The sequence below is a fragment of the Silene latifolia genome, chromosome Y (assembly GCF_048544455.1).
Source record: "Silene latifolia isolate original U9 population chromosome Y, ASM4854445v1, whole genome shotgun sequence".
NCBI lineage: Eukaryota > Viridiplantae > Streptophyta > Magnoliopsida > Caryophyllales > Caryophyllaceae > Silene > Silene latifolia.
Genome location: NC_133538.1, coordinates 145,764,831 through 145,836,919, shown reverse-complemented (window position 1 = coordinate 145,836,919; position 72,089 = coordinate 145,764,831). Strand labels below are relative to the sequence as shown.

The 72,089-nt window shown below is 40.1% G+C and overlaps 1 protein-coding gene across 1 annotated transcript; it reads right to left on the bottom strand.

Moving 5' to 3' along the window:
- Window positions 1-52,658: 52,658 nt before the first annotated feature.
- On the bottom strand, window positions 52,659-53,342 carry LOC141629124 (uncharacterized). The gene has a single exon (XM_074442177.1). It carries the CDS (start codon window positions 53,340-53,342, stop codon window positions 52,659-52,661), a length of 684 nt encoding a protein of 227 aa, XP_074298278.1.
- Between the last annotated feature and the right edge of the window lie 18,747 nt (window positions 53,343-72,089).

Here is a 72,089-nt window from a genome sequence, read left to right as displayed (position 1 = left end):
GCATGGTTTACGAGGCATTCGGGCATGGATTTGAGCTGAATTGAGAATAGAAGACTCGATCGAGTGGTTTTGTTACTCGATCGAGTGGTTTCTACATCCTTGGTTGGTCAATCGAGTGCTTTTCTACTCGATCCAGAAGTGCTATAGAGAGGCGTTACTCGATCGAGTAACTATTCTACTCGATCGAGTAGATTATCCTGAGTTTTGCTCGATCGAGTGGTTTTATTCCACTTGATCGAGTGGTTTCTGCTGGCGTGGGCTTTAATTAGCCCGTGAATTTACTTTAGCTTATGGAATGAGTTGTTTTTCTATTTAAGCATTATGTTACTAGGTTATTAGCATCTAATTTTCCTACTATCAAAGTTTATCTATCATTCAAGACTACGGACTATTTTCTCCTTCACTGTAACTTTATTTTTGGATTTATTTCGCTCGGATTTGAATGTTCTTTACGCCGAATTCGCACGATTGTAATCTCTTTCTCCTTCTTAATAATAAACTTCATTTCATTTGCTTTAATTCTTTGTCTTGCTTTATTTACTTCTTGCCCAAATTTACTTTTTATGCAATTTAATTATAGTTTTAAAATGTTGAATGCTGGTTATTTATCTGCTATTAGTTTTGATAGTATTAATAACAATATGAGTAGCTAAATCTAATTCATGTTGGGATTAGGGGATCTACGGTAGAAATGTGACGATGTAGTAAATAGTATAGATGAATTAATTGTGAGATTCTGTCACCATAGCAATTTAATTGTATTTTACCGACTTAGTTGAGTGCACGCTTCTGAGTCACCCTTTTAATCTGGCTAAAATTAATCCTGGATCGAATGATTGGACTAAATAGACCTGCTATGAACAGTAGACTACCCTGACGAGGATGAAAGTTAAGTTAGTGGTAATTTGGGATAGAAAGTGGACCGAAAGGACCTTTTCATATCCGTCTCGCATTAATCTGTCTAAGTTTTTTACAGTTGAGTCACTAGACTACTGTAGTGAACCGAATTCCTGACATGACCTTTCTCTTTCTGATAGTTTAATTCTATTTCCTGCCTTTACTGCTCTTTTCTCTACTTCTCTTCCTTTAAACCTTTAGTTTAGAAAAACAATTCAAACAACCCCCCCCCCTCCCCCCCTCCCCCCCCTATTTGTGACCAAATAGACGGACTTCTACAGATATATTGCCTCCCTGAGGAGATCGACCTGACTTCTCTAGCTATATAGTTAGTTTAGTTAGTTTATTTTTGATAGGTACACGACAGACGTATCTAATTTTGGCGCCGTTGCCGGGGAGGCAATTGCCCTATCTGTCTTTGTTCCGTTTATTTTATCCATCTCAGGGAATTTTTATTCCTTGAGGCAGTTCTTACATATTTTCTTTCAGTGTTGTTTATGCCCAGGTCAGACAGGTTTGAGTTAGTTTCAGCTGATTTAGAGCCAAGAGAGACTATTCAGGCATAGACTCCGTCTGCAGAGAAATCACGAAAGGAAGACTTGAGTACTTTCGAGCCAGAGCTACATCATTCTCTTTTCGCAGAAGACATTCCTATTTTGCCGATCAACAAGTAAAGATGCCGAAACTTTCCAGTCACTCGGTGCCTAAAGCATCTTCAATTCCAAAAGATTTCAATCTCCAGACTGAGGATGGGAATACATTCGACATCCGTCCTTCCTACATCAATCTGGTGGAAAGAAATCTCTATAGAGGTGTGGCAGGTGAAGACCCAAGGAAGCACATGGAGGTCTTTATAGACTACTGTTCTACTATCCCCGCCACAAAGGGGGTAACTCAGGACAAGATCAAGGAGGTTTTGTTTCCTTTCTCTTTGACCGACTCAGCCAGGGAGTGGCTGATTGATTTGGACCGCACAGCTGCAGGAGTTACAGATTGGGAGTCTCTTGCTCTTGCTTTTTACAAGAGATATTTCCCTCCACAGCGCACTAATCAGCTGAGGGCCAAGATTACCAGTTTCAAGCAGGCTCCCGATGAGACTTTATATGAGGCATGGTCCCGATTCAAGAAATTGGTGAGGTCTATTCCTTACCATGTTTTTGACCCATGGTTTATATCTAACCAGTTCTACAATGGGCTGTATGATGACCACAGAGCCATACTTGATGCGTCATCTAATGGGAGATTCCAGGAAAATACCGACGATGATAAGGGATGGGCCCTTATTGAAGAGATGGCGAATCATAATGCTGAGTATGGAAACCCGAGGGATGGTATTAGAATAGTTCATGCAGTCGATAAGCAGGTTGTGGCTCAGCTGGAAGCCATGAATGCTAGATTTGACAAGTTGGAGTTACATTCTGTTGGAGAGCCTCAGACGGTCCATGTACTTACTAGAGGGGAGACCGTCACATGTGAGAGGTGTGGGAGCAATGATGGTCACACTGCTGTTGGCTGTCTTATGGAGAAGGAACAAGTCCTTGCTTTTCAACAATATAGGCAAGGAGGGGGTTCCTATTACAACAACCAAGGGGCAGTTCATCCCAATTTGAGGTGGACTAGTCAAAATGTGCTCAATCCTACCCCTCCTTCGCACCAGCAGCAGCCGTATGTTCCTCCACATAAGAATAAACAAGGCTTTCAGAAGCCTCCTTCCTTCCCTCCTCCCAATCACGGAGCATCATCTTCTGGAGGGGTGAGTGAGATTGGTGAGCTAAAGACTATGCTGCAATCTTTCACGAAGCAGTGGCAGTTGAGTGATCAATAGAAAGATGCATCCATCAAGGCCCTTGAAACTCAAGTTGCCCAATTAGCCGCGAACCAATATGCAAGGAAACCTGGTCATTTACCGTCATAAACTGACAAAAATCCACATGAGACGGTAAATTTAATTAATTTGAGAAGCGGTCATTCATATGAGGGACCAAAAGTGTTGAAATCAGACCCGAGGAAGGAAATAATAGCTAATGAACAGTGTTCTGTGAAAGAAAATGAGCTGACGGCTAAGAAAGTACTCGATCGACTAGTTTCTGGAGGTCGATCGAGTAGATTTGCTAAAGAAAGTGCTCGATCGAGTGGAATTTCTACTCGATCGAGTGAAGAGGTAAAGCAAACTGCTCGATCGAGTGAATTTTCTACTCGATCGAGTGATGCTATTGAAGAAACTACTCGATCGAATGGAAATTTTGGTCGATCGAGTAGTATGGATAACGGACAGCTTGATCGAGAGCCTGCTAGTGCTTGATTAAGTGAGAAATCACTTGAAAGACTTCGTTCGAGAGGAAAGAAGCGTCCAAAGGATACAGAGCTTGATCTGGCTGACACGTTGGAAGAGAGAAACAAAGGACACGAGATACCCATCACGGTTCTCTTCTCAAGGCGTCTGCAGAATACTAAAGCTAATCAACAATTGGCAAATTTGCCGAGATCTTGAGAAGCTTGCAGGTCACTGTACCATTCGCCGAACTGCTGACACAGGTACCCTCTTACCTTAAATTTATGAAAGAAATTTTATCGCGTAAGAGGCATATTAGTGATAATGAGACGGTAGCCTTGATCGAGGTAGGGACGGCCCTAGTTCGAATAAGTTACCTCCCAAACAATCGGACCTGTAGTTTTTCGATTCCGTGTCATATTGGTACCCACTTGATTGATAACGCGTTATGCGATCTTGGCGCTAGCGTGAGTGTCTTACCGTTGTCTCTGGCTAAGAGACTTGGTTTGACAAAGTTTAATTGCACCAACATGACTGTTCAGATGGCCGACCGTAGCATATCACGGCCATTAGGTGTAATAGAAGACGTGCCTGTTAAGATCGGGAGGTTCTTTATTCCCGTTGACTTCATTGTACTTGACATCCCCGAAGATGCACATACCCCTATTATTTTTGGGAGACCATTCTTATCCACTGCCCGTGCAGTAATAGACGTCGGGGGCAAGACATTGACTTTTCAGGTTGGGGACGAGTAGCTGATATTCCATCAGTCTAAGTTCCGGAGGGCCCCCATGCAAGCTCAGCCTTGCAATGCCCTCTCTTCTATTGACCTTATTATTGACACTCCAAATGAAAATTTGGAGCATCGTGCTGCTATAGTTACCCCTCCGCCTCAGATTGAGAGCAAAAAGGAGGAAAGTTCGTCTATTTTCCTTGCTGCAGGTACAGATGAAGACAATAAAGGAGCTGTCAAAGGGCATTGTGCAATTAATGTCAATCAAGTTGGGAGTGACAGTGTTACAGCCGGTGAGAAAGGAGCAAGGGTGAGAATATTTCGTGCATATGTGGATGTGAACTATTCTCCTCCGAATGATTCATGTTCAAGCTCATGGAAGCAGAAGAGGACTGTCAATGTTGCTGAGGTGATGTCCTCCAGTCAGGAGCCCTCCAAGGGGCTACTGAATTGCTTTGGGAAGTGAGCGGGGAAATGCCCCTTGTACCATCTTGTATAAACAATTTTTGAATTTTCGATGAATTTCTTTTATTGCTTTTAATTACGACAATTAGAATTTAGACAATTTTTAGCATAGATAAAGACTATAGACTGTTACTTCGCGTATATGGTATTTTGGGATATTTGTGCAAGTGTTTTTATGCAGGTTTGGGGAATTTTTACGCAAATTTAAAGGAAGAATGACGAATTCAAGAGCTTACACGAGAAAAAGAGCTCGATCGAGTACTTTTTGTACTCGATCGAGTGGATTTTGTTCGGTCGAGTAATGCCATATCGGTCGATCAAGTAAAGCAGAAATGGGGAGTAATTGATCGAGTAAATTTCTACTCGATCGAGTGGATGAATTATCCACGACCTCGATCGAGTGGTTCTAAACCACTCGATCGAGTGAAATTGCAAGAGACGCAAGGAGTTTTTCTTTAACTTCCTTCTTTTTCATTCTTATTTCATTTTCCCCATTATTTTCAACACTCTCTCTCTATTTGCGACTCAAAGAACACCCAAATCCCTCATATTTCTTGCCCTTTTGCCAAATCCGCCACCTACATCTTGTTGCTTGCTAATTAATCGTCAAAAGCCCTCTACTTTCCCTCTGATTTTCGCCATTTTACTGGGTCTATTGGTGATTTTAGGGTTTGCGGTTTTTCGAAACAAAATCGCCAATTTCTGCATGTTGTTTGTCGGTTAATTGCAATTTGTAGGTCTATTCTTATCAAGTAAGTGATCCTTATACTTCTAAGCATTTAAATTTCATTTATTTTGCATTTCATGAAGTGTATTAGGAATTAAGGTTTCGAACTCCGTTTTGAGTCGAAATTTTCGATTATAATTTCGATTATAATTTCGATCCCATGCTTAATTTACCTTACTTGATGCTTAATTCCCGTCTCCTCACTGTTTGTTGCATGATTAATTCGAATTTTGCGCGAAATTTGCGTTTAGGGGTCTTTACAGTCGAAACTTTCGCTGAAACCCGATTTCCGTCTGTAAGCTTGGTTTTTTGATGCCGTCAAATGCTAAATTGCTTCAGTTTCTGCTTAACTATTGATGTTAATGCTTGCTACCCCATCCCCTATCGTTGTCTACATTTCTTTATTGGAATTTTTTAGGAAATATTGGGAATTTTTGTGCTAAAGTCGAATTTTTTCGACTATTTGGGATTTGTCATGCTGTTACCATACTGTTTTTCATGCTGTCTAGCTGTTTTTCTTATCAAATCCCCTGCCCTTTGTATACAGGATGGATTCTAGCTCTCTGCCCTCCACTAGCTCGACTTCTAGTCCATCCCTGAGTGAGACGGTGGTCCCTGCTGCTACCACCGCCTCCACTACTGTTAGTACCGCAGCCCCTGTGTTCTTAGTCTCTTCTGCCGGTACTGTCTTTACGCCAGCTAGCACTGCTGGTAGCTCTGTTTCGGCTGCCACTTCAGTTACGGCCACCACCACTGCTAGCACTACTGCTAGTCTTTCTTCATCAGTGGTGGCCACAGCAGCCACAGCCTCTACTCCAGCTGCCGTTTTCACACCTGTGGCGGATTCACCTGCAGTTGCAGCTGCCTTTAGAGCGACCCTAGTCCCTCGCACCGTCACTAGACGGGCTTCTACTTCGGGTTCTAGAGGCCGGGGCCGAGGTCGTGGACGTTCCCGTTCTACACCAGCTCCTGCTACCTCTACTTCAGCCGCTCCCTTCACTTCACCGCTTTCTTCTTCCTTCGCACGGTCACTGTTCGAGGGGATAACTCCCTCGACTCTCACCCAGACTACCCGCAGGTAATTTTTATTAACGCCATACATCGTAAGAGGTTTTATCACCTCCTAGGCTGTGAGTTTGTACCTTCCCGGTTTTTAGATAAACCGGCACTTGAGAGACTCGACATCTACGAGTCAGTTTGTGAGCTTCCACGGGGCACGGGGATGGCCGGACTCATTACTGTGAGTGGCCGTACCTTTCAAAAGCTGAGTCTTGAGTTCCTCAGCTCATTCACCTTCTCCTCCGGGGCACACGATGCTGCCCTTACCATTCTTGCCCGTTCCCTTTTCCCCGTCTGGCCTCGTGACCTGCACTACCTCAAGGGAGAGAGGTATCTGAGTCTGGACGCCATGCTTTCTCAGCATTGGCTGACCACAGTCTACCAGACATGGAAGATAGACGGTTCCTTATTTGTGGACCTACCTTGTGACACTCTCCCCCGTCTAGCCCCTTCGCCTACTGTCGCTAGGGGCGACCGACTGCCACCTCCACCGGACTACCACCTTCCACTCTGACCACCTCCCACTTTACCCGCCGCCAAGAAGCGGCGTAGACTTGAGACTGGAGAGGGGTCTACACCTTCTGGGAGTGCCCATCCTTCCATGGCTACTCCCATCGCGACTCCTGCTCCTACTCCTACTATTGCACCCACCGACCAGACACAGGAACAGCCGGTCCTACCGGCTACTTTCGTACCATCTCCACCCTTTGTGACCTCCGCGGTCATGGACCAAGGGCGCCGTGACAGTTTGTTGCTTGATATTGCAGAGCGACAGGCTCGTATGGAGAGGAACTTAGCTCTTACCTTACACCCTCTGTACGAGTACCACTTGAGGCAACACCATCCGATCCCAGAGGGTTGGCCACACCCTTCCTTTTACCGGTACCCAGCTGAGGGGTACCCGGAGTCTGCTGAGGAGGAGGAGGACGTGGACCCAGCGGTGGCAGGGGAGAGAGCTCGAGCTGAGCAGAGGAGGAGGAGAGAGGAGGAGGAGGATCCGGAGTTCAGGGTGGAGGACATCCATGACGAGGAGGCTGATGAGTAGCTACTGGTCTACTCACTTCCCCAGTTTTCTGGCTGGTTTGGGGAAGTTCGTGTTTTGTATGTACATCTTACTCTTTTATTTTTGTCTCCTCTTTATTTTATTGTTTTTATTATTTATTGGTTGTATATTCCCGTTCCCCTATATATATCTGCTGGTGTATGCTGGAGGACAACGAGGGCGTTGTCCGTTTTGGTTTGGGGAGGGTATTGCATCCTTTTGAGTCTGCATTTGCATTTGTTTTGCATTCACGTTTATTTATTTCAGCTTGCATTGTTATTTATTTCATTAAAAAAAATTCAAAAACCAAAAAAATTAGAAAATATCAAAAATATTCAAAAATATTCACGTTTATTTTTGCATATAGGTTGAGTCGGAACGGTAGATTTCCGTGATGAAACTGCACTATAACTTGTCATTTTACTTGAGCCTTGCACTTCTGTTGATAGTTATTAGCTTTGTCATACGCATAGTCTACGAGTTTCTGTTCAAATATAACTGACTGTTTAGACTTGTCCTGATAAATTGGCAAACTACTCCATAAATTCCGAGTTTTAGAGCCCATAACTGGCGAGATTCATGATCGGTTCATTAGGAATTGAGAGTATTACTCCTTGCATAGCATGTTCATCATTTTTGCACTTTTATGACATTCAATTTCTTGTCAAATGCACATATTCGGGTTTGTGGTTGGTGTCACATGCAGGGAGGTGTTTGCAAATTTTCCCCCTTTCCTTATATTTTTCACCCATTTAGCTCCACATAAGCCAAAACTTGTCTTTTTGACCCATTAGCTACATCCCAAATTAAGACTGCCTAGTCAAGCTAGTTTAGTATGTCTTTTGTGGTATGATTTTCCATCTGCAGTTTGGCCCGTATCTTTTTGTATGGAGTTGGTGTAAATAGAGGAGGGAGAAAAAGAAAAAAAAGAATTGAAAAAGAAAAAAAACGTGAAGAAGAAAAAAAAATGAAAAGAAAAAAAATGAAAAAAAAAACAAAGAATTCACGTGTACAGTGATAGAAACAAAAAGTTTGATTTATTTCATATGATTCATTTACACGGTGTTATAAAAGGGAAGTTTGTCACCGTCTACCTCCTCCATTCTTATTCTATATTTTTGAGGAGATTGTGTTTGAGTCTAGTGAGCTGTGTGCCAAATGAAGGGCACTTGTACTTAGTTTTTCAGTCAGTTGAGATTCGGATTGTCTTATATGGTCCTGTTAGGAACTAGCTTGACGCTTTTACCTCCACATTACCATAACTTGTTTTGCCTTTTCTCACCTGAACCTCACTATTCCCATATTTTTTGTAAGCCCTCGGCTGTGACAGACATTATTGGTTGGAGTGTGTGCATTAGTACTTGAATTGTCTTTCATTTTTGTTGCATGCATGCTATGTAGGTCGCAGTTAGGTGAGTGACTGCCTTTCCTTCTCTCTTTTACATATAACATTCACCCTTTGCTTCATGAGAGAAGAGTGACCACGAGAGAGTCCGATTTTGTTGGTCTTGCAAGGTCGATAGGTTAGCTATATTTCTGAACAGCTTATAACTCGTTTGCGTATTGACCGCTTAGCTATAACTGTTAGTTTTTGTTGCATTAAACTGGTTCAAGTAGACAAGTAAAGCTAGCTCTGAGTTATCATTTATGTTCCATTAGTTGCATTTTAGTTTACTTGAGGACGAGTAATGGTTCGGTTTGGAGATATTTGATACGTGCATTTTATATAGTTTTTTTGGCCTATTTTAGCACGTATTATTGTGTACTTTTGTACTATTTATATTGCATTATGCCCCGAATTGGCTACTTTGGTTCGTTTTGTCCTTTTTGTAGAAATGAACGCGAAAGTAGTGGAATCGTACCATTTTTCGTCCTTTTTGCATGCATTTAGAGGAGACGAGATTTTCCAGAGTGAGATACTGCATTGGGAAGCGTGAAGGCACGGTTTACGAGGCATTCAAGCATTGATTTGAGCTGAATTGAAGACAGAAGACTCGATCGAGTGGTTTTGTTACTCGATCGAGTGGTTTTTACATCCTTGGTTGGTCGATCGAGTTATTTTCTACTGGATCCAGAAGTGCTATAAAGAGGGGTTACTCGATCGAGTAACTATTCTACTCGATCGAGTAGATTATCCTGAGTTTTGCTCGATCGAGTCGTTTTATTCCACTCGATCGAGCGGTTTCGGCTGGCGTGGGCTTTAATTAGCCCGTGAATTTACTTTAGCTTATGGACTTAGTTGTTTTTCTATTTAAGCATTACGTTACTAGGTCATTAGCATCTAATTTTTCTACCATCAAAGTTTATTTATCATTCAAGACTGCAGACTATTTTCTCCTTCACTGTAACTTTATTTTGGGATTTATTTCGCTCGAATTTGATTGTTCTTTACGCCGGATTCGCACGATTGTAATCTCTTTCTCCTTTCTTAATAATAAACTTCATTTAATTTGCTTTAATTCTTTGTCTTGCTTTATTTACTTCTTGCCCAAATTTACTTTTTATGTAATTTAATTATAGTTTTAAAATGTTGAATGCTGGTTATTTATCTGCTGTTAGTTTTGATAGTATTAATAGAAATATGAGTAGCTAAATCTAATTCATGTTGGGATTAGGGGATCTACGGTAGAAATGTGACGATGTAGTAAATAGTTTAGATGAATTAATTGTGAGATTCTGTCACCATAGCAATTTAATTGTATTTTACCGACTTAGTTGAGTGCACGCTTCTGAGTCACCCTTTTAATCAAGCTAAAATTAATCCTGGATCGAAAGATTGGACTAAATAGGCCTGCTATGAACAGTAGACTACCCCGACGAGGATGAAAGTTAAGTTAGTGGTAATTTAGGATAGAAAGTGGACCGAAAGGACCTTTCCATATCCGTCTCGCATTAATCTGTCTAAGTTGTTTACAGTTGAGTCACTGGACTACCGTAGTGAACCGAATTCCTAACATGACCTTTCTCTATCTGATAGTTTAATTCTATTTCCTGCCTTTACTGCTCTTTTCTCTACTTCTCTTCCTTTAACCTGACTTCCCTAGCTATGTAGTTAGTTTAGTTAGTTTATTTTTGATAGGTACATGACAGACGTATCAGATGCCATACCCTGTTCCTTTCGAATTGCTCCAATTCCTCTTGCATTGCTATCATCCAGCATTCATCACTCAAGGCTAATGTGACATGGTCTGGTTCAATTTGCGAGATGAAAGCATTGTGTGCACAGAAATTTTGGAGCGATATCTGGTTTTTATTCCAGAGGTTAGGTCACTAGTTAGATTTGATAAAGGATGTGAGCTTTGGAGTTTCCATTTTTTGGGAACAAGTGGGTTAGAGGATTCGGTGTGTTCGTCTGCAACAGTAGAGGGGACTGTTATATAAGGATTGTTTGAAGGAGGTGATTGTGGTTCGTTTATGTTTAGATTGGGCTGTTCTTCACCATCCTTATTTCCCTTGGATGAGGTAGCATCATCTTGTGTAGGTGGACGATTAGTTCCCCCTGAATTTTGGACATCCTCCTCATGCAACAGTGGCTCCAACTGTTGCCCAGCCTCTTCCACCACTTGATCCATATCATGTCGTGTCATACCAATCTCAAAATCGTCATCATATTCATCATCCTCATCATCAACCTGTGTGTTTGAGACAAAAAGACTAGATTCGTCAAATATTACATGAACGCTTTCTTCCATTTTCATAGTCCTTTTGTTATAAACTTTATAAGCTTTACTATGATCGGAATAACCAACAAACACTCCTTCATCACTACGAGCATCAAATTTGCCAAGGTTGACTTTTCCATTATTGTGCACAAAGCATTTACTACCAAAGCATTTTAAGTGTGAAAGATTGGGTTTTCTACCTCGTAGTAGTTCATAAGAAGTTTTCTCAATGATTTTCCTAATCATGACATGGTTGTAAATATAACAAGATGTGTTTACGACTTCGGCCCAAAAATTCTTAGGAACTTTAGAGCTAATGAGCATGGTTCTAGCCATATTTTCAAGAGTTCGATTCACTTGTTCCACAACCCCATTTTGTTGTGGAGTTCTTGCGGCCGAAAAGTTATGACTAATACCATTCTCATTACAATAAGACTCAAATGACAAGTTCTCAAACTCGGTTCCATGGTCGGATCTCAATGAGACAAGTTTATAACCAAATTTGTTTTGAACCTTTTTTACCCTAATTAAGAACTCATCAAATGTTTGATCCTTAGAACTTAAGTATAGAAGCCAAACAAATCTAGTGAAGTCATCTACAATGACACAAATATAACGACTTCCATCTCTACTCACAACTCGCATGGGACCACATAAATCAATATGAATGAGTTCAAGAGGTAAGGAAGTGCTAACAACCTTTTTGGATTTAAAAGAGCATTTAACTTGTTTTCCTTTAACACAATCATCACAAGTGATTTAAATTCAAACTTAATGTTAGGAATGCCGTCAACTAGATCAAGTCTTTTGAGAGTGTTAAGTGTCTTAGCATTTTCATGACAAAGTCGTTTGTGCCAAAGCCAAGGGTCGTTCTTTTGAACACTCATGCATGATAATGATTGACCCGACAATGAATATAAGTTAGTCATGTAGACATCTTTGACACGGTTACCTTCAAGTATGAGTTCTCTAGTTTTTCCATTGATGATTCTACATTCACTAGCAAGAAATTCAACAATATTACCTCGATCACATAGTTGTGAAATGCTCAAGTGATTGTGTTTCAAAACTTTGACAAGCAACACTTTGTCCACGCATAATGACTTTGACTTGCCAACTTTTCCAATACCAATGATTTCACCTTTCTTGTTGTCGCCAAAAGTCACCATGCCTCCATCGTAGGCTTCTAGCGAGAGGAATTGGTTTTCATCTCCCGTCATGTGACGAGAGCATCCACTGTCTAAGTATTAATTGCTGCTGCCCCTCACTAATGCCTATAAGAAATCAAACATTTAGTTTAGGAACGCAAACAAGTTTGGGCTCTTTCTTGACAACGACCTTTTTGACTTCCTCTTTCTTGATCCACACTTGTTTAGCCTTTTTAGTGTTTCTTTCTAAGTCACGGACTCTTTTTTCACAACCATTAAACTCATGTCCTGTTTTGACACAATAGTTACAGATGATGTACTCAGGAAGACCAGCATACTTTCTTCTTCGGAAGTCAGTTTGGCTTGGGTCCCGGTTTCGAGTGCAACAGTGTGTGCTACTGTTGCATTTGAAACCAAGTCCAAATTTCTTTGAAAATTTTTCATATTCTTGTGATTCTTTCAAGAGAAACTCCAAAACATTCTGACTTCCTTCCCATTTTAAGTAGAACATCTTAGCCTCATCTAGCTCTTTAGTCAATGTTTCGATTTTAGCAAGATGATTAAGATTCAATTTACCTAAATTGTCGAAAGCTTGTTTTGCAAGTCTTGATTCATCACTAAGTAACATCCCAATTTGTTGCAGTTGTTTATTATCCCATTGACACAATTTGAGGTCAGCTAGAAGGGTGTCACGTTCCTTAGTCAAGGAAGACACTAATTCCGTGAGAGTATCTATTTCTTTTCTCGACTCAGATGCCACATTAGAGACCTCTGTGGCATGAGTCTGTTCAGCCCTTTTTAACATCTCAATTTGAGCAAGAAGGTCATCATTTTTTTTGAGCTCGTTCTAAGGCACTTTTGACATGACTAGACTCATCATTTAACATTTCAGCAATCTTAATAAGATCATCTTTTTCGCTGTTACGAGTGGCTAAGTCAATCAAAAGTTGGTTACGTTCTTGAGTTAGTGACGAAACATTTTCTTTGTTAGAACTGCATGCAACAATGCAGAGATCTGTTGCACTTGTTTCATCGACCTTGTTAGATAAAAGCAGATTTTGTTTTCGAAGCTTCTTAATTTCTTTCTCAAGACTCAACATGGAATTTGGTTGATCATTTTCATTTAGACTTTCATTTAAAATGACATTTTCCTCAGCTATGTCCTCAATTTCGATTTGCATAGCTTCCAACTTGTTACTTTGGACACGACATTTATCAATAAATTGATCTAGGAGGAGACAGACTTTGTCTTTAGAAAAAGATCGAACCTTTTTCTTGAGCTTAATTACCTCATGGTCTGAATCAGAGTCTGAATCCGCGGAGTGAGCCATAAGACACTTGATGGCTTCTTTCTTTGATGATTTGGAAGCACTTTTTGAGGAACTAGACGAGATGCTAAGTTTGGCGTCTAATTCATCCTCAAGGACATCGTCCTCTTCAGAATCAGACATGCCCCAAATAGCAGTCATTACCTTGTTTTTGTACTCACGTTTAGCGGAATCACGTTTTTCTTTGGATTTGATATCATTCCACTTTGGGCATTCTTTGATTTGGTGACCTTTGTCACCACATTTAAAGCAACCAACAGTGGAATTAGACCTTCTCCTAGGAAAACGACGTTTTCTAGAATTATTGCTATACCTTTGAGAGTTTCGACCATTTATCATGCCAAAAATATTTTTAGTGAACATTGCAAACTCGTCATCTTCATCCTCCTCATCACTTGAGAGAGCATTAAGAGCAAGTCCTTTCCCTTTAGAGCTTTCACTAGAACGTTTCATGAGAGTTAAGTCATGAGCCATAAGTGAGCCCATAAGTTCATCAAGGGTGAGCAATGAAAGGTCCTTAGCTTCCTCAATAGCCGTAACCTTCGGTTGCCACTTTTAAGTTAAGCTACGAAGAATTTTATGGACTAGATCCTCGGATTGAAAACTTCTACCTAAACTCTTACGGTCATTGCCAATACATGAAAAACGTGAGGAGAAACTATTGATTGACTCGTCTCTTTTCATATTGAACATCTCATATTATTGCATGAGAAGATCAATACGGTATTTTTTTACTTGTGACGTTCCCTCATAAGCAAGTCTTAGGGTGTCCCAAATCTCTTTGGCCGAAGCACATCCAGATATACGATTAATCTCTTGGTCACCGATCCCATATTGAAGAATGGACATGGCCTTAGAGTTTTTCTCGATTTTCTTATAGTTGGCCTCAACATACTTATGCTCACTTTTCAAGGTACTAGTGCCATCAGCATTAGTCACTTCAATTTTGAAGGGACCCTTTTGAATGATTAACCAACATTCATAGTCCGCACTTTTGACATAGTGCTCCATGCGATGTTTCCACCAGGCATAGTTTTCTCCCTTGAAAATGGGATACTTAGTGTGTTTTGAATCGTCTATAACTATAGGATCAACTCTTTGGATTTAACCAATATCAAGAGCACGAGGCTCTAATACCAATTGAAGAGTTAAGAACGATTAACACCTAAGAGGGGGATGGGGTGAATTAGGTGTACCTTTAAAAATTTTTATCCTTAACTTGGTTAATTAATTAACTTAAGTTAAGAATATTGAAGTACAAAACTTGAGAAACTTAATAGAATGTAAGTTCACAAGAAGGTACAGCAGTTCTATGTCACAGTATAGGTGACTGTGACACACAACTTGATTAGGTACATGCGAGAAATAGTAAAGTGAAAGAACGTAAAAGTAAATGAACAAACAAACGACATTTTAAAAATTGGTTCAGCCTCTACTCCGAGGCCTACGTCCAACCATTATTTTATTGCTTGTTTAGAAATTTACTCAAACTTAATAAACCCCTTACAATGAAAATAACTCGCCAACCTACTCCGGTTGCACTCAAACTTAAAGCTACTCCGCTTCAAGAGTTTATGGGTTCTATCTCAAGGTGTTACAGAATCTTGAATCTCAAGAGTTCACTAAATGAACATGGAGATCACAATGAAGATCTAACACGAGAATCATGGAACAAACTCATTATGTCACAGTACAGCGAACTGATACTTGGAGGTTTTACAGCTTTTTCGAAAACAATTTGAATACTTAAAATCAGAAAAACGTTTTGCAAACACTTGAGGAACAAGCTTTAAATGCACAAATGATTTGCAAGGTTTTTACAATAAATGCTTTGGAAGTCTTAAGAAATAAATGTGACTAAGACACTCTATTTATAGTGGATTTAGTCTTAGGTAAGTACAACTTAGAAAAATTAAATCCAATATTAAAATGATAGCCTTGAGTGATGGTAAGTGTTAGACTATAGGGTTGGGCTTAAGAAATCAGAAAACTTAAGCTACTACACTCAACATGTGACATTTTACCAAAATGGCAAAAAACTTTTCTTACTTTAGAATTTTGACAAGTCTTATTTGCCATTTTAGTAAAAGGTGTTTGCACAAAACTAGAGGCTTAGTCAAGTGGGCTTGTGACTCCAAAATTTCAGATTATTTTCTAGCTTTTGGAAATTCAAATGTTTAAGGTTTAAAGTTTGCAAAGTTTTGACACTTAAAACATTTTGGTCGAAATTCCTCCTCCGTATGATAGTACCAGAAACCACGGTACAGCGTACTGTTGCATGTTTTTGCCATTACGTGACTTAAATGAGAATGTTGCACTTACTCTTACATTTTTCGACTAAGGCTTAGAAAATATCATTGTCTTGACTTTCTTGATTGGCTTGATCATCTTGAATTATTATTGAAACTCCATTTGATTGCTTCAATCACTAATCATTTCAACTAAGAGCAAACAATCAAATAACAAAGGGACTTGGCATCATCAACACAATGTGTTCTAACAACAATTTACAATAGGCAAAAGAAATCGGATTAGAATCGATCGCCCAAAAGAATGCAATCACGCCCTAGCTACTCGGTCCCCTTCTCTTTTCTTCTTAGGTTTTTTGTGTGAGTTTTTTATAAGCACAAGATCTGACTAAATTGATTAAGAGGGTTTATATAGGTTTAAGTCAGAAATAAAATAGATTAGGAATCCCAAAAAAACGTTGAACTCCCTCCAACTCAACTCGTCTATCACTAAATTAGGTCGGTCGTCCCATCAATCAGGTCAGTTGACCTGAATACTATCAAGGCTCAAATGACTCAAACCCATACCTAACCCGTACTTATATAATCACAAGTGCAATAAAATCACGAGTATTACAGTCTTTCCCCCTTAAAAGGAACTTCGTCCCGAAGTTCGCATATGATACCCATATAAATTAGCTCGAAATTACCAACAATTAGCTCGAAATAACTAACATAAATTAGCAATTGTGACATTCCACCCATGTACAAAGAAGGTTACGTCCGCGTAACCAAACTCATACCTAATCAAAAAGATGTGGGTAGTTTTCTTTCATTTGCTCCTCAGCTTCCCATGTAGCTTCCTCAACATTATGTTTAGACCATAACTATTTCAATAGCGCGATCTCTCCATTTCTTGTCGTCCTTACCTTGCGATCCAATATCTCCTTAGCTTTCTCCATATAAGTTAATGATTCATCCGTTTCTACTGTCGCATGCTCTAATATATGTGAAGGATAACTAATATTCTTCCTTAACTTTGAAACATGGAACACATTATGGACCCTAGCTAGAGTTGGAGGTAAGGCCAAACCGTATGCGACCTCCCAACTCTGTCTAGAATCTCATATGGTCCTATATATTTTTGGCTCAGCTTCCCTCTTTCCCCAAATCGCATAACACCTCTCATTGGTGACACTTTCAGCAAAACTTTGTCCCCAACTGCAAACTCAATATCAATTCGTTTAAGATAAGCATAACTCTTTTAACGGTCTTGTGTCGCTTTCATTTTCTGACGAATTACATGCACCTTTTCCACCATTTCCTATATCGTTTGCGGCCCCAAGACTACAACATCAGTCACATCATCCCAGCACACAGGACTCCTGCACTTCCTTCCATACATAGCTTTGAATGGAGCTATCCTAATACTGGCATGGTAACTGTAATTATATGAAAATTCAATCAAATCTAGCCTCTCTTCCCAAGACCCACCAAATTCCAGTATACAATACCGTAACATATCCTCCAGTGTCTGAATACTCCTCTCAGTCTGCCCCATCAATAGCTGGATGAAAGGCAGTACTCATCTTCAGTGTAGTTCCCAATAACTTCTGCAATTCCTGCCAGAACCTTGAAATGAAACTTGAATCTCTGTTAGACGCAATATCTTTTGGCACACCATGCAACTTCACAATATTCTTGTTATAAGCTTTTGCTAGTTCCACCTTGCTCCACGTATCCTTAATTAGTATAAAGTGAGTAGTCTTGGTCCACAACTACGAAGATCATATTATTCCCCTTTTGGGTTAAAGGCAACCCAATAATGAAATCCATGGAAATGCTCTCCCACTTCCATTCAGGCACATCTAGAGATTTCACTTTTCCCTGAGGTCTTTTGTGCTCTCCTTTTAACCGCTGACATGTTAGACACCGAGATACAAATTCCGCCACTTCCTTCTTCATACCTGGCCACCAGAAAGTTTTCTTGAGATCTTTATATAATTTGTCTCCTCCCGGATGTATTAAATATGGAGTATTATGAGCCTCAGTAAGTGATACCCGTCGTTGTGAGTACCAAAAATAATATTTATATTTCCTATTAAAACTAACCTAGGCTAGTGGTAACAGGGTCGAACCATAAGGAGGCGAATGTAATTAATAATTGTCTAATTCTAGTCTAAGGTAACGAATGTGGGGGTTGAATTGATTTGGTCTATAGCTAAAGGCAATAAAGCTAATAAACTAAATAGACGGATAAAACAAATATTAAAAAGGGGTGCAAGGATGGTCGGTTCACTATAGTTTCGGCGGCAGCATACTAAGTAGGTCTAAATCAAACACATGAGGCGGGAAAACAAGAGGTCCTCTCGGTCCACTCTTAACAAGTAACATCTTTCGATCTCGCTACAAGTCCCTAATATCACAAGTACTGACTCTCGTCCTGAAAGTGACTAAAAACCTAAACTTTACCTATCTTTCGATCTCAGCGTAGTTTAGTCATTTTAATTGATGGTCAACCAACCTTCCCTATCTTTCGATCTAATGGGTCAGTCAAATCCTAAACATTCAACTAGTCGCATGCACTCGATTCGTCAAATATAGAAATTAAAACAATTAAAACGAAGGTAACACCTCACGTGGTCAGTCGATCGACCAGGTATGGCAGTCGATCGACTGACACGCGATTTCAGTCTACTATTCTAATGCCGCCTAATCCTACAGATTCCCTACATCCTAGCACGAATAATTTAGCTACTCATGACTATAGTGGAAACAACAATAATATTAAGGATTAAAACTGCGGAATTCATGCGTAAAACGATTAGGCAAATAAATAACATAAAATGATAAAATTGGCTTTTGAAACCTAACTAGCAATTTCTATCCTATCAACGCAATAAAGATGAACTGAAATAGAACAGAAAGAATACCAAACTTACAGAGGAATTGTAACGGAATGATTAGAAGTACGAACGAAAATCCGATGCAAACCAATATTCCGAACCCTAATTATTTGATATTCTAAAACTGATAAAAACTGAATGTAAAACTTGATTGAAAACTGAATCTCTAACTTGATGTTCTAGGTTACGTTATATAGAAAATATACGTAACACTTATTATCAAAACCTAAACACAATGGGCTTGCTTTTCCCCGATCTTCTTATTCACGTCTGATTAGCGGTGTGGTCGATCGACCATGATGCTCAGTCGACCGACTGCTCTTCAGTGTACAGTGGCTTCTGTAAGTCTTATGATGGTCGATCGACCATAGGCATCGGTCGATCGACTGCTTTAGCTGGTAGTCCGCTTCTAAAAATTTGTGGATTAGTCTTTCGGGCCTCGAAATGCGCACCAAGCTCGTTCCTTGAGTAAGTAACTTCATGTCAAATGCAATGCAAGGCACTCGGGGACGGATTTAGGTCAATATCTATTCATTTCTGCATAAATATGCAACATTATATAAAAATACGAAAGTAGACGAAATGGGGCAAATAGTAGCCTTAAACCACATAAATGTGCTCTGAAATGCGTGTAAAATAGGGTGTAAAACATCATATAAAAGACACGCATCAAACTTCCCCAAACCAAACCCTTGCTTTTCCCAAGCAAGAACTAGACTCGATCTAAAGGAACGAGTTCAATCTCAGAGCGAATTGCAACATGTAAAGCCTAAACCATTTTAATGCAACAACTAATAATTAATTAGCAATGCGAATCATGCAAACGAATTATGAAGTCGTTAAAAACTGCTGAACCGTCGACTATAGAGACTTATCAAATTGGACTCTCGCGGGTCACTCATATCACACATAAGCACAGGTGAATATATAAGAGGATAGAAAGAATTCATTTTGTAAAGACTCTCACCTAACTACGACCTATAAGAACATGCCTGCAATATAATATTAAAGTAATCTCTACAACCGTACATATGCATTCCAAACGAACTAATGAACATGACACATGCCGAGGTGTATGTGGATATGTGAGGTATGGGTAAGAAGAGGTAAAACATTTATGGAAAAGTGAAGGTACAGGTGATCAAGCTAGTACCAAAACAGAACCATATGGCAACATCCAACTTCTTGCTCAAATTCAATCAAAGCAGTGCTATAGCAAGCACCAAACTCACATTCTCCGTAATAAATCAACTCCCCATAATATATAAATGAAACATGGGAGCAAAAATCGCCATTGGATAAAGACTTGAATTATGCGAATTGATTCTTTTCTTTCTCGGGCTTCGGTCAATCGACCAAGTAGAGCAGTTGATCGACCGGTTGAAACAGTACATCACTCTCTTTTTGTTTTTCGAAATATTATATTCTCTCTACTTTTTTTCTTGTTTCTTTCTTTCCTTTTTCATTTTCCAATCATCATCTCAACAGAGCATATGCCACCAAAAACGAGTAACAAACACAAAAACTAAACTACTAGCTTGATAAGGGCAGGCTAAATGTAGGATGTAGTAAACGGGACAAAAAGGCTATTTTTGGCAGTGTGGAGCTTATGGGTAAAAATGAGAAAAGGGAAACCTCTACCACATGTGTCAACAAACCACAAACCGAATGCATACAGGTATTAAGAAGATTAAGTTCATATTTATGCATATTGATGTAACATGTCTCATAAAAAGAACTACTCACAATCCTAGATAAACCGGTCATGAATGTCACCAGTTATAGGCTCTAAATCTCAGAATAAACAAGTAGCTTGCCAAATATCTAAGTCAAGTCTCAAGTTCAGCAAGAATGTAACGAAAACTCGTAGATATGCACTTATACGATTCTACTAATAACATGTCAATTAGCAAGGCTTAGGCAATAAAACAGATGCAAATGCAATGTCATCATTGAAATACTACCGTTCCGACTCAACCTATATGCTAAAATAAACGTGCAAATTTTTGAATTTTGATGAAATTTTTCAATTTTTTTGAATTTTGTATATATGAGAAATGAAATTGTAACACCCCCATGCTCCAAGTGCCTTACCAGGACCACTCAGGTATGGAGACATCACCATCTCGGTTGCCCGAGGTATGATAATCAAATAGACAAAACAGAAACAACATTTATTATAAGTAATTTAATGAATAAGTACAATCCTCGAAACCAAACTGAAAGCACAATACATTATTCCAAACTATCTGTTCTCAATCAAATGTAAATAAAACTAAACTACGAAGGAAGACTCTATCGTCATGTCGTGGCCATCCCAAATATCCCAGTATCATCTCTATACTGCTTCAATATCTGCTCACCATCCCCGAATGGATCACCGCAGTTTTACAAAACAACACCGGTCGATACTAATCACACAATCAATAGAGATAACCACAATAAGACAAACAGACAAATTGAACCGTCACACACACACATACATCACCAACTCCCATCATCTCAATCTTGATGTCCCACCGGACCCGACCACGGGGGGGACCGCGCAGCCGTTCCCACCTAAGCCCCGCTCATCGTACGAGCGATAACCCTATCCATTAATGTGCACATCCCCTTTCGTGGCGGGTTCCACGAAGGGCGAAACTAGGGCGTGAGATCACTCCCGCAAGTGACCCCACTCAACCGAGAACGCATCTCGAGAACCATCAACAAACACAACCACAATCACAATCACAATCACAATCACAATCATCATATCAAACAACTAACTACAAGACGTCACCAATATCCCATTATGGGACTAATGCGAGTAGGAAATCCTACCGGAAAGCACAACACGCAGACGGTATCTCTGGTGTCTCAAAACGCCTCTTCTATGAACTCTCCTCCTACCATACAACACATAGATACTACTATTCAATTACTATTCATAAAAACCCCTAATTCCTAAATTAGGGTTTCACTAATCTTAACAAAACATTATATAAATTACATTAAAAGCTTACCCTCGACGCAAGGAATCCAAATGACACAAACTACGATGCAAACCGACCGTCGAACTCCGGAATCGTCAAGAACGCGATTAGGAAGAAGATAAGTTGCTTTCTCTCTTAAACAGGTTTTAGGTTTTGTAAAAAGTGATTTAGAAAAAAGACGAATTGGTTTAAATACCTTAATCGCGTAATTAACAAAACCCGAGAAAACTCCCCGTAAAACCGGACACTCGATCGAGTACCCAAGGTACTCGATCGAGTACCTTCTACTCGATCGAGTGCCCCACTACTCGATCGAGTGCCCAACAGTCGAAACTATTTATCTTCGCAACTTGCCCTTACTCGACAGAGTAAGGGCTACTCGATAGAGTACCCCCAAGACATATAAATACGGAGTATTACAGTCTTCCCTCCTTAAAAAGAACTCCGTCCCCGAAGTTCAACCCATACATAAAAACAAACATGCTAACTCGATCAAGACGCAACAACGTAACTAAGAACTCGAAACAAAACTCCAACCCAAACATGAACTCGTAACACCAACTCCACTAACTATTCCTACCTCCACAACATGGCTCACGATATCGTATCAACTCCACATATATATATCTCTCACGACACCAACTCCATACATAACCAACTACCATCCTCTAATGCCGCTAGCTCCATAATATCATCCACTATCAAATCCAAAATCAAGACACTCATAGACATCAAACGGGATGTTACATTCTACCACCCTTAAAAGGAACTTCGTCCTCGAAGTTCACTCACACTCATAATCTCATCATCCAATCACAACACTATCGAAGTATTCTCGCATTCCTAACATCAAACTACTACAAGCACGTCCGTGACCTTTTAACACTATCAACCACAACATATACAAATCCATATCTTATGCTACACCAACACTCTACTTTCAAATATACTACCATATGCACACCCATCAAAATCTCTTTTATCACATCCTACTCCTCTTAAGATAAATGTTACGTCCTCGTAACTCACTAATACTAAATACTAGATACATCTCATTACTCTCTTTACCACCACATGTGTAAGATAACCGCTTATAATCTAAACACTCGCTATGCATATATCCAAGGCTCTCTTACTTAAACATTCCTCATACCTCAACTCATTCGTCACACCATCTAACCTATACCTCAAAACTCGTAGCAAAATCACCATACTAACTCTCCATTATTTCTGCAAAACAACATACCTCTCTATGTAAGGCACTTATCTCCCAGAAGCATAACTCACGATCCACACTCGTTATGTACACGCACACTAGATCATCAAGTTCTTTCTTCCATTACCGCAAAACTCATACACAACTTAACATGACACTAATTCCCAATACCCTACACTCACTGTCTCAACAAAAGATTATGAACCACCTGCATCTTTCGGGTCATTACCACACATGTTCTACGACTCACTTGCCATTACCATGTCTACTAAAGCCTTATCTAGAACAAGATCAAAATTACTGTAACAACCTCTCACAACCGTGTCCCATCAATAGAACATCACTATACCATGACAACAACGAAAACATATTCAACTCTATTTCATATCATACTCTACCTCATTCTTAACTTAACCTGGTAAAGAAAACATCAATAAGCAAGACAACTGTCTACATGTTCAACCAAAACTCACAAAGAACAACAGCAAACAAAACAACAATCTATGTATAACTGGTATGCACTTTCGAAAACTCGTATCATAATCATCCCGCCTACTCCACCACAACCGGTGACGGCATCACAACACCGCCACCAACAGCCACACCACAATGCGAAAATACCCGCATCACAATACTAAATACCGTGCCCGGATCACCACCCGAAGCACCACAACCACACCGATAGACATCACAATCGCATACATTCCCATAAACACTGACTCAGCATAACTTCTCAGACAAGAAAAACTTACTCAAATCCACTTTATTAAGTCACCACGCAACATATTATATGGATACACAGATAAGCATCTCATGAACATCATTTCTACCATTTCATGGAATACACATGTGTTATTAATACACATAAAATTATAACTAGCCATGTCAATTAATCAAATTATTACCCTTTTGGATATCATTCAATTAAATTACCGTGTCCAACATATATATTACAGAACATTCATAAAATAACTTTATAATTATCACACCATACCACTTCTTGTGAGGTCAGAACCTCACACAAACATTTACACATATCATAGACCCGTAATCACAACCAACTAGTCAATCCTGACCACGTAAGTTACCACTCGATAAAGGTTACCTGTCGCCCGAGTTTAACTCATATGCCCCTCATAACATATTCCCCCATTCGCACAACCATCACTTCCTGCCAAATATAACCATACCTTTACTATTCAACTATTAGCATCCGCCTCGTCTAACCACATCTTATACTCTCTCACAATCATACACAACAATCGGTCCCTACCAAATCAGCCTCTTTAGAATTGCTACCTTTCTAATATACCATCACTCTTAACCACTAGTGACAACACCACAAACGATAACACTACCACTGTCCGAACATCAAACCTCTTACACTTATCTCTAAACATCACGATTTCTTTCCTATCTTTGGTTGACATCCCAAATAACAAACATCGAATCCATCAACAAAATTACCTCAATATTCTTCCCAATACTATCCTTAATTGTATCATCATTTAACTCTCCGCCAAAAATCTCGTATCGTGCAAATATTCTACCAACTTCTTACTTTCCTTAATTCCTCGAAACTCATTACTAATCATGTTGTCCCAAAACTCCTCTATAACCATTAACTAACATCCTCGTGACGCTATCACACATTTCAATGATTCCTTACCTTTATATCACATGACTCGAATATTTTCCTCGACTTACTTTTATCCTTATTTTCTTTTTACACTCAATAATACCAATTAATAGTTCAACTCCTTATTCCTTCTAGCTAACTCTTTAGAAATCCAGTTACGTTCTCACTGCTCCAAAACTCACATCTAATTATTTCATATCGATATCATCTCACTCTTTCTTACCACAAATATTATCTTATTATGTCATCAATCACCCTTGCCACTAATCCATCCATAAAATCAACGTTTACTGTTCAACAATTGCATCTCCCTTCTTACATCTCTAGAAATCAAAATTCCTTTCATACCGCTAATTGCCCAAGGAAAACCCACAATAGTTTCATCTCTTAAAAAGCCAAATCACCACCCCCCGACATGTCTCCACAAAGTTCACTATATACCACTCTTCTCAACCCCTTTAAAACGAACTTTCATTATGTATATTCTTAACCCACACGGCTCTTAACTACCTCCCTCCATAATTCTTTACACATCTCAGGTTGTCACTATCCATATCCTTACTCTCAATCCTTTCATTCTCACGTTCCTTAGACTCACATCATCCTTTGCCCACATTCACTTACTTTTATGTTACTCAACATACAAACATATCACTCATCTCATCTCACAAAACATGCTCTATGTCTCTATACACCATACCAATCTTCCTTTTCTTTTTCCACTATCTATCACAACACATATAACTCATGTCCTCCCACCAACTCATACTCACCACAAAAAGCCACTCACTACACCACAAGATTGGGTAACTTACGCGTCAAGACTAATATACATGTAAAACAATGCATAAAAGAGCAAAATAATAACTTTGAATTAAACATAATATGCAACGAATTCAAAAGATAAGCATATTACCCAAAACAGGGGTCACTAGATCGAGTAGAGGCCACTCGATCGAGTAAGGGACTTACTCGATCGAGTAGGTCAAGATCAAAAGCACGTAAAACAAATCACCAGGGCTACTCGATCGAGTAACCGAGGTACTCGATCGAGTTCCCCATACTCGATCGAGTACCAAGGATACTCGATCGAGTACCTAATTCTCAAGACTTTGTCCAGTTTTCGTAAAACAGTCATAACTCACTCATTACTTGGTCAATTTGGGCGTGTGACCTATCGTTAGAATCGTAAAAGGACAAGCTATCATCTCCAATTGGAATCACATCAAAATCATTTATGCATCTCAAGTTATAACAGTTTAAAGACAACCTCTTTATAAACGAAAAACACAACTATTGATTTTTACTTCCCAAACGACTTAAACAACAACCAAGCAAACAAAACCAGTCCAAAACTCATAAAACCAATATTCGTAATCATACGTTACTATTTTCAAAAATCAAGCAACAACATTCATCATGCACATAGGTTATTTAACTTGTCAATCACGATTTACCCACATAAACATGCTCCACCCATGAATTTCATATTCTTATGCAATTACTTACTTAATCTCTTCCAACTAATTCATCAATTACAGCTACACACTTCTTACAACATATACCCATGAACAATCGTGGACAAGTACATAAACTTATCATACAACTCTATGCAGACAAAATATACGTGTACAACACAACATTTCTATTCGCATGTTATTATTATGTCACATTATGAATCATCCATCATGTTTCTCATTCCAACCACGATTCTATATATTTCATCAACAAGTTTCCTCATATCACCATTTTCTTTCACATGCTCAACTTTCTACTTCAACATCCAACAATTAACACATTCCATCACATTCATAAACCAGTTAACCAAACACACATACGACTCGACAAACACTTTCCCATGTGACCGGTTCAAAGTTGTAGGGCGACCCCTTGCGGCTTTAGGACGTCTCCCAAGCCTTTGCACTAGCTCCTACAACTTTTACCCGGGTTCATTTTAATTGACTCCCTATGTTCATTAAGTTCATTGGTTACAGGTTTCGGGATCGTCGCTCTGATACCATTTGTAACACCCCCATACTCCAAGTGCCTTACCAGGACCACTCGGGTATGGAGACATCACCATCTCGGTTGCCCGAGGTATGATAATCAAATAGACAAAACAAAAACAACATTTATTATAAGTAATTTAATGAATAAGTACAATCCTCGAAACCAAACCGAAAGCACAATACATTATTCCAAACTATCTTTCTTCAATCAAAATGTAAATAAAACTAAACTACGGCGGAAGACTCTATCGTCATGTCGTGGCCATCCCAGCTATCCCGATCATCTCTATACTGTTCAATATCCGCTCACCATCCCGAATGGATCACCGCATGTTTTACAAAACAACACCGGGGTCAGTACTAATCACACAATCAATAGAGATAACCACAATAAGACAAACAGACAAAATTGAACACACACACACATACATCACCAACTCCCATCATCTCAATCGATCGTCCACTTGGACCCACCCTGCCAGCTGGGGGACCGACGCCGTTCCCACCTAAGCCCCGCTCATCGTACGAGCGATAACCCCGTCCATTAATGTGCACATCCCCTTTCGTGGCGGGTTCCACGAAGGCGAAACTAGGGCGTGAGATCACTCCCGCAAGTGACCCCACTCGGTAGAGAACGCATCTCGAGAACCATCAACAAACACAACCACAATCACAATCACAATCACAATCATCATATCAAACAACTAACTACAAAGACGTCACCAATATCCCATTATGGGACTAATACGAGTAGGAAATCCTACCGGAAAGCACAACACGCAGACGGTATCTCTACAAATGTCTCAAAACGCCTCTTCTATGAACTCTCCTCCTACCATACAACACATAGATACTACTATTCAATTACTATTCATAAAAACCCCTAATTCCTAAATTAGGGTTTCACTAATCTTAACAAAACATTATATAAATTACATTAAAAGCTTACCCTCGACGCAAGGAATCCAACGACACAAACTACGATGCAAACCGACCGTCTCGAACTCCGGAATCGTCAAGAACGCGATTAGGAAGAAGACAAGTTGCTTTCTCTCTTAAACAGGTTTTAGGTTTTGTAAAAAGTGATTTAGAACAAAGACGAATTGGTTTAAATACCTTAATCGCGTAATTAACAAAACCCGAGAAAACTCCCCCGTAAAAACCGGACACTCGATCGAGTACCCAAGGTACTCGATCGAGTATTTCTACTCGATCGAGTGCCCCACTACTCGATCGAGTGCCCAACAGTCGAAAACTATTTATCTTCGCAACTTGCCCTTACTCGACAGAGTAAGGGCTACTCGATAGAGTACCCCCAAGACATATAAATACGGAGTATTACAGTCTTCCCTCCTTAAAAAGAACTCCGTCCCCGAAGTTCAACCCATACATAAAAACAAACATGCTAACTCGATCAAGACGCAACAACGTAACTAAGAACTCGAAACAAAACTCCAACCCAAACATGAACTCGTAACACCAACTCCACTAACTATTCCTACCTCCACAACATGGCTCACGATATCGTATCAACTCCACATATATATATCTCTCACGACACCAACTCCATACATAACCAACTACCATCCTCTAACGCTGCTAGCTCCATAATATCATCCACTATCAAATCCAAAATCAAGACACTCATAGACATCAAACGGGATGTTACAGAAATAAACAATGCAAAACAAAATGTAAACGTGAATGCAAGCAAATGATATGCGACGCAAAACTCTTCCCCAAACCCAATCGCAAAATGTCCCCATTGTGCAAAATCATGTAATGAAGAAAAGAGAAACGGGAATTTGCGATAAAATAAAGAAATACGACAAGAAGTGGAACTCGGGAACTCACAAGACTTTAAGCGCAGCAAAAGGAAACCTCCCCAAACCAGCGTGAGTTAGGAGGTTTCAGTAGCCAGCAGTGCTACCAATAAGTACCTGAAAATACAAAAGAACCACGCATAAGTCCGAGAAAAAAATTTTGAAGCGGTAATTATGTGCACAATTTAGAAAATGGAAGAAATCAGAAATATGACGGAAAATAAAGTGGAGTAGAAAACTCCCTTAATTCCGCAAATCGACCAAACACAGCAGGGGAGAGGTCGTGAACAGTCTGTGATGCGGGCGGTCGATCGACCACATATCCCAGTCGATCGACCAGAGTGAACAGGATCAGAAGCTCCTGGAACTGTGCAGCCAGTCGATCGACCATACAGATCAGTCGATCGACGAAAATCTTCTTTGAACCGATTTCGTCGTATTTGCTCAATTACTTGAGCTAATGAGGTCCAAAAACCTGCAAGTGCACAATAATACGTGCCCAAAATTGCGCAAAACCCAAAGTAAAGTCTAAAGTGCTTAAAAAAAAACCTAAGCAAAATAATTAAATGCGAAGTCTCGCGCACACAAAAGCACTAAAAAGGTTCAAAAGTAATAAAATGTAAATGTTTGAAGAAGTCTCAATCAACTAATAGTTGATCAAGAACGGCCACGGAATGGCCCACTTGACTGGCTTCTGGCTACAAGAGGTAGCCTCAACGGTGCTCATCTTCTCAGCTGCACCGTTCCTAACTTAAACATTCGTAGAGCTCAACGGATCAACTGCTTCATCATCTCCCCAATCAATGACCTCTTCTAGCTCATCAAAGTCCAGGTCGGACTCTCTCACTTTGACTGGCTCATCTTCAAGCTCCTCATCCGTGCTATAGCTAAGGCAACCTAGACCGCCTCTTGAAACAACTTGCTCCTTCACAGTTGGAGCAACAGGCATCTCTCCCTTCCCCAAACCAGCTCCTACAATGTCTAAAACAAAAGAATCTTCCTCCACTTTTCTCCCAATCTGGGGCGGAGGTGTTACAACAGGAGTAGGAATAGAGACAGGCATATCAGGAAGTATAAAATAGGATTTCTTTTCAGAAACCGTATTGCAAGTGACAGGCCACATGGGGTCTTTCTTCCTAGCTGTATGGGCAAAGACAATGGAATGCTTGCCTACCTTAAAGGTCAAACTACCTGAACCAACATCAATAACTGCATCAGTAGTGTGCAGGAATGGTCTACCTAGTATGATAGGTATGTGTGCATCTTCGGGCATATCAAGCACCACGAAGTCAACAGGGATGAAAAACTTCCCTATTTGCACGGGGATGTCCTCTAAGACTCCTATTGGCTGGACAGCAGAGCGATCAGCCATCTGTACTATCATATTTGTGACTGCAAACCTATTCAACTTTAACTTCCTAACAAGACTCAAGGGCATTACACTAATACTGGCTCCTAGGTCATATAAGGCTTTCTCAATAAGAAAGGTGCCAATATTACATGAGACTGAAAAGCTTCCCGGGTCTTCTAGCTTAAGGGGTGCAGTATGGGGCAAATAAGAGCATGTCTCCTCAGTTAATGAGACCGAATGCACAGTTTCAAGTGACTTCTTTTTAGATAGTAATTGCTTCATAAACTTCATATAAGCAGGCACTTGATTGACTAATTCTAGGAAAGGTACTTGTACGTTTAGACTACGAACAACATTTTCAAACTTATTAAAAGATACCTGTTCCTTCGTCGGCACCAATCTCTCCGGATAGGGGGTTGTAAGAAGCAACTCAGCCCTCTCCTCTAAATCTCTCATGCCGGCATCGGTGGACTTAGGCTGAAAGTCCACTACCTTCTCTTTGTTGTAGCTTGACCCTTCTTCAGACCGTCTCAAATGTGAACCGTTAATTGACATAGGGTCGTACTTTGGAACCGGAACAGACCCATCAGCAGTTGGGTCCGGCCTCAATATTTTCGGGCGTCGTACCCGAAACAAATGATCCCTCAAGTTATCGGGCATTGGAGGACGAAAAGGTTCACTATCAGCAGCAATCTCAGTCGATCGACCGGTTAGGTCAGTCGATCGACTGACTTGAACAGGACCAGAAGCTACTGTTTGTCGCACTTCACTCGATCGACCGGGTATGTCAGTCAATCGACTGACATACCTGCTGTTCGTCTTTTTCTTGTTTTTGTTCGTTCCAGCTTTCTTTTGACTCGGTTCCGCCTCATCTTTTGCAGCATCGTCCTCGACCATGACGGGCCCCTCAAGGGTAGACCTACTCCTCAAAGTGATGGCATTAAGGGTCTCTTTCTGGTCCGTCTGAGTCGGTAAGTGTCCCAGAGCTCGAGTTGCACTCTTGCTAGCCAATTGAGCAATTTGGCTCTCTAGTAGTTTCATCCCGGCCTCTCTAGCTTGGGACTCATTTTGCAACATATTCTTCAACTCAGCAAAGTCAGAATTTTGAGATTGTTGCTGCTGCGGCACATAGTGAGGTTTTTGAAACTGTTGTTGCTTATGAGGGGGCACATAAGTTTGCTGCTGCTGCTGCTGTGGAGGTTGAGTAGGATTTAAGGCATTTTGACTACTCCACCTTAGATTTGGATGAACATTCGGCTCATAATAGGTATTCGTTTGCCTATAATGTTGAAAGGCAGCACAAGACTCAAAGAGACTAGGACAATTTTCTGAAACATGTCCCTCAGCTCCACATCTTTTGCAGACGAAAGGACCATCTGACACAACATTTACATGGTAGATTCCCCCTTTTGAAGCTCCTCCCAACTCGTATTTGTCAAATCTTGCCATGAGAGCTTCTATTGCAGCCACAGAAGAAGATTCATCACTTCTCCTTTGATTCCCCCTGGAATTCCCATATTCAGCTTTATGGGTGGCTAAGTCATCAATGATCTTCCACCCTTTGGTCTCTCCAACATTCTCTGCAAATTGACCACTTGCTGTAGCATCCAAGATAGCTCTTTGATCATCATAAAGCCCATTATAGAACTGATTGCATAGGCCCACTTCTCAAACCCATGGTGCGGTATGGTTCGCACCAATCTCTTGAAACGGACCCAGGCCTCATGAAAGTTCTCATCCGGCCCTTGTTTAAAGCTCGTGATCTGAGTTCTAATCGCATTGGTCTTCGAGGCAGAAAAGTATTTCTTGTAAAATGCCAAGGCCAACGAACTCCAGTCTGTTATCCCATTAGCATCTCGATCCAAGTCTCTATACCACTCCCTTGCAGCATCACGAAGGGAGAAAATAAACATGGTCTCCTTTATCTGGTCCGGAGTCACGCCAGTGGGTGCGGGTATGGAACAACAATAATCGATAAAGGTCTCCATGTGCTTGGCTGCATCTTCAGTTGCAGCTCCCCCGAATTGGTTTCTCTCAACCAAATTAATATAGGCAGGCTTTGGCTCGAATTTTCGGTCTTCTCCTGGTAATGCGAATCCTTTGTAAAGATTCACAGCAGTCGGCTCAGATTGACTAGCTATGCTTGCTTCTTCAGCCATGACTGGAATTTCTGGAGAAGTGACGGCCTCAGTTGAAGAAGTGGAAACAGGAGAAGAAGGTGGATCTTCTTCAAATAGAGCGTTCTTGTAGTAACTTGACAGAGTACTCAGCTCTTCCTCTGTTGGCAATATCCTAGATGATCGTCTCAACTCACGCAAGGTCTTCTCAATCTCAGGATTGAAAGGTACTAATTCGCCGCCCTGTGACCTGCGCATAAGAGGAAACTATAAAAAGAATATGAGAATAGTTTAAGGAACGAATGTCCCTTAAACTAAGAAACAGACTAAAATAAAACAACTGAAAATTAGAACAATTGCCTCCCAAACAACGCGCGCAAAATTTGATACCCGTCGTTGTGAGTACCAAAAATAATATTTATATTTCCTATTAAAACTAACCTAGGCTAGTGGTAATAGGGTCGAACCACAAGGAGGCGAATGTAATTAATAATTGTCTAATTCTAGTCTAAGGTAACGAATGTGGGGGTTGAATTGATTTGGTCTATTGCTAAAGGCAATAAAGATAATAAACTAAATAGACGGATAAAACAAATATTAAAAAGGGGTGCAAGGATGGTCGGCTCACTATAGTTTCGGCGGCAGCATACTAAGTAGGTCTAAATCAAACACATGAGGCGGGAAAACAAGAGGTCCTCTCGGTCCACTCTTAACAAGTAACATCTTTCGATCTCGCTACAAGTCCCTAATATCACTAGTACTGACTCTCGTCCTGAAAAGTGACTAAAAACCTAAACTTTACCTATCTTTCGATCTCAGCGTAGTTTAGTCATTTTAATTGATGGTCAACCAACCTTCCCTATCTTTCTATCTAATGGGTCAGTCAAATCCTAAACATTCAACTAGTCGCGTGCACTTGATTCGTCAAATATAGAAATTAAAACAATTAAAACGAAGGTAACACCTCACGTGGTCAGTCGATCGACTGACACGTGATTTCAGTCTACTATTCTAATGCAGCCTAATCCTACAGATTCCCTACATCCTAGCACGAATAATTTAGCTACTCATGGCTATAGTGGAAACAACAATAATATTAAGGATTAAAACTACGGAATTCATGCTTAAAACGATTAGGCAAATAAATAACATAAAATGATAAAATTGGCTTTTGAAACCTAACTAGCAATTTCTATCCTATCAACGCAATAAAGATGAACTGAAATAGAACAGAAAGAATACCGAAATTGTAGAGGAATTGTAACGGAATGATTAGAAGTACGAACGAAAATCCGATGCAAACCAATATTCCGAACCCTAATTATTTGATATTCTAAAACTGATAAAAACTGAATGTAAAACTTGATTGAAAACTGAATCTCTAACTTGATGTTCTAGGTTACGTTATATAGAAAATATACGTAACACTTATTATCAAAACCTAAACACAATGGGCTTGCTTTTCCTCGATCTTCTTATTCACGTCTGATTAGCGGTGTGGTCGATCGACCATGATGCTCAGTCGACCGACTGCTCTTCAGTGTACAGTGGCTTCTGTAAGTCGTATGATGGTCGATCGACCATAGGCATCGGTCGATCGACTGCTTTAGCCGGTAGTCCGCTTCTAAAACTTCGTGGATTAGTCTTTCGGGCCTCGAAATGCGCACCAAGCTCGTTCCTTGAGTAACTAACTTCATGTCAAATGCAATGCAAGGTACTCGGGGACGGATTTAGCTCAATATCTATTCATTTTCGCATAAATCTGCAATATTACATAAAAATACGAAAGTAGACGAAATGGGGCAAATAGTAGCCTTAAACCACATAAATGAGCTCTGAAATACGTGTAAAATAGGGTGTAAAACATCATATAAAAGACACGCATCAGTAAGAATGTTCCGTTTCATCTCCTCAGCATCTGGTAGACACCATCTCCCATTAAATCTCAAGCTCCCATACGAATGAAGTTTAAACGGTGCCGGCTCACCTTTTTCCACATTATCATGCCAACCACCAACCTGGAGTCCACCAACTGCTTCTCCCAGATCTCCGCATATAGTTCTGGTTTAATATTCAAGTCACTCACCACATCTACCTTATGAGTCACATAAATGCCAATCTTTTCAATCTCATCTCTCAATTTCACTTATGATATAGCCATACATAAAGCATAAACTGATGTTCTGCTAAGTGCATAAGCTACCACATTAGCTTTACCTTCGTGATAAATGATCTCCATGTCGTAGTCACCAATTAGTTGGATCCATCTTCTCTGCCTCATATTCAAATCTTTCTGAGTGTACATGTATTTGAGACTTTTGTGATCAGAGAATACCTTAAAAGGTAACCTTATATGAGTAGTGTCTACACAGCTTTAATGCAAAAACAACAGCTCCCAGCTCCATATCGTGTGTTGGATAGTTTTATTCATAAGGTTTCAGCTGTCCCGATGGATACACGATTACTTTACCATTCTGCATCAGTACACAACCCAAACCATTCTTAGATGCAACAACATATACCTCGAAATTCTCACTGGCTTTATGTAAGGCTATGATAGATGCTGACAACAGACGTTTTTTAGAGTAAGAAATGCTCTTTCACAAGCTTCATCCCAAACGAATCTGTTTTCCTTCCTCGTCAATGCAGTCAATTGTTTGGCTATCTTAGAAAAGTCTTTAACAAATATGCGATAGTAGCTAGCTAAACCCAGAAAACTTCTGACCTCAGCAACGTTCTTTAGTGCTTCGGAATTAGACACAACTTCAATCTTGGTAGGATCAACAAAGACTCCCTACAGGGATACCACATGCCCAAAGAACGCTACCTTCTCTAACCAGAATTAACACTTGCTCAATTTCGCGTACAACTGGTTATCCCTCAACGTCTGCAACACAATTCTTAGGTGCTCTGCATGCTCCTCCCTGTCCTTAGAGTATACCAAAATGTAATCGATAACAACAACAATGAATTGGTCAAGATAAGGACTAAATACCCCGTTCATTACATCCACAAACACTGTCGGTGCATTCGTTAATCCAAATGGCATGAATGTAATACCCGTCCTTTTAGAGACACGTTGACCAACGTTGACTGACCTGACACACCTATCTAGACCATCGGAAACCTTGCGAGTTAAACCTTGTGACGTTGTGAGCCTTGGAGTTTGTGTTACTCGATCTAGCGGGGGCTACTCGATCGAGTAGCTTGGGCACTCGATCGAGTAAGTGGGTTACTCGATCGAGTAACATGAGTTCAGCGGGGAACTATAAATCGTAAAATCGTGAAACCCAAATATTTCTCCACCTTTCTTCCTAAACCTAGAGGTCGTCATTTCACTTCTTCTTCACCATGGTTCATCTCCTTGAGGCCTTTGAGAGTGGTTACACCATAGGGATGGGATGCTTGAGTCGGGTAGCGGTCTTAACGCTGGATTACTTTGTATAGGTTAGTTGTCATCATCATCATCATCGTCTTCCTTGATTTCAGTTGTGTTGTGGTAGTAGTAATAGATGCTTATGCTGGTTGTTATAGGTGGATATGGTGGTTGCTTGTTATCTTGTGGTCGTGCGCGGACTTGCTGCGAGTTGCTAAAGGTATGTTTTTCTACTCAGTAGTGTTGGTTGTCTAGTGTGTCGGTTGTATTGTATAGTTTGTTTTAGTATCGTTGATGGTGCTGTGGATTGGTTGTGATTGGTCATTGTGATTGTTTGTCTATGGTTCTTGAGGTTCGTCCTCGGCTGAGTGGAGTCACTTGCGGGAGTGGCTTCACGCCCTTGATTGGCCCTATGTGGAACCCGCCACAGATGGGATGTGCACATTAAGGAACATGGGTTATCGCTCGGATCAGATGAGCGGGGCTCAAATGGCAATGGCTGCGGTCCCCCACTGGCAGGACTGGACCTTCGGGCAGTCAAAGAGGTGTGGTTTGTTGGAGGTGGTGGTGTATGTGTATTACCGTGTTTGTTGTGTCTGCTTTTGTACTTGTTACCTCAGTTATTGACCTTGTGTGGTATTGTTGTGTTGTCTTCTTGTGTTGTGTCTCCCGTGATCCACTATGGTGAGTAGTCAGTTTTAGCAGGTTGATGATTGAATCATAGCTGGGTGCTTGGAGGGATGAGTCTACCACGAGTCATGGCAGAGATAGTTTCACATAACTTATAGTAGTCACGAGTTGTATCTTTATTTTGTTTATATCACTTGTAATTTAATATAATTATTCTTCTATCGACATTTGATTTTTCTTGTCCCCGGACAACCGAGGTGGTAACGCCCTTATCTGCTAGGGAAGGTCTTGTTAATTCTCCATGGTAGATGGGGGTGTTACAAAGTTGTATCAGAGTGACGATTTTGGAACCTGTAACTAATAAGCCCAATGAACGTAGTGAGTCTAGTAAAATGAACCTGGTGTATGTATGTCGGGATCCCCGGCTGATGCTTGATTTTGGGTTAGAAGTCGCCCTCATTTCAAAATTATGGCCTTAATAAACTTAAGCCAGTCACCGAGAATGGGGATATCGAGTCGGGAATTGTGTGCATAGATGTGTATGATCAATAGGTTAGATGTAGTTATGGTGGAGTCTATGATAATGTCTAACGCGTGCATATAGTAACAATGAACTGTAAAGGGTTGTGATTTGAGGAAAGTGTGTGTAGATGTGTCAAAGATGGTGAGTGTGACAGTAGTTGCATACGAGTGTTGGATAATGTGATGATAATAATAAGCTGCGAGTCGATTCTTTATATGCGTTCTAATTAGTATAAGTTGGCAAGTAATGTTTGGGAATGTAATGGACGAATGTTGTTGCGTATTCTTATGATATGGCATAATTATGTTAGATATTTGGTTGATGAAATGTTGTGACATGTTTGAAATTTTTAGCAAACTTGAGTGATATATGATATTTTATTGCTAGATGGATGCTTAGTGTAGTGTAAACATAGGTTGGATAATTAATTTTGCATGTGCGTAAGTAACTGCTGAATAATGTGTTGATTGTGTATAGGTATAGATTGACGCCGTAGTTGAATTGCCTTGCATAAAGTTTGATGTAGGATGGGATGATATTTGAGTTAGTATTAATGCATCGTGATTGGATGAAATAATCAGTGACGAATTCCAAATATACTTTGGAATTGCTACGAGTTATTGGTTTGCAGGAATCGTTAACTAAACTCGTAACTTTTGACCTTGTACCTAACCTTACTCGACCAAGTAGGAGTTCCTACACGACCGAGTAGACCTTACTCGATCTAGTTGTGGATTTATTAGGTCGAAAAAGTTGGAATTACCAGCGAAAACTCGATCGAGTAGCTCCAACTTTATCGAGTCAAGGCCACTCGATCGAGTACCCTACTTATTCGATCGAGTAAGTGCTACAGTACCGGACACACGCGGGATTCTTATACCTTCCTAATCCTTTTTCTTCTCTTACTCTTTCATATTGTAAACCCTAATTTATCTATCATCACCCTTTTCTCTCAAAAACTTGGTGAATTTGTGCTTGGGTTCCTTGTTTCTTCTTGTTTTATTCGTTCTTTTCACTTGGTAATCATTCAAGGTAAGAATGCTCATCTTTTTCTTTGTTTTTAATCAATTAGAACTATATAAAAGTGTAGGATTTTCTGGAAATTCGAGTTATACTCATGTATTTTTGTTTATAATTGTTGAAATTTGGTATACTTGCTCTAGTTGCTGATTATTGATGCTAGAAGTAGAAAAATCAAACCTAAATAAGAACATATATGGACCGAAATTTATAGGGTTTGGGATTCAAATTGAATTTTTGTTTGTTTTTTGAGTATGAAAAGGGGAAAATTGAGTAATGTAAGTTGTGGGTATCATATTTGGTGTTGATTTTGACTAGTTTCGCCCAAAATTTTGTCTTAAAACTCCGTCTTAAAAGTGCCCCAAACTGAAATCCGCCCCAAAGTTGTTATGATGTTTACCTTTTGTGAATGTATTTTGAAGGGAGTAAAGGCCCAATTTGTTAATTGATATTATGAAATTCATATTTCGAAAGCTATAAAACCGTCTTTTATGAGTTGTGAGAGTAGCATGTTTTGGTAATTGTTAGTTGTTTTGGTGAAAACTAGTTTATATTGTTGTTTCTTCCTTCATGGACATGTCTTGAAGGGTTGCTTTCTTCAAGTAAGTGTTTGTTTATGTGTCTACAGATATGTTTTGAAATAGATGCCAAGACCTGCTGTTGGTACCTGTCAGAGTAAGAGAGAGAGGGCTTCCGAACCCGAGGTTGGGGAAGGAAGCCAAGGACCCACAGTACCACCCGTACCCGAGTACCCCACCGTTATCTTTGCTAACTTTAAGCAAAGGGATGCCTTTGTCGAGTTAAAAAAATGTCGTATGAAACCGACCCGTTGTATCGACACGACCATCTTAAAGGACCTTAAGGTAGAAACGGATGTGCGACACATATTTGAGACCTTGGGGTTGACCTGTTTAGATCGTCTTAGGAAATATTCCTACTCTTTCTTGACCATGGATTTCATGAGCTCATTCCTCTATGATGCGGCGGCTAAGATGTAATACTCCGTATTTATGAGTCTTCGGGTACTCTATCGAGTAGGCCTTACTCTGTCGAGTAAGGGTGAGTTGCGTTTTTAGAATAGTTTCTTAACAGTTGGGTACTCGATCGAGTAACTAGGATACTCGATCGAGTAAGGGGGTACTCGATCGAGTACCTTGGGTACTCGATCGAGTAGCTGGTTTGCGGGGAGTTTTTCTCGGGTTTTGTTAATTATGCGATTAAGATATATAACCTTCGTCGTCATTATTCTAAACACTTTTGCAAAATCTAATTTACTGTTAAAGAGAGAAAGCAAGTACGTTCTTAATCCTAATCGCATCGTTAGCAAATCCTGGAGTTTGGAAGGTCGGTTTTCATCGTTGGTTATACCGTTGAGATCCTTGCGTCGAGGGTAAGATCTATGTACCCTTTTTGTTGTCTTTCCTTTGTTTTGGTTAAACCCTAATATAGGGATTTGGGGGTTTTTGAGTAGTATGTGATTTGGTTGAATTTGTATGTTGTATGATAGGAGGAGGTTTCATAGAGGAAGCTTTTTGATACAGCTGTAGAGACCGTCTGATAGAGTGCTTTCCAGGTAGGATTTCCTACTCAGTATTAGTCCCATAATGGGATGATTGTTGATGTGTTGAGATTGATTGTTTGTTATAGTAATTGTATTGTGACGGCTGTGATTGTGATTGGTTTTCTATGTTTCTCGAGGCGTGCCCTCGGCTGAGTGGGGTCACTTGCGGGAGTGGCTTCACGCCCTAGTTTCTCCTTCTGTGGAACCCGCCACAGAAGGGATGTGCACATTAATGGATAGGGTTATCGCTCATTATGAGGAGCGGGGATTTGGTTGGTACGGCTGCGGTCCCCCACGGGCAGGACTGGTCCAGTGGACAGTCGGTGATTGAGATTGTTGGAATTGGTGTGGTTGTGTGTGTGACGATTAAGTAAAACGTGTCTGTTTATCTTATTGTTGATATATATTGAGTTGTGGGATTAGTACTCGACCCGGTTGTTGTTTTTTAAACTGCGGTGATCCATTCGGGGATGGTGAGCGGATATTGAGCAGTATGAGATGAGTCTTGGGATAGCCGGGATTACCACGATATGATGATAGAAGTCTTCCGCTGTAGCTTAGTAGTTTCTTTACATTTCGATTAGAACGAGAAACAGATCGGTTTAAGAACATGTATTATACTTTTGGTTTTGGTTTCGAGAATTGTAACCTTTCACTAAGTATTTCTATTTAAACGTTGTTTCTTTATTGTTTATTTGATTATCATTGACTCGGTTAACCGAGATGGTAATATCTTCATACCTGAGTGGTCCTGGTAAGGCACTTGGAGTATGGTGGTGTTACAAATGGTATCAGAGCGACGATCCTGAAACCTGTAACCAATGAACCTAATGAACATAGGGAGTCAATTAAAATGAATCCGGGGTAAAGGTTGTAGGAGCTAATGCAAAGGCTTGGGAGACGTCCTGAAGTCGCCAACTCGCCCTACAATTTTGAACCGGTCACATGGGAGGTGTATGTCAAGGTCGTATGCGTTGTTTGGTTAGCTTGTGTGTGTATGTGATGAAGTGTGTGTAACCGTTGGGTGCTTGTGGTAGGAAGTTGAGAATGTGAAAGAAAGGTTGATGATATATGTAGAATTGATGTTGGAATGAAAACATGTTGGGTGTTTACAATGTGGCATTTAATAACATGATATAATGATTTCGTAGATCGTATGAAAAGATGCGTAACATTATATGCTTAGTTATGATATAATGTTGGTTTTATAAAGTTTTTAGCATGTTAGCATATGATATAGCATGCGGGTAGCGTTTCTGAGTTAGCATGACTCGATCGAGTGGGACTAACTTGATCGGGTGGGTTTTTGACGATTTTGAGTCCAGAATCGTGTTTTTGGGCACTCGATCGAGTACCTCGGGCACTCGATCGAGTACCTCGGGCACTCGATCGAGTAGGGGGTCACTCGATCGAGTAGCCTAGCTACTCGGTCGAGTATGTAAGAGATCAGAAGGTCTGTTTGGGGTCTGATGTTGGGGCACTCGATCGAGTATGTTGGGCACTCGATCGAGTAGCCTGTTACTCGATCGAGTGTGTTTTGGAACTCGATCGAGTAGGGCCTGGGCAGCTTGTTTTCGTGTTTTGAGGTTTTAGCGCGTATGTTTATATCCACCCCTTTTCTCATACAGTTTCAAGATGTCGCCCAAGAAGACTGCTTTGTATGCGAGAGCTGAGCTTATGAACATAGATGACATCGTTAATATGTTGGAGCATCAGGATGCTCTTACTGAGGCTTTAAAGACTGTGGGGAAAGATAAGGATACGGATAAGGAGAAAGAGGTTGATCACTCTAAAATCAGCCTCTATATAGCGAGGTTTAACCCGAAAGAGTACAAGGGGGTTGGGGAGCCGAACCTTCTTGATAGCTGGCTTAGAGAGATGGAGAACATATTAGATTTGGTTCACTGTCCTGATGAGATGAGGGTTGAACAGGCTGCATTCTATCTGAGGGAGGCAGCTGGTAAGTTGTAGGATACGGTGAAAGTGAGTGCTAAGGAGTTGTATGTGAACCAAGGTTTACCTGCTATACCTTGGGAAGAGTTTTGTAGAGCTATGAGAAAAGAGTTTGTACCGGAGCATGTGAGGAGTAAGTTGAGGGAAGAGTTTGACAGTTTCAAGATGACCGCTGATATGTCTGTGGCCGAGTACTACAGGCAGTTCAATGACAAGTCTAGGTATGCTGAGGATATGGGTTTGAGTGAGGAGAATTTGGCGTTGAGGTTTGAGAGGGGGTTTACCCCTAAGATTATGGATAAGTTACCCGTGGGAGTCCTTACTGATGTTAAGGAAGCTTATGAGAGGGCTGGAAGAGCTGAGAGGTTGGTGGAGATGGCTCACGATAGGTCAGGTGGTGAGAAAAGGAAGTCTGAGAGGGAGGGTGGTGGCCAATCTAATCACAAGAAAGGCAACCACAATTAGTCTAAGGGGTTTTCTTCTGGGTCAGGGTTCAGTGCTGGGGCTTCCTTTGGGCGTGGCCGTGGAAGTGTTAGTGGTAGTTGGGGAGTGACCTGCTATAGCTGTGGTGGTGTAGGCCACAAGAGACATGAGTGCACAAGTGCACCGGGAACCTTCCAGAGACCTGCGCAGAGCTATGCGAGCAATAGACCGGCTGGGTCATGGCCAAACCGGGGAAGTCAGAGTTACCAGAGTGGCGGCAACCGCAACGGCGGTAATTCTTATCAGAAACCACCAATGAACAACAACAACAACAACCAAGGGTCGGGTGCTAAGCCAACCACATCAGCCAGTACTGTCCAGGGAGGTGGACAGAAGACTAGTGGAAAGTTATTCATGATGTAGAAGAAAGCAGCTGAGGAGGATGCACACGTTATCACCGGTACTTTTCTTGTTAATGGTATTCATACCTTTGTTTTGTTTGATTCGTGGGCTTCTCAGTCGTTTGTATCTTCGAGTCATGTTAAACGGTTGAGTTTAAGAGTGTATGAGTCTGTCAGTGAGAAAGTTTTTATACCTTCGGGTGAGTCTGTATCTTGTGGGAGGTTATATAGGGATGTACCTATGATAGTTGGGCAAGTTGATTTCCCTGTAGACTTGCTAGAGTTTGCTTTTGACGGTTTTGAGATGATAGTTGGGATGGATTGGCTGGGAAAGTATAAAGCTAAGATAGACTGTCATCAAAAGAAAGTGTCTTTAAGAGGTCCTAAGGGCGTTAGTGTGTCTTATCGTGGGTTTCTAGTCAAACCCAAAGTTAAGTTGATTGCAGCTGTTACTTTGAAGTCATATCTAAGGAAGGGATGTCCTTTGATATTGTGCCATGTGTGAGAGATGACCGGATAGAGGGTCCGATTGATCGATCGATACCGATGGTGGGAGAGTTTGAGGATGTGTTTCCAGGGGATATTCCGGGGTTGCCGCCGGGAAGAGAGATAGATTTCACAGTAGAGTTGAAACCAGGGACGGGGCCAATCTCTAAGGCACCGTCCCGTATGGGTCCTAAGGAGATGGAGGAGCTTAGGAAGCAGTTGGATGATTTGATAGAGAAGGGATACATTAGACCTAGTGTATCGCCGTGGGGAGCACCAGTTCTTTTTGTGAAGAAGAAAGATGGGAGTCTAAGGTTGTGTATAGACTATAGAGAGTTGAACCGAGTGACGGTGAAGAATAAGTATCCTTTGCCAAGGATAGATGACTTGTTTGATCAGTTGAGTGGTGCATCAGTCTTTTCTAAGATTGATTTGAGGTCGAGGTACCATCAGGTGAAGATTAGAGAGGTGGACATACCAAAGACAGCTTTCACGTCGAGTTATGGTCATTATGAGTATGTGGTCATGCCATTTGGGTTGTCTAATGCACCGGCAGTGTTTATGGATTTGATGAATAGGATCTTTAGACAGTTTTTGGACAAGTTTGTAGTGGTGTTTATCGATGACATCCTAGTCTACTCTAAGACTAAGGAGGAGCATGAGGACCATCTGAGGATCGTGTTTCAAAGTTTGAGGGAGCATGAGTTGTATGCTAAGCTATCCAAGTGTGAGTTCTAGTTAGAGAAAGTTGCTTTTCTGGGGCATGTGATCTCTAAAGATAGGGTAGATGTGGATCCGGCAAAGATAGAAGCAGTGACAAAGTGGGAAGCACCAAAGAATGTTGCCGAGATCAGAAGTTTCTTGGGTTTAGCTGGATGCTACAGACGGTTCGTGAAAGATTTCTCCAAGATAGCTAGACCTATAACAGCGTTGATGAGGAAAGAGAACAGGTTTCGTTGGGATGAGAGTTGTGAGACGGCGTTCCAAACATTAAAGGAGCGTTTGACCACAGCTCATGTCTTAGCATTGCTTGAAGGAATCGAGAACTTTGAGGTTTATACAGATGCCTCAAAGAATGGGTTGGGATGTGTGTTGATGCAGAACGGTAAAGTGATTGCCTATGCTTCTAGGCAATTGAAGCCTTATGAGGAGAACTACCCTACTCATGATCTGGAGTTGGGTGCAGTGGTGTTTGCTCTCAAGATTTGGAGACATTACCTTTATGGAGCAATCTTTAAGGTATTTTCTGATCACAAGAGTCTCAAGTATATTTTCACTCAAAAGGAGTTGAACATGAGACAGAGGAGGTGGATGGAGCTGATTGGCGATTATGACATGGAAATTATCTACCATGAAGGGAAGGCCAATGTAGTTGCTGATCCTTTGAGTAGGAAGAGTGTACATTCTCTGTGTACAGCTCTATCTTTGATAAGACTGAGAGATGAGGTAGCGAGGTTTGGGATACATATGATGCAGAAAGGAGATGCCATGGGTGATATTACAGTGCAGCTTGAGTTTTATGATGACATTCGAGGTAAGCAGGCGTTGGATCCTAAAATGATTGAGTGGAGAGCTAGAGTAGAGAAAGGGACAGTGTCTCGATTCTCTATTCATACAGATGGTAGTTTGAGGTTTGATGGTAGGTGGTGTGTTCCTAATGATGAGGAGTTGAAAAAGACTATCATGACAGAGGCACATTGCACACCATATTCAGTTCATCCAGGTGGAGACAAATTGTACAAGGATTTAAAGAACACGTTTTGGTGGCCTGGGATGAAGAAAGAGACAGCTGAGTTTGTGTCCCGTTGTTTGACATGCCTGAGAGTTAAAGGGGAACAGCGACGACCACAAGGTAAGATTCAGTCTTTAACGGTACCTAAGTGGAAGTGGGAATCCATTTCCATGGATTTTATCGTGGGTTTGCCAAAGAGTCAACAAGGTAACAACATGATTTGGGTAATAGTGGATCGACTGACCAAGTCAGCTCACTTTGTTCCAATGAAAGATACATGGACTAAAGCACAATTGGTTATGGCCTATCGAAAGAACGTGCTTAAGTTACATGGAGTCCCTAAGGACATAGTGTCTGACAGAGATGCGAGATTTATATCAAGGTTTTGGAAAGAGTTGCAGGAATCGTTGGGAACAACTTTGAAGATGAGTACAGCATTTCATCCTGCGACAGACAGACAGACTGAGAGAAAAATAAAGACTCTTGAGGATATGTTGCGAGCTTGTGTGATGGATTTTGGTGGTAGCTGGGAACAGAGGTTGGACTTGATAGAATTTTCTTACAATAACAGCTATCACACTAGTATTGGTATGGCACCGTTTGAGACTTTGTATGGGAGGAGATGTAGGAGTCCAATTTGTTGGGACAATAGTGCTGAGGCAGTGGTTTTAGGACCGGAGATGGTCCATGAGATGGTTGAACATATTAAGATGATCAGCGAACGGATGAGAGCAGCTCAGGATAGGCAAAAGAGCTATGCAGATCTACACCGCCGAGATATAGAGTTTCCGGTTGGGGACAAGGTTCTTTTGAAAGTGTCTTCTATGCGTGGGGTTATGAGATTTGGGAAGAAAGGCAAGCTAAGTCAGAAGTTTATAAGGCCTTATGAGATCTTAGAGCGAGTTGGGGAAGTTGCATATCGTCTGGCTTTACCAGCTGCGTTAGAGAGAGTGCATAATGTGTTTCATGTATCGCAGCTGCGGAAGTATGTGAGTGATCCGTCACATGTGTTAGAGGCAGAGAACTTAGAGCTCGATGAGTCCTTATCATATCTTGAGGTGCCTAAATAGATTCTTGACCGAAAGGTTAGGAAGACTAGGAGTGGTGAGACAGTTTTGCTTAAGATCCTTTGGTCTAACCACGAGACTGAGGAAGCTACATGGGAGCCAGAGGAAGCTATGAAAGTGCGATACCCTTTTCTGTTTGATCAGGTATGTGTGGTTACGAGGACGTAACCTTGTTTCTTTTAGGGGGGTAGGAGATGATCACAAAGAGTTTTTAACCGTTTTTAACCGTTTTATACCCTTTTTGTATGTTGTGTCGGTATGTTTATCGGGATGAGTTGGGTTAGTAACATGTTTTATGTTGAGTTTTGTTTTGGTAGTGAGTCGGAAGCGTTGGGGGAGTACCTTTGTTTAGTAGTGGTTTGAACTTCGGGGACGAAGTTCTTTTTAAGGAGGGAAGACTGTAATACTCCGTATTTATGAGTCTTTGGGTACTCTATCGAGTAGGCCTTACTCTGTCGAGTAAGGGTGAGTTGCGTTTTTAGAATAGTTTATGACCTGTTGGGTACTCGATCGAGTAACTAGGATACTCGATCGAGTAAGGGGGTACTCGATCGAGTACCTTGGGTACTCGATCGAGTAGCCGGTTTGCGGGGAGTTTTTCCCGGGTTTTGTTAATTATGCGATTAAGATATATAACCTTCGTCGTCATTATTCTAAACACTTTTGCAAAACCTAATTTACTGTTAAAGAGAGAAAGCAAGTACGTTCTTAATCCTAATCACATCGTTAGCAAATCCCGGAGTTTGGAAGGTCGGTTTTCATCGTTGGTTATACCGTTGAGATCCTTGCGTTGAGGGTAAGATCTATGTACCCTTTTTGTTGTCTTTCCTTTGTTTTGGTTAAACCCTAATTGATGTGACCATAATTGGCGCATATTTAGCCCCCGAATTACCATTGTTTCCATGCTTTTTAGTGCCTATTTGGGTCATTTCTTATCTTTAGTTCTTTGTTTTGCATATTCTTTTAGATTTTGATCCCTTGGTAGGAAAGGAGTAAGAATCTTGCATTTTCATGGCAAAACGAGGCTAAATTGATTGTATTCAATGACCAAGCATCAAGAAGAGACAAGACTAGAAGGCCTTTGTACATATCTTAGTAGAAGAGCAATGTTGAGAAAGGATCCTTGCGTCCCCAAGGAAATCCCCAAGAAATTTATGAAGAAAAGGGAAGAAAAAGAAGAAGAATTGACGCTGACCAACAATCCGAACGGATTGCAGACAATCCGTCCGTCCAGCCAGCACAATCCGAGCGTCCCTCTTTGGAATCCGCTCGGATTCCCCCAGCACAATCCGAGCGTCCCTCTCTTGAATCCGCTCGGATTGCCCAGCCCAAATCCGGCCGTCCCGACTCTAATCCGCACGGATTTCAGTACAGCACGTATTTCATTCTTCAAGCTACGAAAAGAGAAGCCCTTCTCTCAGAAAATACCGGGTCCTCCTTGCTCAACTTAAAAAGTGTAATTACTAGTTTAGCCCTTAGTTAACCCTAATGCATCCTCCCTAATTTTCACTATAAATACCCCATTAGGCTAATTAGAGGGGCATGTTCTTCTTATCAATAATTAGTGTAGTTAATATCAATCAAATCTCTCTTCAATATTGTAATCAAGTATTAATCAAGTTTTAATCCAAGTTTTAGTTCTTTAATCTCTCTCTTGTTCTTCCTTTATTTTGGGTAATTGAAGATTATTTGGGTTATTATTGGGAGATTGACAACCTCTCAATCTAGGATTCAAGTACTTCTATTATTCTTGCTTTATTATTGGAATCATTAGTAGGTATAATCTCTTAATCCCTTTTTAATTATTGTTAATTACTTTCATTTATTCATCATGTTTCATTATGTTAGTATGATTGACAACCTTTCTAGCATGATCAACATGATAATGAGTGAGTAGTCTCTTAGCTAGGGTTTAATGGGTGATTAGGGGAAACCAACATGGGGAATGATTCATGCTTAAATCAATATGCTTTCATATCTTATTTGCTTGCTTGTTTTGATCTTAATACATGCACATGTTATATTTGATGAAATGCTAAGCCTATGAATCCTTGCATTTACTATCATCTTCTATCCTTTCAACTTGACTTGTAAGACATAACCCAACTCGAGTCTTGTTAGACCATGTATGTGTTGAGTAGGAAAGATTAAGTCGACTTGTAGGTGTTGTACAATCTAATCGATTCGGCTCCGGGACCCAAACTTTCCTAGGATTGTAAGATATAACCCAACTCAATCCATCACAACAATAATTGCTTGCTTATAATTTGAGAACATGTTTGTATGATCATATCCCATGATTCCCCTATGAACCCATGACACTCTAGTGCTTTTAATCAATTGTTTACACCCCTTTTTATTCATCTTGCTTGTTTATTTTCATTGTTATTCTAGTTTAATGACCTTCTACATCAACCCAATTTGTGACACCCCCTAGACACTACTAGTTACAATAGAATTCTCATTTCAATACCCGTCCCTTGGGATCCGACCTTTACTTGCCTCTTTACTAATTGTAGAGTTGTTTGTGAAGTATAAATTGTGTTTTGTATCGACCATTGACCAACGACCACATATACTTAATTGTGAACACGAAATGGCCTCGATCACTAATATAGGGATTTGGGGGTTTTTGAGTAGTATGTGATTTGGTAGCATTTGTATGTTGTATGATAGGAGGAGGTTTCGTAGAGGAAGCTTTTTGATACAGCTGTAGAGACCGTCTGATAGTGTGCTTTCCAGGTAGGATTTCCTACTCAGTATTAGTCCCATAATGGGATGATTATTGATGTGTTGAGATTGATTGTTTGCTATAGTAATTGTATTGTGACGGCTGTGATTGTGATTGTGATTGGTTGTCTATGTTTCTCGAGGCGTGCCCTCGCCCGAGTGGGGTCACTTACGGGACTGGCTTCGAGCCCTAGTTTCTCCTTCTGTGGAACCCGCCACAGAAGGGATGTGCACATTAATGGACAGGGTTATCGCTCATTATGAGGAACGGGGATTTGGTGGGTACGGCTGCAGTCCCCCATCGCGGGATGGTCCAGTGGACGATCGGTGATTGAGATTGTTGGAATTGGTTTGGTTGTGTGTGTGATTAAGGCGTCTGTTTATCTTATTGTTGATATATATTGAGTTGTGTGATTAGTACTGACCCCGGTTGTTGTTTTGTAAACCTGCGGTGATCCATTCGGGGATGGTGAGCAGGTATTGAGCAGGTATGAGATGAGTACTGGGATTGCCACGATATGATGATAGAAGTCTTCCGCTGTAGCTTAGTAGTTTCTTTACATTTCAGTTAGAACAGTAAACAGTCAGTTTGAGAACATGTATTATACTTTTGGTTTTGGTTTCGAGAATTGTAACCTTTCACTAAGTATTTCTATTTAAACGTTGTTTCTTTATTGTTTATTTGATTATCATTGCCTCGGGTAACCGAGATGGTAATATCTTCATACCTGAGTGGTCCTGGTAAGGCACTTGGAGTATGGGGGTGTTACATAAGACCATACAATTTCGTCTCATGAACACTAGTTTCCTCTTGACCATGGATATGTTTGCTACCACCTTGGCCTTGCCCAACTGGAGAAGGGAGCCCTTAAGGATATTGCGACTGAGTGTGGAGCTAGTAGTTACATGCTTTACTTTACCGGTAAGAATGCCCCCACCTCTAGTAACATGTTGATAAATGATGTTCAACATGTCACCTTGAAGATCTTTCTTCGTACCTTTACTTGTTTGCTCAATGACCGGAAGGATGTGAGTAAGCTGAACTCACATGAGGTGATGCTGCTTTTTGCCTATCTCAACCCCACCCAAGCCCCGAAAGTTTCTTACAGTGCCCCGGCAATAGTCTGTGCTAGCCTAGCTTTGATGGCCACCTCTTGGACCCGATACTTGAGTTGTGGTGCCATTGCCACACGGTTAGCGGAGCGGTTGACCAACATTGAGGCCTCCTCGGCCCTTACAACTTTGGCGCCATATGTACCTACCTTGGACCTGGACTACTTCCTCGACCTGAAATGGTTAAGAACTTTGAAGGGTGGTGGGTTGGCTTGGAGAGTATGGGGTATGAGTTGGATGAGGATACCTGACCCCGAGCACCTTCCTGGGACTAAGCCCTTGAGGGCGGCAGTGATGGCATCAGATTCTTATGGTGATGAGGAGGTTCCTACTCAGCAGTACTACCTCATTGATGCAGATATTTTGGAGGTGATGCAAGAGCCTATGAAGAGGGATCTGGCTAGACCTAAGGACTGGAAACCTACAGTGGGGAGGGGACCGAGACGAGTGGAGGAGAGAGTCGCTGAGACCCAGCCACATCAGCCTGTGCCTCCACAACATCAGTTTCCCAGCTACCCTTCGTTCTTTAGTCCTGAGATGCGGGTGACTGAGCTCACATAGAGGGTATCCGCCACTTTGATGCTTCGGAACCTGCACGAGATGGCGTATGTGCAGGGCATCAGGACCGCTTCGGCCCAACCGGAGTGGTGGAGAGGTGTTGGAGATGATAGCGGAGTGGTGAAGAGGTGGTAGAGATGATAGCGGAGTGGTGGAGAGGTGGTGGAGATGATAGTGGTGGACCTCTTTTGGTGTGGATCCTACTACTTGGGGAGAGCCTCAGAGTTACCCTTACGGCTGCTTGGCACCTTGGCGAGTGGGAGCAGACGCGGGCACAGGTGCCACCATAGGTGAGGAGACAGGAGGAGCCGGCACATCCGGAGGTGGAGGTGGCGATGAGGAGATGGAGGAGCTTGCTTTGGAGTGATGTTGTTTCTTTGGTTTCTTATATACTCGTTTTCATGGATTCATCGTAGTTGGTACTTGTTTCTTTGGTACTTTTGTTATACTTTGGTCTGTATTTTGCCCATAAGGCCGTATTTTGGATGCTTGTAGGACTTGTTATACAGGTGGTTGGTGTCGGAATTGAAATTCCGACTTATATATGTGTTTCCTTGGTATCACAAAGTAACAATTTGGAGGAATGTGACATGTGGCTACTCGATCGAGTAACTGCAGGGGTTGTCTGGGAATGCACTCTGATCTCAACAAACTCGATCGAGTAGCTGATGAACTCGATCGAGTAACGTCAACTCGATCGAGTAACACCCAAGCTCGATCGAGTGCCCCTGTATGATGATTATTTCGTTTCAAATTTGTTTGGGTCTTCAAGCTTATGGTTCTTGTGATAAATGTTCCTTTGTGTTGATTGGTGACAACATCGTCGTATCTTAAGTGTTGTTCATAAGGTTATATATATGTGGTTTGTACAATTTACGTATGGTTTATACACTTTTGCATGTTAAATCGAATTACCACAAGTAACATGTCGAATGGTAGTGATAATTCTGTTGCATATTTTATAAGGTCGCGTAAGAAATTAACTGATGTCATGTATGATAATGGATGACAGAATGTGTAATTGTGTGGTTCACTATTCCGATGGTTTTCATATAAATGAATCATATCTATGTAATGTCAAGGAAGTATCATGGTCATTGTGAGTCTCAATGTATAATGTAATTTGTTCGTAATGTCAATGTGGAATAAAACTTATCACCTTGTGTAATAGTAACAGTTGTCTTGAAGGTGAACTTCGGGGATGAAGTTCCTTTTTAAGAGGGGAAGAGTAATGTCGCATGGGAAAATGACTTAATTATGACAATCTTATGGTATTTTGTGTAGTTGTGCGAGAAATTAGTAGTGATTATTGTATAATTTTTGGCAATTGTTGATTAAATTATCATGTTGTTGTATTTCGTTTCCAAGTAATTGTTCACAAAGTTGTTATATAGTTGAATGGTAGTTGTTAAATAGTTGAATTGTTAAATTGTTGCTGGATGATTGAGTAATAGAAACGACTTAAAGGAATTAATGTAAATGAATGTTATGTTGTTTGTGTGTAAGTGATCGATAATCAACTACTTTTGGGATGATTGATAATTAATGTTTGTTGACAATTAATCGATGGAAGAATAAACAGATAGACGTGTTGATTTATACTTGAGTAGTGACATCAGATATGTGGAAGTAACGGTTGTGTTGGTTTGTCCTCGCGTATAATCTATGTTTGACGGTTTGATAGGAAGTCGTGTTGAGTGATGTGTGCTAAGGTAGATGATGATGATGGTTGATGGACATTCATATCGGGGTGGTATTCATGAGCGGCTTATGTTGGTCCTTGTCGGGATGGATAGTGGTGGGTTACCTTGGTTCCTTTGCCTTGTGTCGAGGGGGAGGATGAGTTGAACTTCGGGGAAGAAGTTATTTTTAAGGGGGGAAGACTGTAATACCTATCCTTTTAGAGACCCGTTGACCGACGTTGACTGACCTGAGACACCTATCTAGACCTTCGGAAACCTTGCGAGTTAAACCTTGTGACGTTGTGAGCCTTGGAGTTCGTGTTACCCGATCTAGCGGGGGCTACTCGATCGAGTAGCTTGGGCACTCGATCGAGTAGAGGCCACTTGATCGAGTAAGTAGGTTACTCGATCGAGTAACGTGATTTCAGCGGGGAATTATAAATCGTAAAATCGTGAAACCGAAATCATTTCTCCACCTTTCTTCCTAAACCTAGATGCCGTCATTTCACTTCTCCTTCACCATGGTTCATCTCCTTAAGGCCTTTGAGAGTGGTTACACCATAGGGATGGGATGCTTGAGTCGGGTAGCGGTCTTCACGCCGGATTGCTTTGTTTAGGTAAGTTGTCATCATCATCATCGTCTTCCTTGATTTCAGTTGTGTTATGGTAGTAGTAATAGATAGTTATGCTGGTTGTTATAGGTGGATATAGTGGTTGCTTGTTATCTTGTGGTCATGTGCGGAAATGCTGCGAGTTGCTAAAGGTAGGTTTTCCTACTCAGTACTGTTGGTTGTCTAGTGTGTCGATTATATTGTATAGTTGATTTTAGTATCGTTGAAGGTGCTGTGGATTGGTTGTGATTGGTCATTGTGATTGTTTATCTGTGGTTCCCGAGGTGCGTCCTCGGCTGAGTGGAGTCACTTGCGGGAGTGGCTTCACGCACTTGATTCGCCCTCTGTAAAACCCGCCATAGTGGGGATGTGCACATTAAGGAACATGGGTTATCGCTCGGATCAGATGAGCGGGGCTTAGGTGGGAACGGTTGCGGTCCCCCACTAGCAGGACTGGACCGTCAGGCAGTCAGAGAGGTGTGGTTGGTTGGAGGAGGTGGTGTATGTGTATTACTTTGTTCGTTGTGTCTGCTTTTGTACTTGTTACCTCAGTTACTGACATTGTGTGGTATTGTTGTGTTGTCTTCTTGTGTTGTGTCTACCTTGATCCACTATGGTGAGTAGTCAGTCTTAGCAGGTTGATGTCTGGATCATAGTTGGGTTCTTGGAGGGACGAGTCTACCACGAGTCATGGCAGATTCAGTTTCACATATCTGACAGTAGTCACGAGTTGTATCTTTATTTTGTTTATATCACTTGTAATTTAATATAATTTTTCTTCTGTCGACATTTGATTATTACTCTCCTCCGGCAACCGAGTTGGTAACGCCCTTATCTGTTAAGGAAGGTCTTGTTAAGGCTCCTTGGTAGATGGGGGTGTTACAATGAAAACGAATTTATAGTGTCCATATCAAGTTCTGAATGCTGTCTTGGGTATATCTCCATCTTTTATCCTCAACTAGTGATATCCCGACCTGAGATCGATCTTAGAAAATACCCCAGCTCCACTCAACTAATCAAAGAGATCATCAATATGCGGTAATGGGTATATGTTCTTGATTGTAGCATTATTCAACTCTTTGTAGTCGATGCAAAGTCTCAAACTCCCATCTTTCTTCTTTACAAAAAGAAATGGTGCATCCCAAGGCAATACACTCGGTCTGATGTATCTCTTGTCAAGAAACTCCTCTAACTGTTAATTCAATACTTCCAGTTCTTTAGGTCTCATAAGGTAAGGAGCCTTAGAGATAGGCCCCATACCAGGCCTTAGCTCCACACTAAAATACAGATCTCTCTTTGGTGGTAAACCCGGAATCTCATCAGGAAATACGTCGGTCAAATCATTCACCACGGCTATATCTATCGCGCTCGGTGCCTCAACGCTTGTGTCCCACACATAGCATAATATCATCGGACATCCCTTCCCCCAACATGATTTTAAAGTGATTGTTGATATGAGTTTCATCTTTGGTATCACCAGGAATCCCTTATAAGATATCCTAACTCCCTTGGGTCCCCTTTCATACACATTCTTTTGGTAATAGTCGATATGGGCTCTGTATGCACTCAACCAATCCATTCCAAGTATAATCTCAAATCTCCCCAATGAAAAGTCTATTAGGTTTGCAGAAAACATAACCTCTCTAACTAAGATGGACACACCTCTATAAACTTTCTGACACTTAACTAACTCTCTAGAAGGTATTAAGACATCATCTTTTATCTTCTCATAGGTACTTAGCTCAAGGGTCCAAGAATGTTCACTAGATATGAAAAAATAGATTGCCCCCGAGTCAAACAAAACAAAAGATGGTATTGAGTTAGCTAGAAATGTACCAGTAACCACATGAGCATCATTCTCTACAACTTCCTTTCCCATCATAAATAGCTTCCCACTTCATTTAGCATTGTTCTGAACTGTGCTAGCCGAAGCAGTTCGCTTAGCACTACTAGCTTGATTTCCACCATTGCCCGCTTTCTGGTATGACCCTCCATTATAATTCTAGCTATGATTATAGTGATTCTGATTGTTGTGGTAGTTATTGTAACTCCTCTGGTTGTTGCACCGACCCGAAGGCTAGCTACTCCCGTTGCTCGGTGCTGGCATACGGTAACCACCTTGATTTCCACTTCTATTTCCACCCTATGGTGCACTCTTGCATTCAAAAGCCCGGTGCCCCATCTTCTGACAGTTACAACACCTCCAAGACAGTGTCACCCTATGATTCTTGCTTCCACCGTTGCCTTGACTCCAGTTTCCACCCTTGTTGTTGTACTCCTTAGACTAGCTTACCCCACTAGTTGAATAAGATTTGAACTGATTGTAATGTAGCTTCTTATGAGTTGCGCCACTCTCACTGAAAAATTCAGCTTTTCTTTTCTCTCATTTTCCCTTCTTTTCTTCCATCATCATGTCTAATATCCTCTCAGGGTGACAAGCTCTCGGGTACACCTCTTTTACCGTGGTTGGCTCTCCAGCTACGAGCCTCTTCTTGATTTCTGTCGACAACCCCCTCTCAAATTTCACAGCCAGCATCTCAATTCCCATATTCAAGTCACTCACATATTTGGATAATTCTTGAATGCGGTTGTGATATTCCTCAACGGTCATCTTCTCTACCATTTTAAACGAATCAAACTTAGCTCTCATCCTGCTCCGAATGTGTTCAGGCACAAATGTGTTTCTCAACATCATCTTGAAATTAAGCTAAGGAATGTAGGCCTCACCCATCTCTTTGTTGTCATCTCGGATCGCTCCCTTATTCCGACTCCACCATAACCCTACCTTTCCGTTCAGATAGTAGGCTGCCTGATCCACTTGTAGTTCAGCTGGGCAATATAACAACTCAAATAGGTTGTCAAATTCCCTACACCAATCCCCCATTAGCGATGGCTCACCTAACCTATCATACCTTTTGGGCAGTTGAGCTCATCTTCGCTGCATCCACCGACGATGCTTTCTTAGAGTTTTTCAGTGCTTTAGTTAGCACTTCATTCATCTGAATCAACCTATCGACTTTCTCCTATGACATGGTTGTGGGTGTGGATTTTTTTGGAGGCATTCTTTTGTTCCTATAACATTAACAAACACAAGCTCTCGCTTATTGAACTTTTCCATAATAATCATAGTAATACATGTGCATATTCCATGTAATATATGTAATGGTAATCTTTAAACACTTCATCATATTTCTAGACATGCATACTATGTATTGAACAAGTTACGGAATAAGAAAGTAGAAAAGAACCGGCAACAGCAGCCAGGTCGGTCGACCAGTGTCTAGGTCGAACGACCAGTGTGACAGGTCGGTCGACTCATGGGTTAGTTCGATCGACTTAGCCACTCTTGTAAGTTTCTGATCAGTTTTTTTTTCCACGAAATAAACAGCCAGGTTGATCGACTGAGTTGTAGGTCGATCAACCCAACCCCCTTTCGCGAAGGTATAACTCGCCTGCAACCCCTACAACATGTATACCCAAATATTCAACCACTTCTTATATGTTAAATAAGATGTATCATGCCTTCTAATATCATACATCCTATTATAGCTAATTACCACGCATTTAACCACATAATCACTTCCGTGCGTCAATTCGTCACAATATATCATGCTTTACCAAAATGAAATATTCCTCAAAAATATCTTCACATTCTTTCTGCACTCTTAACACATGCATCAATACTTACATGACCTTATTACGTAATCAGCTCCGTGGCTCAACAATTTCTTACCTCAAGCAATTATAACAATTATCCAACACTGCAACTACCACATAACATCCAGTCTAACTATCCACGTTCTTTGGTTCTCACCGTATTTTCCGGTTCAAAATTGAGAGGGCCCTAGCACAGTTAAGGATGTCTTCCTAACCGGCTACGTGGGCTTCTAGCAACCTCTAATCGGGGTTCATTTTAATTAGACACAGCCTAGGTTCATTCGGTTCATTGGTTATGCCCTAAGATCGTAAAATCTCTGATACCCCTTTGTAACACCCATACTTAGGAAGGAGCCTTAACATGACATTCCCGACTAAATGAACGTGTTACCATCTCGGTAAACCGAGTTAGTGAATAACCAAGTAAAAACAATCAAGGTACTTTATTAAATAAACCTACACCTTTATAAAGTCTGTCAGAAAAACTGACAGTTACAAACTCCCAAACCAAGTGTTTAAAATAAGTTTACAGTGGAAATAAAACAAAGTCCAGTAAAGTTTGTGGAAGGTCAACTCGTGACATCTAACTCATAGTCTCAGCGCCATTTAGCCAATCCCCAGCAGATCATCCAAAACACAGCAGCTAACCTAAACCTACTTTATTAACTGCTCCTCATTCAATCAAATATTATTAAATGGATCAACACAAGCCACCACGGAAATAGGTGACATTTTGACATAAAACAATCTCACGCCAACCAAAGTTGAGTAGAAATAAATAAGGTGCAAGTAAATAACATTTTAAACAAATGAATTATAAAGTAAGACGGAAGAAAAGGAATAATAAGCGGAATAACAGTAATACCATCAAATCTTGCACAATCATAATGAGTGACCAGTCCTCTGTCATCTACGGGCCAACCGCCACCTCTGTCAGCAAGTATGGCACAACTCCCTAGCACCGTGGTCATACCAAATGGTACACTACCTGTCACCGTACCAATAATCATACACAACACCGCATACTGGCACAACTCTCTGTCATTATGCCCTCATCATAATACACATTCACAAATGGCGCAACTCCTAGAAACCACGCCTTAGTAACTCAGGTTAAATATATAAGTACATCATAATATCTTATAAACAATAACCACGCAAGAGAATTAAAGTAACGCATAACATGTGCCTCATACACGGCCTAGCTCGATCGACCTCAATGCTAGGTGGATCGACCCAGCACCCAAAACACGCTTCTGTATACTATTCCATACCTCATTTTGTCGCATATCGTAATACAATATACAAAACACAATGCCCAATAACCACAATCAATAAATATGTGAAAATTAGCTAAAATACGCCCTAGGTCGATCGACCATGTATCCCGGTCAGTCGACCCACTGTTGTACGTCAGAAATCCGTCCCCTTTTGACGAAGCTATCAACAAAAAAAATCAATATATAAATTACACATGGTTGAGTTGGAAGATTATTCCTACCTTTAGCAATAATAACTCCTACGATAAGGATCAACAAACCCCTAGAATCATACTTCTACAAATCCACCACCTAGCAATCGTATAATATATCGCAATTAAGAACAATTCACATATTACTCATCCTAATCTAGAAATACTATTCCCAAATACCATCTTATAAGACTAATTATTCTCGTAATTAGGTCAATTACCATTCTAATAAATTAAGAAGGTGAAAAACGGTATAAACAACTTACAATAGGCAAAAGAAATCGGATTGGAATGGATCATCACAATGTGCAATCGCGCCCTAGTTACTCGGTCCCCTCCTCTTTTCTTCTTAGGTTTTTGTGTCAGTTTTTAATGAGCAAAAGATCCGACAAATGTGATTAAGAGGGTTTATATAGGTTTAAGTCCAAAATAAAATAGATTAGGAAGCCCAAAACAATGTCGGCCTCCGTCCAACTCAACTCGTCTATCACTACATTAGGTCGGTCGACCCATCAATCAGGTAAGCGGACCTGAATACTATCACTGGTCAAATGACCCAAACCCATACCTATCCCTTGCTTATACAAACACAAGTGCAATAAAATCACGAGTATTACACCGATCCTCAGTCCTAGACCTTTTCTTGGGAGGTACAGATGCTTCTTACCGTGGGCCCAGCTTTTCCTTTGCACTGAGTTGAGGACCCAACCTTCCTTCCACTACTAACCCTGCTTCCTTCCTTGGACCCAACCTTTACCAAACACCTAGCGCTAAAAAGTCAGTCTTAGGGTCTGTCTTGGCTTTGGTCTTAGAATAAGATGAGTTAGGGGTTTTCGTAGTCGGGAATTCTTTTATCTTTTATTCTCGTGCATGATAATTGAGTTCTTTGTTTTCGTCTTTGAGCAATCATTTTTTGATAGCAGCAGATGACTCTGTAGTCCACTTCAGATATGAAGGAGACACCCAGGTAGCAGGGCGAGGCTCTGTAACATGTCATATAGACCGAGTCAGCCACCTTTGAAGCCAAGCATCACATCTAGCAGCAGTAAGCTTCAAAGGGCGTTGCAGGGCAGCCTCTTCAGATGGAATTATTTGTTGACGCCCAAATTGGCGAAGAATACGATCTGAGAAGATTTGAGTCGATAATATGCCTCACCCTACTATTATCCAGTAGACCAGTAAAGGAAGTAAGGTGAAGCCAAAGTAAAAACCGGGGAATGAGGCGGCCGTTGTAGCGGTTCAATTCCTCGCTCCAGAATGCTGAGTTGTTATTTTTTCCAGAAGGTATGCGGATCCGGCCATTGGTAAAATTATTTTATCTGTAAGAGTTAGGTGCCGCGGGATGATCTATAAGGAGAAGTCTTTCCAACAGCCAAACTTTACTACAACAGATATAGGTAGACCTGTCAAACTGGTCGGGCGGGTCGAGTCCCGCGTCGGGTCAGAATACGGGTCGGGTTAAATACGGGTCGGGTCAGATACGGGTCGGGTCATACGGGTCTCGGGTCGGGTTAGGGTCAGAATACGGGTCAAGAAATAATTTTTAACGTCTTTTTTAATCGATTTTTTTAATTTAAAAAATATTTTTTTAAAAAGTAAAATATATTTAAAATTATTATTTTAACCATATTTATCATATACAATAATTATATTGATATAATTATTAAATTTAATAATTATTTTATTATTAAATATTATAAAAGTTATTTAAAATTGACTTTTTAGTTGAATTTTTAATTTTAAGTAATAAAAAAATAATTTTTTAACTATATTTTCAAATATAATATATAAATATCAATATTTTTAATAAAATTCATGATTTTCCCTTGACCCAACGGGTCGACCCGTTCGGGTCGGGTCTCGACCCTAAAATAACGGGTCATTTCGGGTTCGGGTCAAACGGATCGAAAAAACCGGGTTTGTAACCATAAAAAACGGGTCGGACGGGTCGGGTTTTCGGGTCGGGGCGAGTTTTGACAGGTCTAGATATAGGTGACAACAACGGCTAATAACCATTGTTATAGAAAAAAGGGAGCGTTGGCTTTCAGGCCTGTTGTTAAAACTTTTAACAACGGTTAGGTTTTTTTAAAAAAACCGTTGTAAAAGGTTTTAACAAAGGTTAATAACCGTTGTCGTTATTAATTATCCGCTGTGAAATGAAGTCCCTGTTTTGAGTAATATTTTGGTGGAAAGTAAAAACAACGGTTTCTTTACACAAAACCGTTGTTGTAAGTTTTTTAACAACAGTTTATACCCATTGTTGTTACAAGTCGTTCGTTGTGAAAAGAGTGGGTGGGAAGATAATAACAACGGTTTTATGTGATAAACTCGTTGTTGATAGTAATGTGTGCATTTAATATTTTATTGGAGGGAAGGTAGTAACAATGTTTATGTTTATGATTACCGTTGTTATTAATAATAACAACGGTTTTTTTATAATAACCGTTGTTATTGTTCTTTTTTGTTTTTTTAAAATTAAAAATGCAGTGCATTACTGTCAAAAACCTGCATCAATTAACAGCAGTAGCAACAGCACATTAGACCAATATACAACATCAACTATATAATGATATTGGCTACGATACCTAGATCAAATCAACTAATTCAACTAAATAGAAAGTTCGGCGAACTAGTAAGGGTGTTGTAATTTATTTCCCGCAACATCTCATTTACTTGATTGTTTTGAATATCATTGAGTGGATTAAGATGGGCTCTATGCAATACATTTTTTCGTTGTTGAACATGCATGATAATCTGGCTTCCTTATTATCCGTCATATAGCATTTGCATCTTTGGGAAATTAGTCTACCATTCCTATGCATTATCCTCACGCCATTGACATCACTGTCGCGTAAATTCGGAGGTACGCTAACAAAACATAAGGTGAATTCAGATAAAAAAGAAACAGCTAAGCCCAAAGTTTACATATCGTGTCCATGTTTTCCTTTTCGGCTGAACAACTATCAAGAAGGTGGAAGATATTTGAAATGAGGTTTGGATCAGTTAAAATATCATATTGGGATTGGTTGCATTTGCCATTGAACTAGACTTCTTTATGCTCACCAAACCAACCCAGAGCATCTGTTTTTGCGTTGACATAATGTACATGGAAGAGTTCTCTGTCTTCATCCAGATTATTGAAAACCCAACCTTTGCACCAATTTTCCATATTTTTCTATATGCATAATGGTAAAGGGGAAGATAAGCGATATTTGAATAAGCAAAAGAAGAACTTGCTAATTAAGAATGGAATTTACAAACTACTATAAACTATAGAAAAGTGATGTAAGCTAAATGTCAACAATTTACGAGCATAAAATTCATCAACAACAACAATTTTTAATCTAAAGTTTATAAAATAATAATCGAAACAGTTCGTAATGAAATGATAGAAAAAACAAATAAAAGCAAATATATATACTTACTCATATCACCATCTCAGGATTGGGGACGTGTTTTTGGGTGGCAAAGTTTCTTGGTTAACCCAAATACCTTCACCATGATCATCACGCATATAGATTCTTCAAGTGTTATCATCGTCAAAATTTGATATCTTACAGTGATCTAGTCCCTCAAATACGACATCCTGATCATAATCACCATTATCGGGTGCACCCCGTCTACTCCTTATAGATAGCACAATAGACCACTTCTTATCCATAGAATCGGTGACATAAAATAATTGTTTAGCATCTGATGCCATTATGAAAGAATCATCCTTATTTCCAACATTATCAAGATCACCAATGTAAATCCCATATTATCCTTTCGAACATCATTGTTGTTATCTACCCACTTACATCGGAAGACGGGTATTTTGAAGCCAATGTAATCTAATTCCAATAATTCTTGAATTACACTATAATATAGAATTTTTCCCCAAATATGATGTTTATCTTTTGAACTAGCAAAGTGCATTGCCTCAAATTCAGAACAAACACCGCTATTTCGCATTGTGCTCAATTCATCTTCCTCGCGAGTGTAAAAAGTATATCCATTAATGCAAAACCAATATAAAAGGTTGCTCTCGCATTTGGACCTAAACCGAGGCGTAGTAACCTAGGAGATATGTCATCACCGTACTGATTCTTATAATCTAAAACAATATTCCTAAACCACTCTCCAAACCTCTTGTTATGCTCATTTGCAATCCACATCTCGCTCTTGTTTGGGTAATCGTCTTTTGCTCATCTTGGTGCTGCTGAGTATAAGGTTGCACCTCATCATCGTTGTGAAGTACGTACTTATGTGCTAAATGTAACATGTCACGTGTAACAATTTTTTCAACATGACCCCTACTGCCTTTCCCCGCCATCCAGTCACTATGGCGATTCTTAGAAACTCTAATTAACTCATCACTGGAAAGATGACCGTAACAATATAAAAGAGCTTCATCGATAATAGCGCGCTTAGCAATACTGTAACACCCCACGTTAGTTGAAGAGGTCTAGTGATACGCTTATATGACTAGTACTTAAAGGTATTGGAAGTACTACTCATATCAACAAAGTGCACTTTCTTTTATGGTCATCCATGCAAAAGAACTCCACAGTTAAGCGTGCTTGACTCGGAGTAGTCTTCGGATGGGTGACCTCCTGAGAAGGTTTCTAGGATGTGCATGAGTGAGGACAAAATGCGTTATAAAGGACCCGTGTTGATTTGTGGGCCATGTACATAGCCTGGTGAGCTATCATAAGTAACCGCTCCCTACCTGGTTTGGGCCGGGGTGTTACAAATACAACTTTCTGTCCGATACCGATTAGATGTGTAGTCCTTGTAGACTTTCATCAATCTTTCGAAAGGATACTGGTATCTCAAGTACATGGGGCCAAGATAAAAAATCTCCCTAACTAAGTGAACAGTCAGGTGTACCTTGAAAGTGAAAAAGGAGGGTGGAAAATACATTTCCAACTGACAAAGAGATGTGACAATGAGGTTTTGCAAAGACTCCGCATCAGCGGGATCAATGGCTTTCTCGCAAATAGACTGGAAGTAATCACAAAATCTAGTTAAACCATATCTTACCTTGTTGAGAAAAATGGACCGAGTAGCCACAGGTAATAACTGTTGCATGAAAGTGTGACAGTCATGTGACTTTAACCCAATGAGTTTTAGATCCTGCATTGACACAAGGCTTTTGATATTCGACGAATAACCTTGTGGCATCTAAATTCCATTCAATCATGCACAGAACAGTTTTTTCTCATCCCGTGAAAGGGTAAAAGATGCTGGCGGCAAAAAGGTACGATTACCTCTCGTCTCTGGTGCCAGCTCCAGCCTAATACCAATCAGTGTCATATCTTCCCTAGCGTCTTTGTTATCTTTTGTTCTACCGGGAACATTTAAGAGGGCGTTGGTGAAATTATCACAGATATTCTTCTCAATGTGCATGAAATTGAGACAATGCCTAACATCCACGTCAGGCCAATTTGTAAGTTTATCAAAGAATATCGATCTTTTCTTATACCCACGGGAAGACAATTTAGAGCCACTCTTCTTCCCATATATTATCTCAATTTCCTTAATTTAGTCATAAACTTCATGCCTATTCAAAATCTTAGGATTCTCATGATGCTCGGCGTACCCATTAAACGCCTTCTAAAGCTTACGATAAGGATGATCACAGCGTAACCCTCTACGATTTCCCATGTACACATGCTTGCGAGAATGCTTCAAGTATTCTGATACAATAGCCTCTCCATACAATAGGCAAGCCTCTTTCCCATGCATAGTATGTCCACAAAGGTCGCCGTAAGATGGATAGTCAGATATTGTATACAACAACATCACTCTCAAATTGAAAGTTTCATTCCTACATCCATCGAATACTTCTATCCCACAAAGTTCACAAATCATATGGAAGAGGATCCAAATAGACATCTATATTTTTTTCATGTTGTTTAGGGCTCGAAATTAACAACGACACATCAAATACTTTCTTCTCATGCACACAAAAGGAGGTAAGTTATAAATAGCTAACACTCTTGGCCAAGTACTATGTATTCTACTCATGTTTCCATGTGGGTTCATTCCATCAGTGGACAGTGCTAGACGTAAGTTTTTAGGTTCATTGTCGAACAAGGGATACTTAGCGTCAATTGCTTTCCATTGTATACTATCTGTCGGGTGTCTTGTCTTTCCATCATTTATTCTTCCAGTTTTGTGCCAAGTCATCATTCTTGCATCTTCTTCATTTGAATAAATCCTTATGATTCTTGGTATTATTGGAAAATACCACAACACCTTAGCCGTGATCTCTTCCTTATCCTTATAACGCCACTCAAAACAAACTAGACAGTTAGTTAAGTTTTGATATACTTTTTGGTACAATAGGTAGTCATTTTGATATGCATGTATTTCCTCATATTTCATACCCAGTCCTCTAATCAGTTTCTTAGCCTCATATCTTCTAACATGAAGAACATTACCATCTCGAAGCAAGTCATTTATCAAGGCAAATAAACAAGTGAAACACGTGTCACTCACCCCATTTGCCCCCTTTATATTATACAACTTCACCACAGCCGACCTTTTTGTGTACTTAGAACCCGGGCATAGAGGCGCTTCGGACTCACGTAACTTCTCATAGAGTTTGTTTTGGTCATCCTAATTAGTGTCATCACCTACATCTTCAAAAGCATTCGACTCAGCATCTTTGTCTTCATTATTTGTAGACCCAACATTCAACTTGTCACTCTTATCAAAACCAGCTTCGGATGTATTACCAATGTCTGCTTCCAACTTAGCAAACTCGGCATCACTTAGCCTTTCGTATTCTGTACCTATCCCCTCATCATCACCTTCTTCAAAACTTTCCTCTTCCTCTAATGATTCCGCATGAAAAATCCAACGGGTATAGGAACAAGTAAAAGTATACATTTCTAAGTGAATTTTAACGTCCGAAAAAGTCATATACCTAACATTACCACATCTTTCACACGGGCATGGAATACTTGAAGAACCTTTCAAATTTTTCGCAACGATTTCATAAAATTAAGCTAAATAATCTTTATAAATGGGGTCACTCTTATTTGCATCAATCATCCAAGTTCGAACCATATCTAAATAAAGAGTAAAACTATCAAAACGTAGGATGACGGAGACACATGCAGAAACTTTTATAGCAACATAATATATCGTAAAAACCTAATTAAAGATGAAAAACAAACAAAAACAACTATTGAATGATACCCATCAAACAAATCATCAGCAACATCAAACAAACCAAAACAAAAGCCTAAGACGACGATGGCGGAGAAAACCCTTATTTTTTGTGAATAATCGTAGAAAATATTGAAGAGATATATACCAAATAATGAGACAAAGATGACTAGGGAGAGATGACGACGACGACGATAGTGACGGAGATGACAGAGCGACGGCGAGCGACAATGCGGTTGTTTCTGTGTTTGTGTTTGTGTGTTTGTATGCTCGATATGAGAGTTTGTTATTGTTTTTACACACTGAAACTAATGAGAACGGTTTCTAATCTATTAACCATTGTTATTACTGTAAATTGACAACGGTTACTAGTTAAATAACCGTTGTCATTTGTAATAACGACGGTTTTCAGATATAACCATTGTTATTATTTTTTCACTGATTTGCGCTAAAATAAAATAATCCAATTAACAACGTTATTAATATTACGTGTTAAACCGAAGTTATTACTCTCAGTTAATTAACAACGATTTCTAGTTTAACAACCGTTGTGTTTATTATTAACAACGGATTTAACAAATTAACCGTTGTTATTACTTTTTACAGATTTGCGCCAAAATGAAATAATCCAATTGACAACGTTATTCTGTATTACGCATTAGTATGTGTTGTTAATGGAGCGTTGTTATTACCTATATTTGTAGTACTGCCTCCATGAATTGCAGTAGATGAGTCGAAAAAAATGTGGAAAAAAGGCGAAAAAAAAAGAGAGGAAAAATAGAGAAACCCAAAAAAAAAAAGAAAAAGAAAAAAAGCCGAAAAAAATAAAGAAGGGAAAAGGAAGAAAACTCATACCTACAGAATACGGGTCGATCTAGTGAATACAACATTTGGTTCAGCTTTCTTAGCATCTAAACCCTTTATCGTTTAAGCAAAAATTAGCCAGGTAGGGCGACGCTATGCTTCCATCAACTCGACAATTTCTATGAATTTTGCCCTTCCTCGATGAGTGATAGTATTAATATGCCTTTCAAAGGCATAAAGAGAAGTATAATCAAGCCAAAGGCGCTACGACGATGTGCCCTGATGATCAAAGGGTCAGTAGAATTACGAAAATTGTATAGAAGAGCAAGAAGGTCAACTTGATCATCGTCCACAATGGCACGCTTCTCGTTCTGGGACAATCCTAGGAATTCGCGATATTTGTGCACCCAACCTGACAGAAAAGTGGGTATGGCAGGAACTGTATCTAATTCCCACCCTCATAGGGCGACAAATTCCTCAGGCAAGGGGCACATTTCCCCTTTAGGAAAGGTAAAGACATGGTGCCTCAGATCCCAGAATTTGAGGCACTGCTCCAGAAAGGTAGGTCATACTTGTATCTGACGAATGGAGAGGAATTGAATTAATCCCGCCTCAGACGAGCATTAGGTTTCCTGAGATAGGGATTTGGCCTATATTTTTGGGCCACCGATTAGTACATCCATGATTGTTCGTATGAATTTATGTGATGGTAGAATTTATGAAATAAAAGGAAGAGAATTTTCATGGTGATTAGGATTTTCCCCAAGCACTCTTTATATAGGTAAGGTGAATTCCTACATAGAATATGGAAATCACTCTCTCTAAGATTAGGAAAGAGCACGAGAACCGGCGGAGGGCCCCATGTCGTGGGAAAGCGGGCTGAGCCCGGGTTTTGTTACTTCGGTCTATGATTGGGTTTTGTTTGCAGTTTTTGTCGCCGGAATGGCCAATTTACACTTCTACCCTACAGCAAGTCAATATTAGAATTTAGACCCATGCATACTTGCGGTTTTATTTTGTTTTTTCTTTTAAGTTAGCGGGATACGCCCACGTTGTGCAGTCTGAGTTGCATTTCATGCATGCCCATCATTTTCGGAACGGAAAATCAGAAATTCAAAAACTTTATTCAACATGAAACCCTTTTTTTCAGAATGTATTCCATTTTAAAGATCGATGATCCAGGCTTTTAGCCCAAGTCAAATTCAAATTTCGGATCGATGACCCAGTCTTTCAAATTTTCCAATTTTAAAAGATCGGTGATCCGGGCTTTGCCCAATTCAAGTCTTTTTTTTGGGTCGATGACCCAGTTCTATTTTCAAATGATTCTATTTTCAAAATGAACTCCATTTTAAATGATCGAATGATCCAAATGTGCTTATGTGATATTATTACTCGTACTTTTTCGTGTTTCAAATGTAGCAGGAAACGCTCTAACTGGGGGCTTTAAAGTCTTCGACTTTAAAGCTATTGCAAACTGGGGTCTCTGAAGCCATTGGCTTCAGATACCGTATCAAAATATAAGGATGATATCCGCAAGCGAATGATTCAATTCAATGCAAGAGTATGATAGGGAGAATTCCGCAGCTAAAAACAAATGATGAATTTTTGACAAGTACCAGCAGATGATAAATTTTGGGCCAGTTCCAGCAGATAGTCGAACTACGATACGGGTTTAATTCCGTCACAATGAATACGTAGGCGCTTAAGGATAAGGCTTAACCCACATTTATGAGAAGTGATCGGTCGATGACCAGTGTTGATAACCATGATCGAACGAAGTAATGGGTCGATGACCAATTGAATGCAAAATTTGAGGCGTTCAGAACCGTGTTTCAGGTATGATCTCTTCCTATGGCTGGCGAGCATATATACGCAAGTCTAATGGACTATAAACGACCCGCGGAATCCTTAGGTCATTGGACTTGGGGTATACTTTGACTTTTGCTCGTCCAAGCCTTAGTCAAAGTAGAGGCTTTGTAGATACCTATATCTGTCGATATTGAAATTTATAGAAAACCCGAGGAACACCCCATATGTGGACAACGCCCGCGGGAACTGCATCCGCGGGATCCACAGGGGGCATTATCGACTCGAGGTTCTTTCGAATCGAATTAAGACAAATTAGAGTCGCCACCAAGTTTTATGGGAACTTGGAACCGTTCAAGTCAACTTTACAGCTTTCATCGAAAAGCATAAAGCTAATCGACTACGAGTGATTAAAGATAAAGACTTGTACCCTATATCACTCGATTTGAATGACTCTCATAATCCAATGGTGTTTAGACGTATCCGCAAACCATAGATCTTGAGTAAGGGGTGAGGGTACGTGCTAGGAAGCCCATAAGGACACCTAACCCCGCCCGTCAATAACGGCCTCTACTAAGTCAAGTATCGGATTTCAAACAAGGTCGTAGCTACTACGATATGTGGTATGCAAACATCGTTTTAAAACCCTAACATGTGAGGTTTCTATGTCGATTTAGATGCAACTAAACTAACTTTGTAAAAGTTGTAATTTAGCATGTGGGTTAATTGATCTAACAACATACAAAACAAAGCAAACAAGGCTTAAGGGGAATGGGGGAGCCGTTGGGATCTACCCTATTACAACCCAGGCATTTCATGCCGACACAACAAGAAATTAAAGATACAACTCGATCTAAAATACAATACTATACACAAAACCATACACGACACCCTACATGGCCAATTCGGCCTAGGAAAATGTGCACAAGGGGTGGCCCACGGTTTACATAACTCATGGCCTTGGGTCACTCCTCGTAATGCGTGCTTTCGCTTAATCTCATCGAATTGGACATTAGGTCACACACCAAAGCATGCATTAGCATAAAGCGGGCCACGTTGCTTTAAACAACATGCGATTTACTACGCTCTTACATGAATTGGAGCACAACCATCTAACCAAATAAGACTAAGGTTTTTTAGAAATCATTTCACTCGAAAGGAAAACTAATTACGAACAAATTACAAAACACGACTCGATAAACAAAAAGTAATTACAAGATACGAAACAACGAGATAAAGATAAAATGAACGAGAAAAGGACTACAAAATACACGGCCAAACACGATCTAGACATCCTAACCTACCCTAATCCTAGGGTTAGATTCATTAGGTTAGATAGATTTGCAAAGCGATACTGGATATACATTAGAAATCGATGATAAAAGAGGTCAGAAGGCTTGGCCTAAACCGAGTGCTCTACATGGCCTAAAGGGTCAAATTAGTTCAAGTCAAGTCAATGCGGGTTTTCATGGTGGTACTTTAACTCGTACTCAGCCTAAACTAGTTTCATAGTTAACGATATCAAACGATGTATAACGATAAACAATATACAAAATAACTATAAAAAAAACATAAAAGAACGAAATAAAAGGGAGAAGAGGAGGATTTGATGCACCCTCAACCTACATGTATCGTTGAGACCGTCTTGGGTCGTAATCGATCGTATATTTTATCTCGAGAGGCCGTCGTCGACGAAGGAACAAAGCAACAATACGTTTTTGGGTAAATCTGGACAGCAACTTTCAAACTGCAATTTCTCACTCGTTTCTCGGTGAAAATTAGATTTAAAATATGTTTTGAAAACTAGAAAGAGAGGAGAACAAAGATCTTAAAACAAACCACACTTGTTCTGAGTTATTGGGCACGAAAAATGAGCACAAACAGAACTGGACAGACAGGAAAAGCCGCGAAAACAGAGTGTATGACACTCTATTTTTCGAAGGGATTCGTGTACTCTTAACGTCAATTTGGCTCGTGAATATTTGTCTAAGATGTAGATGGTTAATTAGGATCAAGAAACTCGAATTTTAATGCATATTTGAAGGGAAAACGAATGGTATTTCGAGAGAGACACAAACTGTTTCTCAGTTTGGATGTCTCGGTTTTGTCGAGAGTTTTGAGAGACAATTAGGGTTTGTTTGTAAAGATTAGTGCTGGTGAGTGACGTTAGTATGTATGGAGAACTTAGAGGAATGAAATTATGGCAGAGGGGAGGTATTTATAGGGAGTTAAAGTAGGGTAAAAGAGAGCAACAAGCAGTCGGGCTGCTCTGTTTCGTTGCTGCTGTCCAGCAGCTTTCGTGAGCTCATGTAGGGTTTAGGAGGGGTGTTTATGTTGGGGTTGGTGCTCTTAACAGTTAGTGCAAGGACTTATAAATCTCTATGAGGATCAAAGGGTATACTTTGTATCATAATCAGTTGGTCCACGTTTATCAATAACGGTTGGCTTGCTAGATAAGTTTGACGTTATTGTCATACAGATGGCGGTGATCAACTGGTCCCTAAAAGTCATACCTATAGGATACGTTTGAGAGATGTGACGGTATGAAAATACAGTCATGTAGATGCCAAAATTGACTAACCAGTTAGTCTGAGTTATTTGACTAGTAATTAGTCTAATATGTGATGTTGATATATTTTATTTAATACGGATTAAACAAAATTGGCTAAGGCAAATTAAGCAATTAATTTGTAAAATTGAATATAAGCGTTTTATATTTAATTAAATGTATATTGAATATAATTATACAATACTGTTTTGTCGGACATGTATTAATAATTCAACTAACCCGTATTATTAGTTGATGCCTTAATTTCCGATAACCGATAACAGTTTATAATGAAACCGCGTCATATACACTTAGCGAATTATGGACCGGACCACGAGTTTAAGTGAAGAGGAAATGAAAAGCCCATTTCCCTCCTCTCACTCGGTTTGGCCGAGGCTTGCATAGACAAAAGGGGAGTTTTTCCCTCTTGTCTAACCGAACAATTCATTTGCTAAAAATTATTAGGGTTTTGGGAATTGTGCCTCCCGAATTCCGGATCTCTCATCCAACACAAATTCACAAAACAATCCCCTCGATATTGCAAGGCAATTAGGGGATTCTCTCTAGCACAAGGGCATATCTCGGACTATCTTGGGTGCATCGTTTAGGAGGAGGTCTGCTTTGATCTCTCATTGCCTTTTGCACTAGGACCGAAGGTTATTTCTAATCTTTATCGTTTCCTTGTTATTTTCGTTTTATGACTATAAACTACATATAAATTTTGCGTTATAATCCAATAAAGAAAGGGTTTTATACGGATATTACCCTACAAGTGGTATCAGAGCGAGGCCACGTAATTTTTTATATGTGTTTTTCATCAAACGTTTTTTGATTCGATAAATTTTGGTTAAAAATTTGTCACGGCTGTTTTTTTTTCACGGCACAAAATTTTTTTTTCTCGGCAATAATTTTTTTTTTGCTGCGTTTTGTTGTTGTTTTGTGCCTTGGGATCCGTGTCTAGTTTACACGGTGATGATTGTTTACTTTTTGATCTTTGCATATTGTCTATGTAATCGATATTCATCGCTATATGTTAAAGATCGGTCAAAATAATTGCATAAAATTTCGTGTGGCAATTTTTTTTGTTTCGGCAAATCTGTTTTTTTTTATGAAAACCGTGTGGCCTTCATGAACACGGCCTGTTTTCTGTTTTTATTGCATTGATTTGCGTGCCACAAAATTTTGTTAGATCGTTTGATCTCTTGTTTTCAATCGTTCTTCACATGTTGTTGTTTTAAACGATAATTACAACAATATGTGAAGATCATGTCAAATTGTAGTTTGAATTCTATACGGATTAGATTAAATTGCAATTGAGTTTTTACAAATCGTTTTGTTGTTTGATCACTTGTTTGATCTCGTTTTAGCCGATTAATTTTTTTTTTTTTGGCCTTAGAGGCTCTCGGCATTTCAGCCGATTTTAAAAAAAAAAAAAAAAAAAAAAAATTTTTGGCCACTGGTACTGTTCACGTACAGCAGTACAGAAGAAAAAAAAAAAAAATTTCTGTTTTTTTTTCGGCCCCCTTTTAATGCATAAAACGGTTTTTTATGCTCTCGCTTGAAAGTGAAACGGTTCACCCACGAACAATCAAATTACTTTAAAACGATTTAAAGTAACGGATTATCACGAATTAAAATTAAGTTGATGAAGCGGTTTTATCACATAATTTTAATTATCTTTGGTGGTTTGGATAAATTTAACATAATTACGGAATTATGTCACGAATAAATTTAATTTTAGTTCATGCATTTTATTTATCGTTATTGTTAATTGTTTTGAATGCTTTTAATTACGTATTTATTTATTTTGCAAACGGTTGTAACTTAGTGTGGCCTTAGTAGAACGTGTTACCGTAATGATGGAACACGGTCTTGGTTGTATTTTGAGATCTCGTATCTCCATTTTTATTTCTTTTAATTACAGTTTTATTTAGAATGTAAATAGGTTTATATTTGTAAATTTTAAATTGTAATTTTTGAGAAGACTAAAGATGGAGACCGGATGCTCACTCCCGCTACATGGACAAAGATGGAACACCAAGACAAGCTTTTCGGGTCCAACGGTGGATTCCAAAGTTGTATTTTGTTCTTTTTTACTAGGATAGGCCACACTAGGAATTTTTATTTACGTATCGCATTCATTTATTTATTTTATTGTAACGATAGTATGCATCATATTCCGCCTAAACACCAAACCACCTAATAATTGCATGAAAACTGACACATATAGAGGTCACGAGTTAGTTTTCTTTGACATTCGCATGTCACACGTTTTTAAGCCATCACCCAAATTAATTCATTCACGCAAACGCTAGTTATTCGTTCACTTAATATGAATTATAATTTAGTTGATGGGATCTTCCTCGTATAAACAAAAATTGAGACTAGTCTTTATAGGTCAAACTCCAATGAGTCCCTTCTTCGTCGGTAGGCATAATATGACCCCTTCTACGTCGGGTAAGTTGGAACCGATTGACCTATTTTATCTCAACACTATTGTCACTCGTACGATCCTGTGACGATGGTGGACTATAGATAGGATTTACGGAAATCTATCGACCAAGAGTTCTTCCAGAAGAATTAGCTAAACAGTTGGCTTATTAATTTACAGAAATTGAGTCTTGGGATCACTTGTATCATTCTTGAGGGAGATCAATTATGCAAGTGCATTGAGTCTACACGTTAAAATGAATTTTAAAATAGACTTAAATCACCTCGATGAGTTGCTTATTTCGTTTTGTTTTTCTTTCTTTTTCAGTGTAGATCACGTTCTTTAACTGCAAATAACAAATGGCTGGTTCTACTGATAACCCAATGCCAAGTGCCACATTGGACCGTGAGTCCTGGCTTCGGATCTTCATGAATCAGATGAATCAGTCTACTCGACTGAAGAATGATGGATCAAACTTCGGAGACTGGGAGGCGGCATTACGGAATGCTGCCGCTGCTGATGGGAAGCTCAAATATCTATTAGAGCCCCTCCCGGCAAACCCAGGTCCCACGGCTAGAGCTGCTGAAATCACCAAGTTTAATGATTTCTGTATGGAAGCGGGTGCGATTAAAAACGTACTCATTTTTGCAATGGAATCCAATTTGCAGAAACGCTTCATAGCCCATGGTGCGAACAAGATTTTCACCACGCTCACCAAGGAATTCCCGAAAGCACCGAGAATCGTGAC

Coding starts and splice junctions, on each gene's coding strand:
- LOC141629124 (XM_074442177.1), bottom strand. CDS start 53,342: ATGGGAAAGGAAGTTGTAGAGAATGATGCTCATGTGGTTACTGGTACA.